The sequence below is a fragment of the Piliocolobus tephrosceles genome, chromosome 6 (genome assembly GCF_002776525.5).
Source record: "Piliocolobus tephrosceles isolate RC106 chromosome 6, ASM277652v3, whole genome shotgun sequence".
In the NCBI taxonomy this organism is placed as follows: domain Eukaryota; kingdom Metazoa; phylum Chordata; class Mammalia; order Primates; family Cercopithecidae; genus Piliocolobus; species Piliocolobus tephrosceles.
The window spans coordinates 76514296-76586384 of record NC_045439.1 but is presented as its reverse complement, the minus strand read 5'-3'; the positions used below and the strand labels follow the sequence as shown (position 1 = coordinate 76586384).

Genomic DNA, 72089 nt, shown 5'->3' with positions numbered 1-72089 from the left:
AGATAATTGCTAATTTCTGAAGGAGATGCTGATGCTGCTTCTAATTCTCATGTGATCATACTATCACAGAGGTAGATGGTAAATATAAACATTCTGTGCAAGTTGTGTATCCATCATCAACTTTTTTGTGAAATGGAAATTTGATTATTTAATTTTCATTAAATTTTTATTTTTTGAGCTCATTACTACTGATTTACTACAAAATATAAAATTGTTGTCAAACAGTGAGATAGTTATAGATTCACATCATATAATACATGAGAAAACCAAAATATCAAGAGCATTTGGGAAACTTTCTTTTCATTTTCATCTTTCGTTTGCCCTTGTATTTCATGTAGACCAACTCCAACAACTTTTTGCTGACTCTTCCAATTAGTGGTCTGAATGCTTTGTGCACTGAAAAGGCTGTGGCAATGGCCATGATATAACAGGAGGTCAAGAGTGACACATACTTTTCCCACAACCACCCAGTAGTTAGCTGGTCCTAGTCACTGGCATAGGAGTGTACTTAGTTTTATCAGTGAATACTCTGCAAACCAGTTTTGAAAGGGATATGTTAATTACGTCGTATCATAAAAAGTTGGAAAAGAGATATGAGTATAGATGGCCATCTTTCAATGTGTTAAAATGAGAAATCTGTTCACTGCACATGAGTCACACACATCATTACCTGAAACTATGGTGGAAGGTGGAAGTGCAATGTGGAAGTCTACCAAACCTATCTCAGCTCTTTTTAATACAATTGTTAATAATACTTCATTATAAGATGAAAATTCCAGGACATATGCTAAACAAGATAGGATGCCAGGAAAACAGATGTATATTGGGACTGTCCTTGGCAAATCAGGATAAATGGTCTCCTTACCTCTAATGGTCTGTGGGGAGCCCACTGGAGTAAGAGAGGATAGGGAGAAGGGTTGATCATATTTATTCCTCTCCTTCATGTTTATTCAAAGACCTGAAAAGGATCAAACATTTCTTTGATGCCTACTGGGATCTAGACTTGTTTCCATGGGATACAGTGACTTTCTTTAATCTTTTAAGTAATCTATAGAGAAATCTTTACCCCTAAACTGAGAGTCCTGAAAAGGGAGGTTACATGTAAATGGAGGTGGTAACATGCCTACAATCTACTTCAATTTTTTATTCAAACTGAACCTCCTGAGCTCCTGAAAATAAGTAAGTTTCTCCTCTCTATCCCTCCTGTTCTAAGGGTTGGTGGCAACTCCCTGCTATTGCTAATCTTTGGGGTGCATCACTGTACCCTGTTAGACTTCTCAACTCTTTCATCAACTCAGTAATCAATTCCCTGTATTAAATTCTATGTTTGAAATTTTGGGAGCAGTATTTTTTAATTTAATTTTACTTTAAGTTCTGGGATACATGTGCAGAACGTTCAGGTTTGTTACATAGATATACATGTGCCACGGTAGTTTGCTGCACCTATCAACCCATCATCTAGGTTTTAAGCCCCACATGCATTAGGTATTTGTCCTAATGCTCTCCCTCCCCTTGCCCCCCATCCCCCTGGAGTGCTGTTTTCTTGATTGAACCTTAATTGATTCAGATATCCTTCCCTATTTCCTTTTTGTCATAATTCTTAGGTGCTTAATGTTGCCTACTTCATCCTATTATAATGATCTGTTTAGTGGGATTGAGCCATCCCCTCCTGGGTTTTCTTTATTTTATACACCTCATCCTCCATCTTCTATCAACGCTTGCTACGTTAGTGTCCCATTGCATTGTTTTCCAAGAGAACAGCTATCTATTTGACATCCAGTTGTGCCGCAGGATTAGGAATGATAATGGATTACTGCATGTCCTCGGAAGTATTCAAACACTGCACAGAAATGTATGGCCACATCATGCTCTACCTAAAAGAAGTCCCAATATTAGAATTTCAGGCTTTTCCTGGGAATTCCTAAAACTTCACCAAGCATATAGTCACTACATAAAGTTGGTCTTTTCTGCCGGCAGACTTCCATTTTCTCAAGATGACCAAAATTTTGGCAGCTGAAAATGAAACAAGATGGGCTCAGAGAAACGATAGATTGAAAACAGCAGAAGTGTTTTTTGCACTTGTTTTTCTGAAGTGGACTTCCAAGCAAGACCTGCTGATTAACAGAATAGCTAAGTCTTATTCTTTAGGGGTATACATGTAGGATGGAGGAGGAATTTGGGTTTCATGGCTGGGGAGAGGGCAGGGATGGGCAAGTGGAGAAATGACAGGGCAAGTAGTTTGTGTTTGAGCTCCAAAGCAATCAGGCTGTAGGGAAAACTAGAAAAAAGAGGCAGAGAAAGGAGACGGGCAGGAAAAAAGCAGGAGAAAATGCAGGGCTTTATGAATCCTCAACTGCCTCCAGGCTACAACCTGAGAACAACGGAAACCACTCTTCACCTAGGAAGTGATAATGACCACAGCACATTATATGTAGCCTTGGCCGCCTTCCTCCAGGATCATCCTCCTCTTAAACAGTCATCCAGAATTTTTCTAGAGGAAGGAATAATGTCAAACAGAGTGACCCACAGTGAGAAATTCTTCCAACGCTCTAAAAGCAGTCATTACCCAAAATAGGCATCCAACATATTCATTTATGACTTGCCATAAATACTAGCATTAGCAAGACAATATTATCCTCGTATGAGTTGACTTTATTGTGCTTCAGAAAGTCACAACATCATAAATATCTATGAGCATGTTATTTCATCTGCTCTCATAATTTGTCTCTTCCAACATGGTTCTGGCCAATTTTAGAAGTTTCCATGTAAATATATAAAAATAATGATAGGAAAAAATGAAGACAGAGCAAAAAGAGGTCAAGTATTACATTTAGTCCACAAATATTATGATAGAATATGAAATTGTTTTATGGGTGGCTAAAGCAAACTTTTTTTGTGTGTGGTGGTGGTAGTGAAGATGATGTTATGTGTATGTGTATTATCACCAGTCTAAAAAGAAAGGATGCCCAAATAGGGAATGGAGCAGGCATCTTTAGAACCTCTTTTAATCTCTAGTTAACGATGTTGTAAACCAAAAATAAAATAAAATTCTAAGCCCCCCCGCCGCCCCTCACAACCAACCATCTGAATGGACTTCCTCCTCAGCCAGGGCTGTACATGTAAACTGAAAGACTGGTTCAGGCCATGAAGGGAAGTGGGGGTCAGACATGCCTCATTATAGTCTTGTCTCCGGCATTAACATCAATACAGATTTTAAGTCTGATAGAAACATTTTACAACCTATTCTCTCGGAAGCCTGCAAGTTAAAGCTTCATCTGCATAGTAAAACTTTGGTCTCTACTACCAAACTTTTCTTTCTATTGATCCCAGGTCCTTAGACAAACTCAACCAATTGTCAACCAGAAAATGTTTAAATTTACCTATAGCTGGCCAGGCAGGGTGACTGACGCCTGTAATCCCAGCACTTTGGAAGGCTGAGGTGGGCACATCACCTGAGGTCAGGAGTTCAAGACCAGCCTGGCCAACATAGTGAAACCCCGTCTCTACTAAAACTACAAAAATTAGCCGGGTGTGGTGGTAGGTGCCTGTAATCCCAGGTACTCAGGACGCTGAGGCAGGAGAATTGCTTGAACCCGGGAGGTGGAGGTTTCAATCAGCCATTGTACTCTAGCCTGGGCAGCAAGAGCAAAACTCCATCTCAAAATAAAATAAAATTAAAAAGGCACCCTCCACCACCCCTGACCCCACCACTTCGAGTTGTCCTGTCTTTCTGTACCAAATCAATGTATTTCTTAAATGTATTTGATTGATGTCTCATGCTTTCCTAAAATGTATAAAAGCATGATACACCCTGACTACCTTGGGCACATGTTCTCGTTCTCAGGACCTCCTGAGGGCAGCGTCACGGGCCATGATCACTCATATTTGGCTCAGGATAAATCTCTTCAAATATTTTACAGAGTTTGACTTTTTCATTGACAATGTCCACTTCTATAAAAAATTTGGTGGTGTCCTAAAATACTAGGCCCAGCAAATTTATGTACGCATAAATTTATCCTGGCACTTTAAGAGTAACAAACAAACAAACAAACAAACCAAAAAACATTATTTTAAAACATGCAATACTCTGTGACACCTCTGGAAGCGTGCCATAAAAGAAAATTAATTGCGAAGCAGAGTTGGTTCCCATCTATTGTCACTAAAAGTTATTCAGGTGAAAATGAACAGTTTGGATTCTAGGAAGGTGTTAATTAAGGGAACAATTAAGGAAATTGGTTAACAATTATTGTTCACTTGAGTTTTCTAAAAAATATGCCTTGAGTATGAGCTGTGATTCTCTCTTCTGTTCTTGAGTCTGGAACCCTCTCCTGCTCCCAGGTTACTTTTCCAGCAACCTGCAACTCTGGAAAGAACTATCCCAATGGCTTTGATTTCCACATGTGTTGCAAGTTGGGGATCAGACAGAATTCAGGTTGAGAAGGTTCAAGTCTATATTTTCAGGAGACACACCAGGAAGAGAGTTCAGCGGCTGTCTGAATGTCCGTCCATGTTGTTTAGGTAAATTGGTGATGGGGTAGATTAAAAGGGGACCTGTTTAGTGATTTGCTGGCAACTGTTCTGATTTCCTCCAGACTTCCTCTTGACAGCCAAAAGGAGATTCAATGAAATTATATCCAAGAAGGTACAGAAGTGGAGGTGGTAAGGGTATTGATTTGGCGAACACATGGGTTGAAGGGGAAGGCCTAGGTCTGAAAAACCTGATTCTCCCTCCTGAGACTTCTATTTAGATAGGAGATAAGACTTTGGAGACAGGTATGTGCCATATAATCTGCTTTGGAGATTAAGCAGCAACGAAGAGGGAATGATAAATGTACCAATCAGTAATGTACCATTTGCTCTAAAAGAAACAACTATGCCTTTTACTGCACCAGTTCCTCAAACATTTTATTTCTTTAAATGATGGCAGCTCCAGGACCACATTGGACAACGAGTATCAGTGACCAATACCTTTTTAAACGCCTCCTGCTGGAGAGTTTTTTCTCTCTTGTCTCCGTTTCAGGGGAAACTCAGCAACCTCTGGGCCTTTTTACAATGCACAATTAGGGGCTTATAAAGAAGGAACTGCTACAAGAGGTGTAGGTACTCATACTGGGTATTCAGGGAGGCTTGAAGGCTGAAGGTGAGATACAGTGAGCTTACGGAACATGGTGGAACTCAAAGAAGGGTTTCTGAGATAAACACCCTTATTCAAATGCCAGAGACACACTGTTTCTCTAAACAGAAGCTCTTAAAGCCCGGCAGTTTTTATGTTGGAGCAAAAGATTTGGGTCAGAACCAAAGTTTTAAAGACTTTTTATTGAAGAAGTTCAAAGATTCCTTGGCCAGCAGCCAAGTGTGGTCTGATTTGTTTGCATTTCCTCTGGGAACTCACAGGCAAGTGAGGAATTGGCCAGCCACCACTGTAAGGGTCACCCACACCCCTGTGGGCCTTTTCTCCCTAAGCAGTTCCAAGGTGGGGGAGGGAAGCCGGGGGGAATCAGATCCCTGCAAAGGCCGAGAGTTCAGCAGCCTGGCCAAGCTGCAGTTCTTTCCTGGGTGAAGGAGTATCTCTCCCAATAGCTGCAGTATCTCTTCCAATACACCAAGATGGCATTGATCAGTTCACAAATGAGACCACTATGACTCAGGAGGTAAGTGAGAGGCATCAAGGGGAGAGGTGGGAAGTGAAATATCACCTCTTCTTCCCTCCTCCCAGTGATGGTAGAAGGACCTGCTCCAGGCTGGGAGGCATCAAGCATGTGTGCTAATGGGCCAATTCTCCACATTCAAGATCCCAGAGATGTTAAGTTTATCCAAAAATCTTTCAAGCAATCCTGTTGTTTGCAATTAACTCAGAGGAAGTTTTGAGAAATTTGTCAACTGGATATAATTTTAAAAAGGGAAAATATATCTTTTACTATGGTTTTGGAAGTTTGAAAAGGAGATGCTTGTGTAACCACACACGTGTACACACACAAACAGCATGAACATTTTTCCTCTCCTTGGGATTTTTATCACAGAGGTAGAAAATTAGGCAAAGTGTAAAAGGATATGTGATTGTCAGAAGGTGAGGAGTTCAAGGGACTGAAAGAAATGGGTCCCTGGCTCTGCTGGAGTGATGGGTCCCAGCAAGTGACTGATGCCCATCACTGAGCAGATTTCATGACCTCTTCTTCGGTGACCTGAAAATCTAAGAGAGAGTGGAGCAGGAAAGCTGGAGGTCACACATATATAACCTCGACAGGGGCAAGGGCTGAGCAAGCAGGAGCTCCAAGAGTGAAGATGTCTGTTATTGTGTTGAGCAGTAGGAGGAAAACAATTTCAATTCCTGCCCCTCCCAACTAAATGATAAGGGAAGGAGCCTCCATCCATATAGAATGAAGAGAAGTACCCTGCTGAGTTCTGGGCATTTGAGTTTGTGGAATGACTAGGGTGTGGCCTGATACCTGAACTAGCAGCTGGTTGATCTCTCCAGAAGTGAGCTGCTTGTTGTCAGATTAGAGGCATGAGATCAGGGCCAGCCCTCACTTTTGCAGGGCCTTACACAATCCCTGCCAGGAATGGCCTTGTATGCCAGCACCTGTCGTCCTGCCCTGTGCTAGGGGACCTGCAGTGAGGGGAACCTAACCCTTTAGGGAGGCCTGGGAGCAACAACTCCCACACAGGGTTGGGCTCCCCATATTCCTTTTTTTGTTGTTCATTGGCTGTAAGGTCCTTTTCTGAGATGAAGCTTTCTTTCCTTTTCTCAAGGAGATCTTGGTTAGGGAAAGCTAAAGGGGTTGGTAGCCCTGTTCAGCTTGCAACCACATGGAACCAAATGTACGTGCTCCTGGAGGCCTCTGCCCTCTGTCCCTGTGTGTCCCTGGTTTCTCTTCTGCCCATCTGGGAGTCTCATGGCTGGCTGATCTGAGCCCGGGTTCAACTTTTATAGATGTTGTTTCTCCACTGGCTAAAAGAAAGGAATGTCGCCTGGGGTGCTCTTTCTGCTCCCCTTTGCCTCCAGGTTCCAGGAGTAATCCTGCTCTACACTGGGGTTTCCAGATCATCCTACATTACTGGAGAGGAGGCCTTGGAAAGAAAAGGGCCAAAGAGAGACCTAGCAGAAGAAGACATTTACCTCAAGGGGTAGGGACTCCCTCTCTTTATTCTTTATATATGGGTCAAATATAGTTCTGGAAATTTTATCTCCAGATCAGCATCCCAGGTCATTGACCTTAGAAGAAAACTTTTAAACAGTTACTAAAGGTAATTAATTGAGAGGTGAGAAATGGAAAAAATGCAGCAATTGCTAGGACATTAGGGGCAAACTGGTGCCACTTTTCTCATTGTTCCCATGGCTCTTTGCATTGGAATAACTGCCTAAAGACAGCCTTCAGGCACTTGCAGCTAGTGAGAATAGGGCTTGCTGACAGCCCCAGGGTGATGAAAACATGTGAAGAGCAGTGGGTTGAGCACATGCCCAGAGGTTGCTTCCTGAACACAAAGGAAGAAGAAGGGATGGACTCAGTTTGAAAACTGAAAAGGGCAGGAAGTAAAAACAATTCAGGCAGGAGTTACATTCTGAAAATCTCAGAATTTGAGATGCAAATGATTTCAAGTGGAGCCCTCTATACTGGGTCAGCAAACTTTACTGCATCTAAAAATCACCAAGGAACTTTTTAACTATGCAGAGTCCCAAGCCCCACCTCCAGAAATTTGGAGCTGGTAGATTCGGGGTAGGACCCAGGATTCTGCATTTTTTTTTTTTTTTTTTTTGAGATGGAATCTCGCTCAGTCGCCCAGGCTGGAGTGCAGTGGCGCAATCTCAGCTCACTGCAAGCTCTGCCTCTTGGGTTCACGCCATTCTCCTGCCTCAGCCTCTTGAGTAGCTGGGACTACAGGCGCTCACCACCACGCCTGGCTGATTTTTTTGTATTTTTAGTAGAGACGGGGTTTCACCATGTTAGCCAGGATGGTCTCAATCTCCTGACCTCGTAATCTGCCCATCTGGGCCTCCCAAAGTGCTGGGATTACAGGCGTGAGCCACTGTGCCTGGCGATTCTGCATTTTCAGTAGGGCCACTCCCCATCCCTGGGACCTCTGATGCAGGTGTTTCACAGTCCCCATTTTGAGATCCTGTGCCCTATGTAATGCCTGAATTCCTTCTATGGCACACCCAGCCATGGCTATTGACTCTACATCCTCAATGGGGCTGCAGGATGATGATGGAGTGGCCAGCCTCTGGCAGCCAGGTTGTCCTTAACATTTTGCAGAACCCACTTTCTCACAGAGGCCACCCCTGTTAAGAGGCTGATGAGGCTTCATCTCAGGAGAATGTTGAGGTGGGGGACACAGATGGGGCTTGAGGCTCAATCTAGGATGCGGTTCGGCAAAATGAGTCAGTCATGCCTATAACTGGGATTTGCTTGATCTGAATCTAAGACCATAGCGCAGTTCCAATATTGAGAAATTCTTATTTGTGATATTTTTGGAAGAAAATCAACTTTTATGTTGCTAATAAGGTCTCATGGGGGTAGAGAGGTGATTGATAAGGTATTAGGCTCCTTTTCGAGATAATGAAAATGTTCAAAAGTTGACTGTGGTAAGGGTTGCACATATTAATGAATACTCATACACTGACGGGGCTTCATTCTGAGAAATGCGTTGTTAGGTGATTTGATTGTTGTGCAAACATCATAGAGTGTACTTATAAAAACCTAGATGATATAACCTACCACACACCTAGGATATACGGTAGAGCCTATTGCTCTGAGGCTACAAACTTGTACTGCATGTTACTGAACTGAATACTATAGGTGACTGTGACACAGTGGTAAGTAATTATGTATCTAAAATACCTAAACATAGAAAAGGTACAGTAAAAAGTGGTACACCTGTATGGGGCACTTACCATGAATGGAGCTTGCAGGACTGGAAGTTTCCCTGGGTGAGTCAGTGAGTGAGTGTTGAGTGAATTTGAAGGCCTAGGACATTATTGTACACCCCTATAAACTATAAACAATGTACATTTAGGCTACACTAAATTTATAAAAAATATTTTTCCTTCTTCGATAAAATTAACCTTAGCTTACTGAAAGTATAAACTTTTAAATTTTTAAAACATATTTTGACTCTTTTGTAACACTTAGCTTAACACACACATTGTACAGCCATACAAAATGTTTTCTTCCTTTATGTCCTTATTCTATAAACATTTTTCTATTTTTAAAATTTTTGCTTTTAAACTTTTTTGTTAATAAACTAAGAAACACACACATTAACCTAGGCCTACAAAGGGTCAGGATCATGAAGACATCACCAGGTGACAGGAATTTTTCAGCTCCATTATAATCCTATGGGACGACTGTTGTCTATGGGGTCAGTTATTGATCAAAACGTCCTTATGTAGCGCATAACACATCACAATGCAAAAAACCATTGAGTTGTACTCCCAGATTGGTGCATTGTATGTTATGTGAGCTATATCTTTATAAAGCTATTTTTAAAAAAAGACTGAGAATTCCATAAAATGTTTCATTTGTTGGGGGAATGGCTTCATTATTTTAAAATAATTCTGACAGCATCCTATGATATTTGACTCAAATCAATAATGACTTATTCATGACTTTGTTTATACCCTGTTCTCTGTCCAGAGACCTGTTACTGGAGTCCGACACAATTTTGATCTGTAAATGCATGTCTCAATAGAGGGTTGGGCCTAACATTGAACCCCAGTGGGCTCCTGCTGAGTTGGCTAATTGGCTGACTCCCTGGGCCCACAGTGTGTAGTTCTCTGGGAGTCTCGATTTTACTTTTCATTTTTCTGGCTTAAAGCTTTTCCCGTTGAAAGCCATCAACTAAGATCTTCATTCAAAAGTTCTGAAGAGGATCACTGAAGAGTCATTTTTCAATTTGGAGGCTATTGCTCCGTTGAATAATGAATAGGTTTCCCTTCTAAGAGACCTACAGTGCAGAAATGCCCAGAGCTTCTCTTCTATGCTGCTTGGAAGAACTATGGAACTGGAAGGATTCTTAGAGACCTTGTGCAACTCTGCTTTTGCAGTTGAGGAAACTGAGGCTTGGACAGGTGAAGCATAAGGAAATCCCCAGCTAATGGGCAAGCTAAGACAAATCCTTCTGACCCATGGCTGGCTCCATGTTCTACATCTTCTATTTTCTGTGAAAGCTGAAAAGACAGCAAACCCCAAAATATCCATCTCCCTCATCTCCCCCAACCCAAAGCCAACAATCTATTTCTAAAACCAAGTTGTCACTATTTGTGAAACACAAAGTAGGGGAAGCCCCATCCCATGGCTGAGAGGAAATGTGACCCTCTTACAGGGAAGCCAGATGCTGGGAGAGGTGGAAAGAGCCCAAGTCCCTCCTCGGGGACCAGCCCACAAGCTCTTCCTTCACCAGTGACAGAGCCTGAGAAAGCGCTTCTTTCCTTAACATAACCTAATTGCCATTTCCCCCACTAGCCTCCAGCACTCACTCTGTGCCAAGTTCTGGCTCCTGCCCAGCTGCTCCTTGAGCTGGGAGCCAAACCCCAGACTCCCTTGTCTCAGGAACTGGTCCAGAATGGCTTTAGTAGTCAGCTAAGAAGAGCTCTCTATCAAGGCCTGGGAGGGCTGGCTGCCCAGACTCTGGCTGCCTGGGTGGGCTGCCAGGACCCCTCCTATGTGCAGACCTGCCCCAGCTCAGCAAAGGAAGGACATGTAAGGAAAAGGCAAGGCTACCAGTGGAACTGCAGTGCTGTTGGGGGTAGGTGTGAGTCTTTTCACCAGCCGACCTCTCATTTTTCTGGGGCTGGAAGGAATTTGATGCCACCAGTATCTTAGAGCCACATGCTTCATTCTTCAGGAACAACTTCTTGGGATCCCGGAAGCATACAAGGTCTCCTGAGGCCTTTGACTTGTGTCTGCATGCCAGCAGATGAGGCTGGAACTAGGACAGAGTGTGAGCACGTGCAGGTGACCTCTTCAAAAGCTTCTCCTCTGTTCCTTTCCTTGGGAGTAACACTGCCTGCTTTGTCCAGTGATGGACTCTCTTGAGCCTTTGAGGTTTAGTATTAGGATTGCCAGCATAGGTTGGTCAATTCTTTAATTTGATTTCTATGTTGATATGGTTTGAATGTGTGTCCCCTCTAAATCTTAAGTTGAAATGTAATCCCTGGTGTTGGAGGCGGGGCCTGGTGGAAGGTGTTTGCGTCAATGGGGATGGATTCTCCATGAATGTCTTGGTGCTGTCCTTGCAGTAGTGAGTGAGTTCTTGCTCTGAATTTATGTGAGATCTGGTTGCTTAAAAGACAGGTTGTTAGAAGAGAGGCATCTCCTCTCTTGCTCCTTTGCTCCCCCTCTTGCCATGTGACATGCCTACTCCCACTTCACTTTCTGCCATGAGTAAAAGCTCCCTGAGTGCTCACCAGCATCAGGTGTTGGCACCATGCTTCCTGTACAGCCTGCATAACCATGAGACAAAATAAACCTTCTGTCTTTATAAATTACACAGCCTCAGGTATTTATTTATGGCAATGCAAGCAGACTAACACATATGTGGTAGCTTCTCTTGGCCAATTTTCAAAGGGCAGGCAGAACAAGTGGAAGTTGACCTACACATAGAATGCACACCTATGTGTGCTTCAGACACTTGGCTCACCTCTCAACCTTCAAGCCCCCACAAATAAGTCACTGTTTAGGGGAGGGTGACATTCATTCTCTGCAAGCCTCCACTTTCGTATGTCGTAGCAATGTTTCTCTAAATTGAGCACTCACAGACCCTGAAAGTTCCCCCCTGCAGACCTCTAGGTGATGTCAGACCTTAAACACTTGAAGTTAAATTCTTTTCTTTCACCTGCCATGCTCAGTCAGCAGGAGTGATGTAAACACAAACTCAGAAACTCACACTGAAGCCAGATGGCACCACATGGCTATAAGGTCATTCTCAAATGATGTGGAACATAATTACGTTTATTTTAATTTTTTAAAAAAGTTGTCAGAATGAAACGAAAACTTAAAAACTTATTTTGGAACTCATGGACTCCATCTCCCCCACCCCCTTGCCCTCAGGACTTCCAGAGATTCATAGATGCTATTTTGAGGAATAGTGTTGTAGAAGATTCTCTCTCCCCTTCCCCTGCCCTTGCCAACAAGCAAGACCTCCCTCTAAAGAAATAGCATGAGCTGGGCCCAGCTTGGGCTGTGGCTCATGTAGCAGTGTCAGATTAAACAAGCAATTAAATTTGACCATGTAACTCCCAGTTGGGAGGGTCTTGGCAACCTTCTTCTACAAGGCTATCTGATTCATAACTCTATTGTCAACATTCTGGTCCATTGTTGGATAGCTCCTGTTAGTGCAATGTTTTCACAGCTAAAGTTGAATTTTCACTGATTGGTTTCGGTCTTGACCTCTGGGATCATGTTGAATTAAAAAAAGAGAAAAGTCCTACAAATATTGGGGCAAGGCTGGGCACGGTTGGCTCACTCACATCTGTAATCTCAGCTCTTTGGGAGGATGAAGTGGGAGGACTGCTTAAGGCTAGGAGTTTGGAGACCACCTTGGGCAACATAGTGAGACCCCTGCCTCTACCAAAAAAAAAAAAAAATTAGCCGGGCATGGTGGTGCACACCTGTAGTCCCAGCTACTCAAGAGGTTTAGGTAGGAGGATTGCTTGAGCCCAGGAGTCTGAGGCTTCAGTGAGCTGTGATCATGCCACTGCACTCCAGCACAGGTGACAGAGGGAGACCTTATCTCTAAAAAGTAAAAAAATTAAAAAAAGATATTGGGGCAGAGGGCACATAGGCCTGATTTTAGCTCTTTCCTTTTTTAAAATATAAATAGATGCAATAAGTTCATTGGAGCAGCCAATGAATATGCTGATTTGATTCTAAAAAATGTACAGATGGGAGAGGTGAGAGTTTGAAGAAGCACAGATGGAGAAGTCTTTTCATTTTGTCACTGAGAAGAGACCTGGAGTTACTGAGGGTGTCAAGACCCACAGATGCAAACACAGAGAAGAAGAGTGGTACAGACACATGGCAGGTGGCAGCTGGCAGGGAATGTGTTTCTGCAGGGCTCAGATACATGAGGAAGGACACATAGAAAAGGGCTTGGTGAGGATTTCAGCACAAGTTCCTGGTGTCCTCCTGTGGGGACAGAGCTGAGCGTTCAGGGATGGTTGAAGACCCAGTGATGTTTCCAGATGACTGATGCAAGCTGCTTCTGCCACTCCTCAGCCTTAAAGAATGTCACTCCCCTACTTGGTTTGCTGAATCAGGCATTGCTGTCTGAAGTCTGTGTAGGGCTAGATAAATTGAGCCATCTTGTACCATTGCTTATTTTGAAATTACTTTCCCATCATTTCGCAAAACGATATGTTTGTTATTGGGGACCTAAAAATGCAGCTATTCTAACTCTGCTTTTGTGGGTTCTCGTACTGAGAATTTTGTACAGAGCTCTGAGCACAAATGCACATCTAGAGTCCTGCTTTGTCACATTTTTTTTTCAGCCAAAACAGCCTTGCAGGGCCACCAGGTGATGTGGTTAGAGTCCTCAGGATAAACCAATAGGACTGTATAATGAGATGCTAGCTCTGGTCACTAGATTGTTATGTAAAATATTTGAAATTTGTAGGCCTTTCAGCTGCTTGATGAAACTCAAGAATCACTTGATTTAGATGACAATCATATGTTTGAAATGTGCACATGGGATTGGTTTTGGCTTTGTATTTTTAGAAGAGTTCTTGTGCCCAGGTAGCCCAGCTCTACACTGGTTGCTGCTACTAAATCTGGGGGTCTTAGATAGAGAGCCCCCTGGCTCCCTCAGCAGGGAGCCTAAGGTAATAGAAAATGTTTTGCTCCATACTCTGCCATTGCACTTGGTGAGATCCACTGGTGGAAGTGCTGATCCTTCCTTGACCAGAGCAGAAAGGACCCAGTTTCCTTAGAGACTTGTGGGCTGTCAGAACCCAACTCAGCCTTCCTCCCACAATGTTGTTGTGCTGTGGCCTGCAGAGCCAGGAGAGAACCCACCACCTTCTTTAGCTAGGGATCCTGCCTTGTTCCCCACTGTATCTCACACGGACAGAAGACAGGTTCACTCATTCCTCTTGGTTCTGAGTTGGTCCACTTAATGAACAATGAACCTACTTCTAGAACCATCTCTTGAACAAGGAAACAGTCTTTGGTCAGATAAATATATCAAGGCAAACCTTGAAGACTCTGCATGAGAAAATCCAGCACTGCTGGACTGGTGCCTTGCAGGCAGGTGGGAAGGAAGGGGAGCCAACTGCTTGTAGTTCCCACCAGAAGTGCCAAATGACCAGCCATCTCCCCAGCCCAGGTGTGCACAGGGCATCATTGTTCAGCCCTTGGGTTTGAGTATAGGGCGAGGCCATGTTTGTCCAATATGGAGAATAGGGGTTGGCCTTACTCCTCCATATTCCACTCTGAATAGCCTTCCTATGAAATAATTCTGGCTGCTGTGGCTGAAGAACGTAACTAGATGGTTTGCTCTGATATTGACATGACAGCCAGCTGAGGCTGAATGGCCAGCGAGGCTCAGTGGACATTGTTTCACATCTCCCCACAAACCATCTCTTGATGCTCCTGCTGGAGATAGACCGTGGGGTGTGATGAACCATATGGCTGCACTAGTATGGTATTTTTGCATTATCATTAGAAGAGAAGCACAGGAGGATGGGAGGAAAGGCAAGAGGAGCAGGTCTCTTAATGTGGCACAGTGTCAAAAGGAAGTACATTGTTCTGATGTTGGTTAAGACTATGATGAAAAGATGTCAGAAGCTGCACTGTGAAAGCAAGGCTGTGACATTTGGAGAAGGTGGTTTGTGTCTGTGGGCTAGCTCTCCATTGACCATCTCACAGATCCACCCACTTATGCTCCCCTGAATCTACTTCCCCTTGGGGTTTGAGTGCAGAACTCTTGCTCTTCATTTTCTTCTTCCTTTCAATCCTGTTATTCTTAACACTGTATTTAACTCCTAGGAATTTTATTTTGAATCACAACTCTAAGATCTGTTGTTTGGAGGGTAGTTTCAATTTATTAATGAACCAGAGAAAACAGCACAAAATGACTGTGAAAGGCCAAGAAAGATGGGTAGGGGTTCATTCTGCCTGATTCTCCTGCACATATGGAATAAAGCCTCCCTGAGCTCCATGCCCCTTAGATAAGGGAAGGCTGGTCCTGCAGAGGCAGCACAGTGTTTTTCTGTTTCTGTGTTGTGGATGGAAAACTCTCTCTCCCCACCCCCCATGGAAAGTTTCCCTCCGCAGGATCATAAACCTGAACATCTAAGACCTCAAAAAACACCTCTTTTTATTATTATTATCATTTTTTTTTAGAGACAAGAGTCTTGCTCTGTTGCCCAGGCTGGAGTGCAGTGGCAGGGTCTCAGCTCACTGCAGCCTCCATCTCCCAGGTTCAAACAATTCTCCTGCCTCAGCCTCCTGAGTAGCTGGGATTACAGGCATGCACCACCACGCCTGGCTACTTTTTGTAATTTTAGTAGAGATAGGGTTTCATCATGTTGGCCAGGCTGGTCTCGAACTCCTGACCTCAGGCAATCTGCCCGCCTCAGCCTCCCAAAGTGCTGGGATTACAGGTGTGGGCCATCACGCCTGGCCAAAAAGACGACTCTTGAAACACATTTTTCCAATTTGCAGCTATACTTTTTCACACCTTTGGATTTCACTTTGTCTGAAGCAGTACATTTAGAGATAGATTGCAAACCCAGTCCATTAGATTCTATTGTTCTTTTCCCCTATGCTGCTTAATAGTCTACATCCAGGTTTATCCCCTCATGCTCAGAAGACAAAATATTAAGACCTTAAATTAGAGATTCCAAAAGCATGAACATATATCATCTCATCTGGTTCTCACAACAACCCTGTGAGGCAGGCAGGCATTATGGTTCCAGAATGCAGAGAACACAGTCCTAACTGGTTAAGCTGGAAACCAAGTCCATGTCCTCTGTCTCCTGGTCTAGTGCTCCTTCCACTCCATGAGATGAACTGCACTCCCTGTAATGAACAAAACAGCCTTTCTGCTTGGAATAGATGTAATGTCCTTTGGGCTTGCACACAGGTGATTTTAAGTAGAAACCTTGCTGGATAGCGCAGAAGAAAAACACACCTGAGTTCAGTTCAGCATCAGAATCAGCATCGAAGGGATGAACAGGACAGAACATGGACATCTTTGACAAGGGTTTCTGTTTATGTTCTTGATCATGGTTGAGTGATGTAACTTTAAAGCAGCAAAGTCCAGGAGGGGGGAAGGCATTTAAAGGACTTTCTCATCTAGCAACTTATTGATTCCTTCACAAATCCTCTTGAGGTTGGGTCTACAGTCTCCATCCAGACTATAAAGGGTAGAGAGGAACTCCACATTGGCGAAGTGGTTAAAGACGTGGTTGATGCGCCCGTGGGTCCTGGGCGTCAGGTGCCGCTGCACCAGTTCATGTACCAGGTCCTTGCACTCATGCAGGAGATTGGAGAGCACGTTCCTATCGAAGGTGTATTCCACCTCATAGAAGCTGACGATGGTCATGGCGGTCTGGTTCAGCTTCTTCCGGAACTTCTCCACAATAACAAGCTCCTCTTGGCTAAACTGGTTGTTTCGGTAGAGGATCCCGATTTTGATCGCCACCTTGATTAAGTCTTTCATGATCTTGTGGGCTTCCTTCTTGTTGTGAGTGTGCTCTTTGGTCACTTTGTAGAGCTCATCAAAGATCTCACTGCTGGTGTCATCAATCAACATGTTGGCCACAGTTTTGCTGGCTATTTTGCTCAGAATCTTCTTCTGGGCTTGAAGAGCAAGACTCTTTGAACTAAAAACATCAGGACCTATGGTAAAAAAAACATATAAAAGTTTTAGAAATATAAGAACTATTACTTTTCCACAAGTAAAACACACTAACTTGAACTTATGCTCTCAGAGCAAAAACTCATGTCTTTATATCCCCTAACTCCCTAACTAAACCCCACCCCAGCCTGGTTCCCCCACTTTCCTCTCCATGTGACATGCTTGTTTATCCTTTCAAATCCTCTAAACTGTGCTTATGCTCTTTCCTCTGCTGGAGGTCATCTCCTCTTATCCAGGCCAAATCTTACATTTTTAGACCTACTTCATTCATAAAGCCTTCCTGATTCTATTAGTTCACAGAGAACACTCTACCACTGCTCTCACACTGCAAACCATTCAGCTTCGCAAACTATACACCAGCAAATTATTGCTTAATTGCAAGAGTGCAGCTCTATTGTCAACCCCATTCCCAGGGCAGACATGGATAGTTGATCATGACAGTCATTTTTGACTGAGTCTCAGAACCCACATATCATTGGGCCTAAGAGGTATTCTTTTGCTTTTGAAATATTGAAAATTGGATGGGTCTTTCAGTTACTGTTGCCAGGTAGCTGTTGTGCTGTGGTTGTTATTACCTGTGTGCACATCAATTTACACAAAAGTTGTCAGAGATTTGGGAGAAAGTCAAGAGAAATTTTTGTAAGAAATGCTGCCTCCTGAATACTCTTGATGGCATAGAGAGTTGTACTGTGAGAACACACACATCAATAACTCCAAATCAAAGATGCTACAGATGAGTAAGCATCCGTAGCTTACTTCACTCCGAAGGTGAAGCAGCTTAGGAAGACCAGATCCAATTTATTTTGCTGTTATTTTCCACTTTATGAATGAATGAGAACAATATATGTTTAAAAAATCCATAATATTATATGCAAATAAGTCTAAAAATCCTCTTTCAATAAGTATAAATAAAAATTCTAAGTAATAAGAAAGCAATGGTTCATAATTTATAGCTTTTTTTTTTCTTAAGAATGCATAAAATGGCATCTTAAATTAATGGTGTTTTGATTTGATGAAATACTCTACAAGGCCTCCAATTAGCTGGAGCTGACATCTGAAATGAAACCCACTAGCCATTCTCACTCTACAGTATGTATACATATTGTTCTTATCTTCCCAAGGAGATTCAAATTGCCCAAGGACAGAGGCAATGTCTCCCACAGCACCTAGCTCAGTTCTGGGAATAGGGAATGGTGCTGTTGAGTAAAATACCAGAGAAATGCAGAAGAATAAGAAAGTAGTAAAATACAGTGTACACCAAACTGATACTAAGAAAAACCAATATTCCTTTTGAGAATTGAGGGTCCTTGAGAATCGCAAGAGCTTTTGTCCAGTGCTTTGTGTTCACACAGGAGTAACAGGATACGCAGAGCAGACAGAGCAATGACCACATGCCTGGCTTCTGTTGTCCTTGTCTGGTCCCTCCTTCTCTGCTCCTGGGTCAGCAGAACTAAAGCAGAGAGCACCAGGGGCCTTCCACAGCCCCAGCAAGCTTCTCTTCCAAAGTCTGAGACCACAGAATCTTTAAGCAACTTCACACCCAAGTGACCCTGACATGGCCAGGCTTTTCCCTTCTGCCTCAGTGCTAAGAGGAATAAACACTCATTGTGCAGAACATAAAAGGAATGAACAATCTCTCCTGACTCTTCTTTACTATGAGAAAGCTCCGACTTCCTGACTGATGCTATTCCAGAGTTTGAGGCAAATGATATTCCTGCCCAGTCTCATCATCTACCATGATCACTAGAGCTTTGTGTGAATAGCTTTTGTTCTTTGCAAAATCAAAGTTGTTCTCCAAAGGCAAATATTTACTAGCACTAAGCATATTCAGAAGATTGCACTGTATGCTTTGAAGTCAATTCCACAGATGAAGCTTAAAGACTTTTGAGTAATCGCCCTGTCACTGAAATAAGTATATGCCTCCTCAGGTGACTATTCTAATAAGAATAGTGGAATGTAGACGGATCCATTCTAGAATATAAAAATATGAGTCATGGCTTTGTAGTCACAGCTTCTAAAAACTTCCCAAGAATAAGGTCTTTAGACTCTCTAGAATTGCAGCCAACATGCATTTACACAGAAGCAGCAGGTCAACTACATATGCATCCAGTGGCAGGTTAGTGCCTGGGGACAGGGACTCGTGTGTAAGCCTGACTTTACCCCCAATGCTTGGCACACTAGCAACACACAGGTGTCGGGTGAGTGAAGGGAGTGCTGGCTCTGTGCCAGGTGCTGTTTAACCCTTTAGGCTGGGTTAAGTGGGCATTTTCCCTAGCCTTTCCTGCTGGCCTGATTCCATACCCTGCTGTTTATACTGCCAGCATTTCCTCTATTCTGCTCTGGACCAGTTGTCAGAGCTCACATATCCCCATAAGATTTATTTTAAAAATAATTAATTGGCTGGGTGCTGTGGCTCATGCCTGTAATCCCAGCATTTTGGGAGGCTGAGGCAGGTGGATCAGTTGAGGTCAGGAGTTTGAGACCACCCTGGCCAACATGGCTAAACCCCATCTCTACTAAAAATACAAAAATTAGCCAGGCATGATGGCATGCACCTGTAGTCCCAGCTACTTGGGAGGCTGAAACACGAGAATTGCTTGAACCCGGGAGCCAGAGGTTGCAGTGTGCTGAGATTGCACCACTGCACTCCAGCCTGATCAACAGAGCAAGACTGTCTCAAAAAAAAAAAAAAAAAAAAAAATTAATTCAATTTATCGATATTTATTTTATTTTGTTCTTTGAGATGGGGGCCTCGCTACGGCAGCCTCAAAGCTGGCCTTGAACTCCAGGGCTCAAGCAATTCTCCTGTCTCAGCTTTCCAAGTAGCTGGGACTACAGGAATGTGCACTGTGCCTGGCCCCTATAAGAATTTTTAAAAACTGTGTACCTCCTTGAATATTTTAAAACTTGTCAGCAAGCATTTTTCATGTTAAGATTAAATAGTTAGGAAAGATATAATTTCTAGATAAGGTAAATAGTGACATTTTCAAATTAACCTGTTAAATCATTATTTTAAATGTGTCCAATGTGACATAAGTACCATTGTTATATAATACCCATTATTGTACACTTTAAAAATGACGTGAACAAGGTCTTCTTTAAAAATTGGAAATGTTACATTTTTTCTCCTTGAAATTATATCTCTATTCTACTTCACCCACAGCACTTTAACTTCATGTATGTGCTTATGCTTGAAAATATTTATCAATCCATCATAATTCTCTACAACCAAAGGATGCATATGAATTTAAATTTAAATTAATAATTCTCTGCAACCAAAGGATGCATATGAATTTAAATTTAAATTAAAAGAAGATAGATTCCAGGGACCATAAATCTCTAAGCAAAAATTAAAAATTTCCTTTGGAGCGAGTTATCATTTTAATTATTTTAGGTATAATATAAAGTATCAAAACTTTGATAACTACTTACTAAACATAAGAAATGAAGTTTTATTGGAAATGCACCTCTAAATAAGATGGGCAGGGGTGAGTTATGGTGCCTTACCAAAAGAGTCATCATTGGCAACGCGAATTTCACATCAACTCTTCGTTTGCCAGGAGGTTTTGTACCCCCAGGGCAAAATGTCCAATTAAGATTTTTTTTCTTGGCCACCACACCCTGTAATCCCAGCACTTTGGGAGGCTGAGCTGGGCAGATCGCTTGAGCCTAGGAGTTTGAGACCATCCTGGGCAACATGGCAAAACCCTGTCTCTAGAAAAAATACAAAAATTAGCTGGATGTGGTGCCATGCACCTGTAGTCTCAGCTACTTGAGAGGCTGAGGTGGCAGGATGGCTTGAGCCCAGGAGGTTGAGACTGCAGTGAGCTGTGATCATGCCACTGCACTCCAGCCTGTGTGACAGTGAGACCCTGTCTCAATAAAAATAAAATAAAATAAAATAAAATAAAATAAAATAAAATACAATGAAAAATTAGCCACGCATACACCTGTAGTCTCAGCTACTCAGGAGGCTAAGACAGGAGAATTGCTTGAGCCCAGGAGGTTGAGGCTACAACAGTGGAAGAAAGGGAGATCCACCATGCCTTGACCTTAGGTTTCTTCTTAGGCAGCTGAGTTTGTATATTAGTATGTACAAAGAATATGTATTGAAGTTGCCAAGAGGAATTTGGATCTATAACTGAGTTCCCTCAAAACTCTGTACATGTTATGGAATGTCTCTGGATTCTTGCAGTCTGCCCATCTACCATTCTGAATCCTACTCTTCTGCAAGAGCAGCAGCCTTCCATGAAATGTTAAGAAGTGTTCCTTGGGAAGAAAAGAAGAATTTCTTGATTACATAAATTTAAAAAACACTGATTAAGCATTCTGTGAGATTTTAAAAATATTTCTTTAATACGTTAAGGTGTTCTATCAACTCCCAGAGAGAAGTGGGTGTGGTAGGCAGAATAATGACCCCCAGAGATATCCACATCCTCATCCCTGGATATGCTGCCTTACATGGCAAAAGGGAATTTGCAGACATGATTAAGTTGAGAGTGAAAGAGGGAAGTGGGAAAGTGAGTTACAGAAAGAGATGCAGTGATGAAAACAGAGGTTGGGGTGACATAGTGGCTGGCTCTGAAGATGGATGGAGAGTCAGAACCAAGGAATGTGTCCTGTAGAAGCTGGAAATGGCCAGGGAGGGGATTGTCCCCTGGAGCCTCCAGAAAAAAAAAAAAACAAAATGGAGCCCCTGCCAGCACCTGGATTTTAACTCTGTAAAATCCATTTCGGACTTCTGATCTCCAGAAATATAAAATTATAAATTGTTGTCTTAAGCCACTAAATTTGTGGTAATTTGTTACAGCAGCAATAGGAAATGTATTCAGGTGGGTAGAATGAGAAGTAGCAGTCTCAATTTTCTTTGATTAGGGAACTATTTTTGCCTCCTGAGTGACCAAATGTCCAGTTTTCCAGCAAGGAGGGCTTTCCCAGGCAGTGGACTTTCATTGCTAAAACTGGAAATGTTCCATATAAATTGGGACAAGTTGGTCATCTATTCCTGAACTACTAGTGATGTATATTTATCATATGAAGAACAGAGAAGTAACAAAGACACAACTTGAGAGTGGAGGAAGATTATACCATTTAAGAAGCTCTTATCTCAGCAGGGGAAGCTGAGTACCTACCCATCTTGCCACATTTACCACCTGCTCTACCTGCTTTTTAATTCTAGAGCAAACTTTTGTCTCTTTTAGACCTAGGTCCCCTTTGTCCCTTGTCTTCTCTGCAATTATTGAGCATTTACTCTTAGTTTGGCTATGTATCAAGTGCTATGAGGAAATCCCGAGGAAAGTATTCAATTGGGTCTTTCTCTGAATATGATCCTGCAGTCAGGCCAGATATAGACAACGAAACAAAATACAGAATCATGTGAAACAGCCCACATTGGCATGAGTGAGAATAGTTGGGGTAAAGTACATGGGCTCTGAAGGTGGATTTGCATGTAGGTAGGGACAGCTATGAAGTTAGGAAGTGGTTTCTAAAGTCATGGATATAGGCCAGTATTTTTCCCCAAGTCACAAAGTCCCTGGGTGGTTTCCCTGATAAGCTTCCTGCCATCTATTTTGTATAAGAATTTATTATTTACCTGCAAGTAATTTTGGGTACAAACTTCTACAGTGAGGGCTCAGGAGGGTCACCGGGATAGCATCTCTGAAGCTTTAAAGATCAAAAGTGTCGTGCAGAGGAACCCAAATATCATGGACCGCTAAAATTACCAGGAAGGCTTTAAGAAAAAGCAACAACCAAGTAGATTTCCATACTCTACCCCAAATTGTCACAAGCTCCCTGAGTGATTCTGACATGATGAATGTAGGACCCACAATTGATAACAGTGTGCTCCAACACGCATCCTACAGAGCACTTGTCCTGTTAGATGCTCCAGGAAAGAAAGTCTTGAGGTCAGTTAAATGAGTTTGTAGATAACAATATATCATGGTTTGCTTTTGATAGTTCACCATACCAGGTAGCTTATTAAGGCTTTGAGAAGTCCTACAGTAAAGATACCTGCATAGTTTTGTTTAGTCCACCACTTCTCAAACTTACTGGAAATATACATATACATATGAATATATATATGTCATATATATGACATATGTATGACATATATATCACATTCTCTGGTATGCATTATAGGAAATAGTGGGATAGGATTGAGAGAAATAAAATCAACACACTGGTCAACAGAACACTTTCACAACTCTCAGAGATTAACGGGGAAGTTGGGGAGATACCATTGTTTCCAGCATGCATACATAATGTTACAAATGATTTAAGGGAGAGAGATGGCACTGAGAGAGGAGTCCCATTTGGAAGATTTTTTGCACATGGAAATCTTGGCCTTGCTTTCAGCCATCCTTCTGCCTCAGCCTTCTGCACAGGGTGCCTATTGGCGACCCACCAAGGAGGAACACTGCAGGCTGAGGGAAATAGCATGAGCTAAGCTTTGGGAGTCAAGGTCACGGGTGTGCTTGGGATATCTGGGAAACAGGCCTAACTAGTGGACCATGTTTATCAATGGGGAAACACTAAAAGATGGATGATAGGTCTTGGAAAAAACTTCTCTTTCTGTATACAAGCCCTAGGAGAGCTCTTTTGGCCAGGGATAATTCTTTTAACCATGTTTGAACAAAAGTTCCCATTTTCCAGGCATGAAAGGTAATGGATTGTTTCTAGTACCTCAGAATCTCTGAGAATAGATATAAAAATGTGATTATGTAGCGATAGCAAATTCATCCTGGTAGAAAGACAGGGGGCTTCCTTAAACCAAGATTGATAGAAGAGCTCCATCAAAGATAATATGAAGGCTCTGAGAATAAGGACCCTTCAATCATTTACAAGAAAGGAAACACACCAGGACTATGTTGGGAGAATGGGATGACAATGGCAGTGAGCTAGTTTGGAGAGAGAAAGCAAAAGATAATTTAAGGGGGGAACTTCACTGCATGGAAAAGTGCTGGGGCCAGTCTGAGCTGCTGCTTTTATAAATGATGTTCAGCTGGAGTACAAGTGATGTTTCCGTGTTTCTAGAAATACTAAGCTCTCCCAGATGGTGAAATGCCAAGCTAATGGTGATAAACAACAGGAAGATCTTTACCAAGCTGGGTGAGTGGGTAGAAGAGCTTCAGCATGGTAAGAACAAGGTAATAAATTTTTGGAAAAATAAAGTAAATGATAGTTATAAAAGATGACAGGCTCTGAGCTCTCAGCTACAGCCCAGAAAAGGGCTCTGAGCATCACTCCAGGATGTGGGAGTGGACAGGGTGAGGGGACAGCTATTCTCCCCGCTTTTTCACAGGACTTGGAAACTTCTCTAAGGAGTGTGTGGAAAACTTGAATGTAAGTGTGGATAGCTGTGTCAAAATTATAAAATGGGAAATTATTTGTAATAGCCAGTACAGATCAGAATTACTTCGTTTCTCTAAATAGCTTAAGATAATGGCAGGGAAGAGAATTAGCTAAAAATGTTAAGCAGAGGTTAAGAGTGAAGATGGTTCCCAGAAGAAAACAATCTGGAGTGCTTAATGGGCATCATTTGTCAAGGCAGGGGACCCAGAGGACAGGGAAGGTGGGAGGAAAGGCCCAAGGGAAGGGATAAGAGCCCTAGGCGGAGGGACATTCCTGGTAGTCCAAGTTTCTGGCACTCACTTACACTTAATTGTTAGGGGAAGAAAACAAAAAACAAAAAATGAAGGAACTTCAAACAAGCCTCCTTGAGGTGGAGCAGGCTCACAAACTATTTTGAACTATCTTTTCTTTTTTTTGAGACAGATTCTCGCTCTGTCGCCTAGGCTGGAGGGCAGTGACGCAATCTCGGCTCACTGCAACCTCCGCCTCCTGGATTCAAGCGATTCTCCTGCCTCAGCGCCCTGAGTAGCTGGGACTACAGTTGCACACCACCATGCCTGGCTAATTTTTGTATTTTTAGTAGAGATGGGGTCTCACCATGTTGGCCAGGCTGGTCTACGAACTCCCGACCTCGTGATCCACCTGCCTTGGCCTCCCAAAGTGGTGGAATTACAGGTGTGAGCCACAGCGTCTGGCCTGAATTTGAACTTTCATGATGAGCAACCATCCTTCTGCTCAGTTTATGCAGCCAGAAAAGCTGACTGAACCTGTCACGTCCCTCATGCTCCATCTTTTACTACTGATAAGTGGCCAGGAGCAAATTGAGAGAGTGATGGCCTTGCCGCCCCTTCCCATCTCCTTTTCTGTTCTGTGGGTGAATGATGAGGAAGGTGTTTGCTGTAGGGGTGAGGCGTGGTGGTCTGCAGGATGGGATATCCTTGATGATGATAAAATGCCTCCTCAAGAAGACACTGCCTCTGCTTTAGGTTTTGGTTGTCCCTAAGAAGCTGTGGGAGCAGGACCATTAAGGAACTTTAAGTAGTGTTTTGAAATGTGAACCTAACACAGTTGTGGTTTCCAGAGAGACTCACTGAGTTGTTGCATCTCCAGTCGATTCAAACTAGAAAACATTTTTCCATCCCTTGTACAAACCTGTTGTTTGTATATTCCTAGAATTTTAAAGAAAGAACATGGAGATGGAGGAGGTAGAATGAAATGAAAGTCTTAAGGGATGGCAGGGCCTTTGAGTCAGAGACAAGCAAAAAAAAAAACAAAAACAAAAACAAAAACAAAAACACCTTGATCCTCCCCTCTCCCATGGAGAAATAATCAAAGCTTAGAAGTTCATGAAAAGTGCCTTTGATTGGTCCAATTCCTTTCATACGTGAGTGGGGATGGCACTTTTGAGGCTTACAAAAGGCATTTGGGAACACTTTAAAAGGCACCCATGATGAAACTTAGATGATTTAGAAGGGTTAGGGAATGGATTTTTCAGACTCAGGGTTAACTTCACAGCATATTCTTGAAGACTTCTTGGGTCTGGTCCCTTCCCAACCCTCCAAAGGAGCCACCTGCCTTGAAGACAGACCCTGAGCTTACCCCTGCTTCTGGGAAGACCTGAGGTCTCCCAAATTTCCACCACCTGCCACAGGAAACAGGCAGTTTGTGGGACTCATGGGGGACACCATGACTGAAAGGGTAGCAGCCTCCACTAGGCACCACTGGTGGGGTGCACAAAATAGAACTCTTAGAACCTCTATTTCGGTTTCCTTTTCTGTAATGAGATAAATTAAGCTTTACCAATATTTAATAAACAGATAGATTTGGGCCCCACTGTTGTATGGCATTCTGAGGGATGAGGGAAAGATCCCCCACGTGGGGTGGGGAGAGGTGTTTAGTTTATACCTCACTTGTTTGTTCTCTTTCAGTAGTTTTAATTTATTTCAGCATGTTTATGTGTGCTTGGTTAAACAGACTCACTGATTATTTCATTCTAACTAAACTAGCCCTTGCAAAATAGCCCAGTGATTTCAAAGGATGCCTGAAAGAAACAAAACTGAGGACTGAAGATGAGTTCCTAATCATACAGACACATGTGAACAGCAGGAAAACGCAGAGTGGACAATTATCCTTCCTCTTGGCAAGAGCTTTCCCATAGCCCCACTTTAAGGGAAAAGTAATGATCTAATTAGATCTGACAATAAGTGGACCATCAACATTTCAAACATTTCTATAGGACAACTTGAAGAATGGATTTCAAACACTTTTACTTGCCTTGAGATATTTCCCGAAGGCAGTAGGAAGTCATGGCAATTAGAAAGATAGTTAAATACCTCTTGTTTAAAGATAGTTAAATGCCTCCTGTTTCTGATCTTTAGCTTGTCCTCTGGGTGACAGGGAGAGAGCACAGTAAGGAACAGCATGAGTGATTGCTGGGGTTCAGGGATGAGTCAAGGATGATGAGTGTTTCTTCTAGCTTGAGAGACAGGTAGGGTGAAGGGATATAGAAGTGCCACCAACTGAAATGGACATCTTGGAGGAGGAGCCACCCTGTAGGGAAGATGAATTCATCCCTGAGTTCCTGGTACCCGTGGGGCATCTGGATGGAGATGGTGACACCAGCCTGTTTAGCAGGACACTTCAAACCTCACCTGTCCTACCCTAGTCTTCTCACTTTCCCCTGCAAACCCTATCCCTTTCCAGTAAGGAAGAGATGATGAAAAGACCCATCTTCCTGAAATAATTAGCCCACTAGAGATCTTGAGGGATAAGTGGGCTCTTCCTTCAAAATGCAAACACGTCCATTTAGCTGGTTAAAGTGGGTTCTCTATTCACTTCAGTCAGAGCCACACTGTATCTCTCTTGGGAGTCTCTCTCCCCTTTGTCATCCACCATCAAACCACCCCACCTCTTTCTCTTTTTTTTTGTTTTTTTTTGTTTGCAAGACGGAGTCTTGCTCTGTCGCCCAGGCAGGAGTGCAGTGGCATGATCTTAGCTCACTGCAACCTCTGCCTCCCAGGTCCAAGGAATTCTCCTGCCTCAGCCTCCCAAGTAAGCTGCGATCACAGGTGCATGCTACCATGCCTGGCTAATTTTTGTATTTTTAGTAGAGATGGGGTTTCACCAGGTTGGCCAGGCTGGTCTGGAACTCCTGACCTCATGATCTGCCCCCCCTCCCCCGCCTCAGCTTCCCAAAGTGCTGGGATTACAAGGATGAGCCACTGCACCTGGCCTACCCCTCCTCTTTCATGAAGCGAATGAATTATTTAATAATTAGGGTAGGGAGGGAGAGGCAGCCTTGGGTGCAGTAGGACAGGGGTAGAGGTTGGAAGGATGAAGGACTGAATTACCAGAGACAACCAAACACAGAACAGGGGTGCTGGTTCACCAGTCTTCATCCTCTCCATCATGTGACCAGCTTTCCTGACTCCAGCTCTGGCTTAGGTGCCCCTGAGATCCTGTCTTTGCCTGGGGCCTGCTAACAGGCACAGAGCTTTGGCTTTGTAGTTGGTAACTGCTCAGTCCCAGAGATTCATTCATCCACAGGCCAGGAATGGGGATTTGTGTGGTTTGGGGGCACCAACAAGACAAAATTTCCCAACTCTTTTGGACATTTTAAGGGTGCTGAATAAGAACATACAAAAGCAATGGTAGTCAAAACAGGATACAATTTCAGATTGCTTCAATGCCTTACATTGAATAATTACACTTGAAAAGCAGCATTTAATTGTCTTCAAGATGAAGATCTTTCCCCTGCCCTTATTCCTGGGCCTTGAAGAGAAGAGAGATTGGCAGGGGGAGTTGTAAAACCTTTTAGCTCATTATCTCAGCTTGTTTTAGAACTTCCAATCCACTTCAGTCAGAACCACACCCATCAGCACTGAGCAATCTGTAACTCAATTCATGATAATGTCAGAGATAAGGACAACTGCTGAGTACAGATTATGCATATGAGTTGGTATATACCATATATTTGATCCTCACAATTCCTCAAGAGAGGGACTGTGAGTTTCATTTTATAGATGAGGAAACTGAGGCACAGTCAATTTAAGTAATTCACTGCCAGCTAAGTGGCTAGTAAGTAGCAAAGCTGCAGTTGGGCCCAAGTTCACCAGACACCAAAGCCTGCAGTTCACTAGACACCAAAGCCTTCCTGCATCTGCCTTCGAAAAACTCCCCTTGGCTCCCTAATGACTGCGATTTCTCACTTATTTAAAATATTGAAGGCCTCAATTTAAATCTCCACCTACCTGGGGGAGTTATATTTCATCACTTTTTTTAAGTATAAAAGGGACAGTCTCATGTGATAGAACGTATTCATCAAGACTTGAAGATAGATGTAGCTTTCATTTTTAGAGGGAATTCTATATATTTCCACAGTTACATATTGATTTTACAGCCAGCTCTGAAAAGTGAATGAGTGTTTGATAATTTTACTTATCAGAGCTAACTGAAGCAGATACTTGTGAAGCCAGTGGGGGGTGAATCATCTCCAAATCAACAGGTTAATTTTGGAGATGTGAGAGGTATTATTGGCTCACTGCAGAAAAGTAACCATCACTAAAAACAACATCTACTTACATGATTTCTTTAAATGCAGCTTATTCATTCCCTCAGTGCCTTGCATCTAACAAATAACTAGTGTCTCTCTGAATGGTAGATCATATTCAGGCATAATAATAATAAAGTGCTCACTTTTCCATGTGCTTTATGCAGTTAAGCTATCATATTCTTGCAACAACTGTATGAAGTAGGCACTAATGTCAGCAATAGCAATGGATGCAGCATTTCACATCAAGGAAACCAAGGCAAATAGAGATTAAGTAGCTTGCCTGAATCTACCATTTAGAAAGTAGTAGATCAGGATTGGGCAGACTCTGCCCCACAGTCTGCCTGAGTTCAGTGCTTCAGCCCGCCACACTGAAATGCAATGCATGGGGTGAAAAACATCAATTAGTTTAAATGTTTTCTGAATTATTGCCCACTTTAAGATGGAGACTGAGCAGTTTTTTTCCGTCACAAGAATTTTCTAAAAACCACCAAGTGTTTCAAACATATATATAATAGATAAAAATGCCTAATACATAAAAACATATACATAAACATAAACAAAATAGAAGATAATTTAACAAACACTGTGTGGCCACCGTCCAGATGGAACAATTCTTAATATTTTAAATATTAAGCATTTCAAACATATGGACAAAATAGAACATAATTTAACAAACACTTTGTGGTCACCACTCAGGTGGAAAAAGTCTTAATATTTTACCCTCAAAGACAGGGAGAGGTAAAGCCCTATTTGCTTTCAACTCCATCTCTTCTGCTTCTAGCTCCCAGATCAAACTGCACTACCAGAAGTCGTATTTTTGTTTCATCCTTTCACGTTTTTATGCTTTTGTCTTGTTTCACAAGTATGCATGCATCAACATCATGTTTAAGCTTCACACAGAAGGTGTCATACTACACAGATCCTTCTACAACTCTTTATTCCACATCCTGTTTTCAAGATTTATCTTGTTTAGTCATTTAGTTGCTTATACAAATACATATCTTCAAGTTTCCTCCTGATGGACATTTAAGTTCTTTCCATTTTCTACAAGCAAAAAAGTGTCTCCTTGTGTGCACACACACCACAGTCTCCTGGGGTCTATGCCTAGAACTTAATTGCCAAGTCCTGCAGCAGCAAAGGCTGCCAATGGCTCTCCAGAGAGACTGCACTCATTTTCACGCCCAGCAGCAGTGTCTGAGTTCCTGTGGTTGCACTTCCTCATCAGCACTTCAAATCACCCAACTTTTAAATTTTTGCCAATCTGATAGGTATAAAATGGTATCTTGTTTTAATATGCATGTTCGTGATTGCTGGTGAGATTCAATATATTTGTGTTTATTGGGCATTAAGGTTTTTCTCTTCTGCAAATTGCTTGTTCATATAATTTACTCATTTTTTCAGTTGAATTATATATCTTTTTCTTTTTTTGTATATTTTGTTTATGATTCTAAGCCTCTGCTGATCACAGGGGTGGCAACTATCTCCTCCCAGTCTGTAGCATTACATTTTAACTTTATTATCGTGTCTTTAGTGATATAGAAAGCTAATTTTTTTTTTTGAGACGGAGTTTCACTTTTGTTGCCCAGGCTGGAGTGCAATGGCACGATCTCAGCTCACCACAACCTCTGCTTCCTGGGTTCCAGCGATTCTTTTGCCGCAGCCTCCTGAGTAGCTGGGATTACAGGCATGTGCCACCACACTCGGCTAAGTTTGTATTTTTAGTAGAGACAGGGTTTCTCCATGTTGGTCAGGCTGATCTTGAACTCCCAATCTCAGGTGATCCGCCTCCTTTCAGCCCCCCAAAGTGTTCGGATTACAGGCATGAGCCACTGCGCCTGGCCAGAAATCTAAATTTTTAATAGTCTAATTTATCAATCTTTTCCTTGATGGTTGGTGGTTTCCGTATCTCATTTTAAAAATTCTTCTCTTGCCATGAGGTGATAAAAGATAATCATATATTTTCCAGAGGTTTAAAGGTTTTGTTTTTCACATTTAGGTCTTTAATCAATCTGAAAATTATCTGTATATATTGCATGAGGTTGGGAATCTTTTTCTCCCCACAATTTATTCTATTTATTGAATAGTTCATCCTTCTGCTACCTATCTGGTATGCCCCTTCTTTTCATATCAAGTTTCTATATTGCACAGATCTGTTTTTGAGTTTTTTACTCTGTTCCATTGGTCTATTTCAGTACAAAAATCAAGTTTTCTTAATATAACTCATAAGTCATGATAGACCAAAGGGAAGTGCCCCCCTTCACCCTCACTTTATTCTGCTTAGAAACTGTCTTGATTATTCTTGCCTTTATTCGTCCATAGGAATTTTAGGATCATATGATCAATGCCATGAGCACTCTATGTTAATCTGAAGTAAACTGGTATCTTTTTTTTTTTTTTTTGAGACAGAGTTCTGCTCTTGTTGCCCAGGCTGGAGTGCAATGGCGCGATCTCGGCTTACCGCAAACTCCACCTCCTGGGTTCAAGTGATTCTCCTGCCTCAGCCTCCTGAGTTGCTGGGATTACAGGCATGCGCCACCATGCGTGGCTAATTTTGTACTTTTAGTAGAGACAGGATTTCTCCATATTGGTCAGGCTGATCTCGAACTCCCAATCTCAGGTGATCTGCCTCCTCTCAGCCTCCCAAAGTGCTTGGATTACAGGCATGAGCCACCGTGCCTGGCCAGAAATCTAAATTTTCAATAGTCTAATTTATTAATATTTTCCTTGATGATTGGTGGTTTCTGTATCTCATTTTAAAAATTCTTCTCTTGCCATGAGGTGATAACAGGTAATCATATATTTTCCAGAGGTTTAAAGGTTTTGTTTTTCACATTTAGGTCTTTAATCAATCTGAAAATTATCTGTATATATTGCATGAGGTTGGGAATCTTTTTCTCCCCACAATTTATTCTATTTATTGAATAATTCATCCTTCTGCTACCTATCTGGTATGCCCCTTCTTTTCATATCAAGTTTCTATATTGCATAGATCTGTTTTTGAGTTTTTTACTCTGTTCCATTGGTCTATTTCAGTACAAAAACCAAGTTTTCTTAATATAACTCATAAGTCATGATAGACCAAAGGGAAGTGCCCCGCCCCCACTTTATTCTGCTTAGAAACTGTCTTGATTATTCTTGCCTTTATTCTTCCACAGGAATTTTAGGATCATATGATCAAATGCCATGAGCACTCTATGTTAATCTGAAGTAAACTGGTATCTTTTTTTTTGAGACGGAGTTTTGCTCTTGTTGCCCAGGCTGGAGTGCAATGGCGTGATCTTGGCTCACCGCAAACTCCACCTCCTGGGTTCAAGTGATTCTTCTGCCTCAGCCTCCCGAGTCACTGGGATTACAGGCATGCACCACCATAGCTGGCTAATTTTGTATTTTTAGTAGAGATGCGGTTTCCCCATGTTGGTCAGGCTGGTCTCAAACTCCTGACCTCACGTGATCTGCCTTGGCCTCCCAAAGTGCTGGGATTACAGGCGTGAGCCACCGCGCCCAGCCTAAACTGGTATCTTTATGATACTGAATCTTCCTCTCCATTAACATGACATGTCTCTCCATTTAGTCATATCTCGTTCTGTGTCCCTCAATTATGTTTACAGTCCTCTCCATAAAGCTCTTGCATATCTTTCATTAGATTTACTTCTAGCTACCTTATAGTTTTGGTTGCTGCTGTTACTTTTTTTCTATTACAGTTTCTAAATGGTTATTAATGATGCATAGGAACCCAACTGATCCCTGTATACTTATCTCCAATTGAGACATTTTGCTGAGTTCTGTTATGAGTTCTAATATATTTTATATAGCATCTCTTGGACTTTTTAATGTAGACAACATTGCCTCCACAAAATGATTGTTTTCTTTGACCCCCTATTTCTTTTCCCTGCTTTATAACACCGGTAGAAACATCCAGCACAGTGTTGAATAGCATTACATGGCATCCCGGTCTTGTTCCTAACTTTAACAGGACTGTCTCTAAAATTTCCCTGAGTATGCAATGTTTGCTGTGGGTTTTGACGGATACCCCTTATCAAGTTATCTTCCTTTTATTCCTATTTTGCTAAGGCATTGTTTGCTTTTAAGTAGAAATGTATCCAATTTTAGCAAACACTTTGTATCCACTGAGATGATCATATAATTTATCTCTTCTAATATGTAAATTTAACCAATTATTCAAAGACTTTTTGATTTAAATCATCATTATTCCCAGGATAAGCCCTACTTGGTCATGATGCATATGCATTTACCATATTGATGAATTCTATTAGTAAATATTGAATTTTGCAACTATGCTCAAAAGTAAGATTGGTCTATAATCTTTTCATAGTACTATCTTTGTCAAATTTTGATGTCAGAAAAGACTAGTCCCATAAAACGGATTGAGTAGCTTTCCTTCTTTTTCTATGTCTGAGAGTGTTTATGTAAGGTGGCGATTAACTGTTTTTTGACAGTTTTAGTAAAACTCGCCTGCATTTCACTCAACATTCTGAGGGTATCTTTCCATGACAACAAATGTACTGTATCGTTGTTTTTTGACAATAGCACATGCCATCATTTTCTCTACTGGTCCCCTCTTGGTAGGTTTCAAACTGCTTCCAGTTTTTGCTATGAAATATCTGCAGGAAGTAACAACCTAGCAGCAGGCTGCCTGTTGGGGAAAAGGGTGCCTATTGGCACATGGTAAGATTCCTTTCTAATGCTCCTTCCTAAGTAACAAAGTGGCAGGAAACACTGAAGAGGAGTTCCATGAACAGAACTCCTCTGGCTCTGCCCAACGGATTCCATCCCTCCTACCAGACGCCTGCTTGCCCAATTCAAAGCCAAAAGGAGGCTCAACTCTTCACAAAAATGGGTTTGCCCTAACCCAACTGTCTGAAATAGTCAAAATGACAGCCAAAGAGTACCAGAAATCAAGCCGGTTCTCCCTGAGGGTGCTGCCCTGGCTGCCAACCATGCCCTGACTCTCTTGTGCCATAGCTGAAACCAGTGGACCCTCGCCCAGGTTGCAGAAGCACAGCTGACAGGTTGGTTGTTGCAGCTGAAGGTCCTCTCCCACCATAAGCCCCTGGCCAACCCTTATGTCCCGCTTGCTGGGGAGGCTGGCCCTCACACCCAGCTCGGTGGTAGCCCTGCTCCTGTGCTGCACTGTGACTGGCCCTCCACTTTCCACATCTGGTGCTGAGTTCTTAGGGACTGATGCTCAGAAGACCTGTGAATCCCCATAAGCAGGTCAGTGCCTACTATGTAGAAGTTGCTCAGTATATGTCTTGTAGATATGTCTCAGTAAATGAATGACTGAATGAATGATTTTAGCATGTTTGTTCTTATTCTTTGACGCTCAGATTCTATCAGTTCAGGACCCACACCTGGAAGGAGGTGAATATTCACAGCGTGCAGGTGGAACTGAATTTACTCAAATGCCTTCTGAACTGAGCACAAGGTCCACCCTTTGCCTTTCATATGGAGCTACCTGCTTGGCCCACTTGGGTTCTGCCTGTCTTTGCCCCAACAACAGCAGCATTGCCTGGGGGCCAGATGGATCGCCCACAACGCTCTCAGTGTTCAGTTCCAGCAGTAAACCCTCTCTCCAGGACAGCAGCACCCCTCCTTCCTGCCACCCCCGGAGCCTCCCCATTTACACCCCTTCACACTCATGAGCTATTTTAATATACTCAGGAGCTGTCGGGCATTGGAATAGCACAGTCCACGTTCTGTCTCTCTGGGTAATCCTCTCTGCTGGCAACTCCCAAACTTTCTCCACCACGGCAGGCACCCAAGAACCCAGGCTCAGAACACCAGACTGCTAACAAGGACACCAGTAGGATGCCACATTCAGAGCCATGGGAGCATGCCAACACGGTAATATGTGAAATTAGTAAACAGCCTAATGCAATAAAAATGTCAGTCTTTGGAATGCTGTAATTTTTGGAGTATGGATGCAGAATCTAAAATGTGCAAAACAATAAAATGGAAGAAACTCCAGTCTATCTTGGAAAAAAGAAACAAAACATGGCCTGCGGCAGTGGGTATTTAAACCTAAAGGACTGAGGCTACTGGAAGGTGCTCTAATTAATTAATGTAGTAACATGTAAACCCTCAGCTTAGTGAGCTTAACAACATCGAAACTGTTAGCTGTACTTGAGAGGTCGGAACACACGAGGGAGAAGAAACCAGAAGGTACTTCTGGATGGGAGATGATTTGGCAAACAGCATTACGGCTTCCTCAATGTTCTACTTGATTTTTTTTTAGTGACATATGAATCCTGAACAATGACATTTTTGGATTTCAGTCAATCTGAATGCGGAACAGCAGGAAAGGGACATGTAATATATTGCTTATAATCTCCCTTACATATATTCTGTAGTAAAACTGGTTCTGTTTACAGATTTAAGACAAGTCAAGCCACATTTTTAATGTCATGGTCAATATCTGGCCTGTGGAATGTCTGGCTGGTGTCATGGTCAATATCTGGCCTGTGGAATGACAGTGTTGAGGGATGTTGTTAGCAGATGGGAGGTGGGATGATACTTGCAAGATCTCCTGAGGTTGGGCTCCTAAGCTCTGCTGGGACCGCTACTGTGATGAAACCACTCGAGTTCAGGGGGAATCCCATTCACATGACATAAGGGGAGGGGCCAACTAGCTGTGGAGGTTTAACTTCCTGGAAGCTTCTCAGAAATGTGACTTTCTCTCAGTCTTCCTTTCTAAATTAAACTCTAAGGCCACAAATCGCTCAGAATACAATTTTTTATACTTCTTTATACTTCATGGTAATATAAAATAGTACCACCAAAAGGTTTCACTGTTTTCCAATCAAATCACCAGGTGTGGTCACTCAAAGATGCTGAGAATGGCTGTCTCGCACAATCAAGATGCCAGGGTATATCCATGGAGTAGCTGGCTCCCCGGATACAGGGAAAACTAAGAGAGCCCAGCCCTGGTCCTGACTATTGCCACTGAGCCAGCAGCAGGAAGTGGAAGAGAGAGCCCAGTCTCCAGCCCTGCCCTGCCCCCGCCAGCGCACTCACTGTGTGCCATGTCATCTCTTTACCTGTTTCTGGGTCTGTTAAATGAGAAAGCAGACTAGAAGATTCTGCTAGTTTGCTTTCTTTTCTCAACTTAATAGTAACCCCTTAAGTATGATAAATTGAATTTTTGTCATCATCTGGGCGCGCATCAGATGTGCGCTGATGCCTGTGGAGGGTCCTCCGCGTTCCTCCTCTCCCGCGCCGGATTCCTGCTGCCCTTCCCCCGCGCCCTCCCCCCGGTTCTGCTCCCGCCATTCTTCATAAATGGAATTCTCCTGCTTCTTTCTCACTCTGTAACACCTGGGGCATCGACATTAGAGCCTCCAGCTTTCCTTATCTGTGGCTTCCCTCCAAAATGCTGCTCCCTCCCCTGTTTTCCTGGGGCCCTTGACTCCTCCATTAGCCCGCAGCCTCCTGTCAGCTCTTGGCCTGTGCTCGCCACAGAGCGTGCAGTCAGCAGGCGTCATGCTAGTTCTCCCTAAGGCCTCTTCCTGTGTTGGCCTCAGCGCCCACAGACCAAACCACAGACTGCCAGGCCCCCCAGGCCCCTGGCCCAGACAGGCCGCCCCGTTTTGACGTAGCTGTGGGTGGGACTCGTGTCCAAAACCTCAAGGCCAGCTCTTCCCGCTGGTCCCACATCCCAACTGCCCCGGCCTGTCTCCCCAGCCTCTCATCCCGTTTTGCTCTGCGCAACTCCTCCCTAAGCCACGCACGCCCTGCTGCCCACCCAGCTCCCATCTTCTGCAAGGGGGCCTAGTCAAGGAACCCACACCCGGCTTCAATTGTTTGTTCCCTGGCAATTCCGAGAGAGGAGACCTTTGATAGAGGCAGGAGATAGTCAAGGGGTCCCTGGCAAAACACCCCCTTCAAGCCTAAAAAGGCCTGAAAGCTGAAAGACCCAACGGCCGGTCCCGGATGAAACCAGCAACCCTGAGGTAGAACAGCCCCTGTCTGCCCGCTCTTCCCCGACAGCTTATAGCTGACTAATGCGCACATGCGCACTGGTGGGACGGGGGCGGAGCATCGGGATTTCGCGCCTTGGGCAGGGGGAGGAGCCTGGGCTCTTCAGCTCGAGTGTGCTGGCCTGGAACTCAGTCTGAGGTGGAAGCCTGTTAGCAGGACCTCTTATTTCTTAAGCTGAGAGCTTTCTTTTAATACATTCTGCTCCCCTCACCTTTCAAAGTGTCTACGGGCCTCATCTTTCCTGGTCATGTGACGAGAACCCGGTTTCAGCTGAACTAAGGAGCAAAAACTTCTGCATCACCTTAACTGTTGCGTTCACCGTGGCGTCCCTGACGTGTGCTAGGAACTCAGTAATATACATTTAAACCTCAAAAAATAAATAGCGATTGGGCAGCCCCGGAAGAGGCCTGAGGAAGGAATGGTCACGGCAGGACAGAGGAGCTGTGGTTTTGTTCCTCCCTGGCTTTCACCACAGACTCAATGGTAACCGCTCTCACCAAGGTCACCAGATAGTCTTGTAATTGGCCCTGAGGAGTGTTTGGAAACATGGGAGGGCATTTTCGGTTGTCACACATATAAGTGGGGGTTCTACAGGCTGTTTCCGGGGGCAGATATGCTAACTACTTGTAATCCTGGAACGCCGAGGGCAGCCCTGATACACACGGCTTACCTGGCCGCCAGCAGCAGGGACCCTCTCTCGGTCTTGCTTTCCTAACCCCACCTCTCCTGGCCCTCCTCAGCCTCCTCCACGCCTCCTCCTCCTCTGTCTATGCCTCATGTCTGGGGGTCCTCCCGAGCTCACTCAGGGTCCTCTTCTCTTGCTAGACACTCCCAAAGTGTGAGATGCCACCCCTGTCCCATGGACTGACTCCTGCCCCATATGTTCCCCAGTCCAGGGGACTCTCCCATACATAACTGCTTGCCCGATCTCTCCACCTGGATTCCCACAGATCCCTCCTCCTCCACATTCAATATTTCTCTCAGCTCCTTTCTCCAACCCTCCTGAAGTCTCCTTGTATTATATGTGACTCTGCCACCGGCCTGTGTCCAGACAAGAACCTGGGGACCATCCTTGCCTTATTTTTCTCCCTCACCTCTCATATCTAACGAGGCCTCCAACTGTCTATTCAGCTTCTGTGATGTCTTTAAATGCACCTGCCTTCCTCTGCCTCTCTCTCGCTACCTCAGTACAGAGCCTTATGGTTTCTTCCCCGAATGTTTGTCTGTCTCCTTGCTCATCTCTCTACCCCAGCTACCGTTCTATTTTCCACACTAGGCTGACAGCAGGCTTCCACGATGCTGCTCCTCTAGAAAGGGCCTCGAGGGGATTCCCATAAACTTCAAGACAGAGCCCAGACAACTCTTTAGCATGGCACACCAGGCCACTGAACTGACATCTGTCTTCTCTTCACCCTCTACAAACCCTAAGCTTCTGGCTCCAGGCCACAGGCAGGTCTCACCTTTGCATTTGCACCTTTGCATTTTCTGTCCCTGTGCTGGGACACTGACCTCTTACTCTCTTCCCAGTCCAATTTCTGCTTAGCTTCCAGGGCTCCATTTGAATGACTTCTGACTTCTAGGCAATTTCTTTTTGCAATCACCTCCCCTGTCACTTATCACCTTGTGGAGCCATCAATCATCCACTAGCTGGATGAGGAATTTTATCACCCACTGGTCTGTGAACTCCTTGAAGGCAGGGACCAAAGCTTATTTATCTGGGCAACTGTAGCCAGGGACTGAAACAGAGAATATTCATTGCTTGAATGCATGGCTCTCACTCGACATTTTATTGAAATGCATTCATGCTCATGTCAGGAGCAATAATGATAACGAGAGCTGGCATGTCCTCCAACCAGGGGCCTGAGACACTCCCACCTGGGCATGGTTGCCACATCACTCACCAGGTTGCTCTGTCACTCCTTTTCTTTTTATTTAAAAAAGCTATTTTCAAAGTAATACAGGGTACAATTATTTAAAAAGTCAAATCAGACTGGGCATGGTGGCTCATGCATATAATCTCAGCATTTTGGAGGTCAACGTGGGAGGTTCACTTGAGGCTAGGAGTTCGAGGCTGCAGTGAGCTATGATGGTGCCACTGTACTCCAGCCTGGGTGACAGAGCAAGACCCTGTCTCAAAAATAAATAAATAAATAAATAAAAATAAAAAATAAAGAAAGAACAAAAAGAAAAGTCATTCTACGAGGGAGGCTTATAACAAAATGTAGCATCCCTGACACACCTCTGATGCTAGCTCCTTACAGACAAAACACTTTAAACTATTTTAGCTGTTTCTCTATATTTAAATTACATGTGTACACTGTTAATTCTTGATTTTATTTGCTTTTAACTTTCTACTATAGAAGGTGAAAACTTAGCTTTCTTTCCCATTCATTTCTCCTTCCACCTTCCAATTTGCTTCTCTTTCAACATTTGGTTAAATCAAACTTCAGTGATGACATTACTATGATTTAGCTATCATTCATAGCTGAGTCATGTAGTGTCCTATGACTTCCATGCCAGCATTTCCTTTCTTATTCATCTTGTTTTCCCAGGAGTTAAACACTACTTTTTAATATCCTGGTTAGTTTTTTATCTGTCTAGTGCCAATTCACTCCTAAAGTTCCTAGCAGAATAGAAAGTTCTTCTCAACAGGTTCAAGCACATCAACTAATCAACTGTTTCCATTTTTTATTTTCTTGAAAACATCTCTGGCAGCCCTCTGTCCCCCAACTCAACTCTGGGCATGTTTTTCTCTATGCCTGACACAGGCAGTCAACCTGGGTCCTCCCTTCATTCTTTACCCTTTCTCTCCTGTGTCTATCTCCTGTTTCTTGGATCTCACGACTCCTTTTTCTTAACTTAGTCCTCGGTTCAGTGGAGCACTTGGTCCAGCACAGGTATCAGCATACTGCCTTAAAGAGCCAGAGAATAAAGGAGAAAAAGGCAAAATAGAGAATATTGTGTAGGTACTTAAATAACAATGTAAGGTATAAATAACCATGTAAGGCGTACTTAAAAATGTAAACACAAAAACAGGTGGCAGGCCAGATTTGGCCTGGGGGCCTCAGTTGGCTGCCTCCTGAGTAAGCAGCTATCTTAGGAAGAGGGCATGATAAAGTCATTTTTGGGGATCTAACATATCATACGATGACTTTATCATCGTATGATGATAAACTTTATCCAACCACACGTTTGATGGATGGTTTGCCTTAGTCCAGAGCTCTATGTTGGAAATCATTTGCCTTGAGAATTCAAAGGCAGGGCATCACTGTTGTCTAAAGTTCAGTGTTGCTATTTAGAAAACTAGTATACATTGGTAAGGGCCTGTTTTTTCCTCTCTGGAAGCTTTTAAGATTTTTGCTTTGTGACTCGACTCCAGGAATGGCCATAAGACTTGGATTTTTCACTGCCTTAGTCCCTCTAGCATTCAGAAGGGTTTGTGGGGGTGGGTGGGGTCCCAAGGCAGAGAAAATGGAGACGAGCATCTGGGCCTGAGATGGGCCAGGGAAGGGAAGACATCCCAGGTAAGGCAGAGAGCTGGGACCAGGGAGATGGGGAGGACAGGGCAAAGTCAGGAGGAGAAATTGAGGTTCTGGAGTATGGACAAGATGGGTAGGGCCCATGGGGGAGCCCAGCTTTGCTTTTCTGGAAGTTTTAGATTCTTTGAGCTTAAGAGATGCTACCCTCCAGGTGGAGGGGCCCAAGAAAGCTGGGGCAGCCATGACGGGACTCAGTGACTCATGAGAGAATGGACTTGTCTTACAGCACTCCTGTCATGTGCCCCATGATTCCCTAAAACACTGACCAGCTGCTCTTGGCCCTCATGTGGCCTTGATTCCACCTGTGTGCTGTCTCAGCACCAACCTCCACCCTCTTCAAACACTGCTCAGACCTCAGTCACTCCCATTGGGTTACGACAATTTGGCAGAGCTATTTTTTACATAGTTTGTTTTTTAACAACAACACAACAGAAAACAAAGCAAAACACTAAGAATGGGTGGAAACAGGCCTCCTCATCCATTCCCTGAGTGTTGGCACATCACTGACCTCCCTCCCAGGATGAGGAGAAATCCTGGTAGGGGTGGTTGGTAGCAGCCCCTGTGCTTACCACGCTTGCTGGTCTTAGGATGAGCTATCCATCATTCTGGGCACAATGCTCCCTTTGTCCAACAATTTACTCCTATCTCAATCATTCTCCCTTTCATATTCCCTGATCTCTCCTTTTAAAATCGCAGTGGTCATTGTCACTTACTTGCAAATAATAAGAAAAGATGGCTCCTTCATAAAGGCACTAAATAAGGGAACTTTCCTGCTTTCAACTTGAAAACTAAGAAAGAGTGACTTTTTTTTTTTTTTTTTTTTTCTTAATAAGGGGAGTTTTCTGGAAGGGTGAAAAGCATAATCAGCATAGAGTCATGAGTGACTTGATGGGGCTACGTTCTCAGAAATGTATTGTTAGGGGATTTTGCCATTGTGTGAACATCATATAGTATACTTATACAAACCTAGATGGTCAAGCCCACTACCACCTAGGCTACATGGTACAGCCTTTTGCTCCTAGGCTACAAACCTGTATCGCATGTTACTGTACTAAATACTGTAGGCACCTATAACACAATGGTATTTGTATATCTAAACATGTATTAGGTACAGTAAAAATGCAGTATAACAGAGAAAAAATGGTCCACTTCTCTAAGGCACTTAGCATGAATAGAGCTTGCAGGACTGGAAGTTGTTCCAGGTGAGTCAGTGAGTGAGTAGAGAGTGAATGTGGAGGCCCAGGACATGACTGTACGCTGCTATAGACTTTATCAATACTGTACACCCAGGCTACACTAATCTTATAAAAAACATTTTTCTTTCTTCAGTGATAAATTACCCTTAGCTTACTGAAACATTTTTACTTTATAAACTTTAAATTTTAAAAAACTTTTTGACTTTTTAAATAACACTTACCTTAAAACACAAGCACATTGTAGAGCTGTACAAAAATTATTTTTTCATTTATAGCTTTATTCTATAAGCTTTTTTCTATTAATTTTTTTTTTTTTTTTTACTTTTTAAACTTTTTTGTTAAAAACTAAGAAAAACATATACATTAGTCTCTGCCTACAAAGGGTCAAGATCGTCAAAACACCATCAGGTGGAAGGAATTTTCAGCTCCATTGTAAGCTTAGGTACTACTATCACGTCCAAAATATCATTACATGGCACCTGACTGTATAATTTTATACCTGAAAAGGAGTAAGGATAAATCATTTTTCATAATATAAACCAAGAAAGTAAATAAAGATAGACAAAATCCTGGCTGATGGGGAATACCAACTATTAAGGGTGATTAGGGCTAATTTAAAACTGGGTTAAAAACTCTGTTAAATGTGAATCTAAATGGTGCGCACTTCCTTTTCTAGAAGCTTCCCGACTGGGCTTCCTCTGCTTGGGAGGCTAGAGGGGAGTAAGAAATTCTGGGACCACCGTATGAGCTCTTATTTTTAGCTTCAAGATGCATAAAGAATCCTCAATTAAATTTCAGTCGAATTCCTTCAGAAATAAATTCACATTATATTTAGTATCACATCACTTCTCAATAATTTTTTTTGGAACGATGGACTAACGGTGGTGGTGGCACACCAATACCTCCTAAAAGCTAACAATCCTGTTATAACAGACTTTTAAATGTCCTTGTTTCCCTCTCTAATTTAAAAATAAAAACACAAAATTAGTATAGAGAAATGAAAATGTGGGAAGTGAACGTCACTCATATCTGGGATAGAGGTCAAGGACAGAGGAAGGGTGGCAGAGGGCACACGGGTCAGAGCTGCCAGCTGGACCTCCTGTCAGCCAGCGAGCAGCAGTGATGCTGAGTTTCAAGACAGCCAAGATGGCTGAATCCATAGGTTCACCCACAGGTGCGTTTAGACTGGGAGGCTGCAGTGCCCTCAGTCAGTCTGTAGGTCTCATATTTACAAGCTCATTAACTATTCTGACCCTCTGTTCATGGCATGGAGGCCCACAAAGGCTAGGCCAGGTGGGCTCAGAATAGGAGGTGGTGATGGTGGTGGAGGCACCAGAGAAAGCATGGGCTGAGGCTAGGGCAGGGGGTGTGCAGGGCAGAAGGCTGGATCACCCCAGGCAGGGGGCTGGGCAGAGCCAGTGAGGGGGCCACAGAGGACTGCTCTAGGGGAAAAGGAACACAGGGAATTGATAGAAGAGCAAGTTTCAAGGGAGAGGATGGAGAGGCCTGGGACAAGCCTGCAGGAGGATGAGCTGGGGAACAGGCACTGCAGCTCACTTGGCTGTTGTTTATAAAAACAAATTACCAGCTGAAAGCTGCATGTACTCACTGAAGACAAATCTGGAAGAGTACAAAGAAGACAATTAAAATTACCTATACACTCATCACAGAGTGGCTTATTTTGCTCTAGCATTAACAAAAAATCTCAAGTGCTTACGTGTGTGAATGTGAGGGGAGATTTCTCCCCTTCTCCATATACAAAGGGGCATATGTATAGGGGTGGGTGTGTATATGCACACTTATGTATATACGTACATACAGCAAAACAGGGATCATAGATTATTGAACCTTCTTTGACAATGTTATAATGTGAACATTTCCCTATATCATCAAATGTTCTTCAAATTAACTTTCCTTAACATCTGAATAATATCCCACTGTGTGGAAATGTCATTATGTATTTAATCATTCCATAAATATCTGACTGAATATTCAAGTTGTTTATTTAGGTTTGTTTCTGCCCTCGCCCCGGACAGTTTTAAATAGCAAAAGTCTGCCATTTACTTTGTGATTGGGATAATTTAATCTCTCTGCATCTGTTTCTTCATCTGTAAACTGGGAACGGTAATACCTGCTTTATCCATGTCATTGTTTTGCTATGAGAACATGTGTGGAGGAGATTTCAGTGTTCTATGATTTCACAGTCTTTTAACTTCGAGTGACTTGGTGGCTGTCAAGGCCACCAGCAGAGTTGGGAAAAAGTGAGGGAAAGGTGATGGCCTGGATGTGGGTGTGTTGGGGTGTCTCCTAAACAGTAAGGAGGAGGGGTCTGGGGCCTTTAGAAGACAGGATTCTTGCTCAGGAGAGAAGACTGGGCTAGAGTACAACTTTGGGAGTCTTTAGCTTCCCAAAAGCTTACAGTTTTTGTTATAAGAACAGATGGTCTTTTCTAAAAGAAAGTATTTTGTCAGAAAAAAGCAAGGCAAGAGCTCCATCTTAGGGGACACAGGTAGGAAAAAGTAGTATTAATGAGGGATGCAGGCGGAGCAACTGAAGAAGGGTATAGGGAAACCAGGATTATACACAGATAAGTTAGAAACAAAACAGAGCCACAAAAATTCAGGTTTAATACCTACCAGATACTGCTGTGGGCTCTCTAAAAGTTGACCCTGTATAAATTTAGCTCTGCCTGCCTTGTTTGACTCAGCGAATTATGAAGTTAAATCCTAAAGGTAGAGAGACCTAACATGGATGAACAAACATGCCAGTTTCTTTACAATAAAAAAATCAATCTAAAGAAAGATAAAATGTAATTGGAGAACTAGTGGTCAATAAACCTTTTCTTGAAGCTAGTAGCTATTTAAGCTCAAAGTAAATTAACCTTTGCAATTGTCCCTGGACATCTGTAAAACCTACCAAATGCCTCTCAAGTATTTAAAAAAAAAAAAATGCACTTATCTTCTGAGGGCTTTGTGGAGGGCTCTTCTGACTCAGAAAGAGAAGGGGGCCTACCCAAAGGAAGGAAGCCCCTGGGCAACGTGCTAGCGTGGGCCTGTGCTGGTCTGACCTGTGGCAAATGGGCCCAGGATGGAGAAACCTAAGAAAGGAAATGCAGGTGATGGGAGGGAGTGGTAAGAACACAGTAGAAGGTGTCAGAAGGAAAAAGAGCAAAAGTCCTTTTGATATCTCAATACCTGGAATAGCTCTCTGATCCTTTTTTTTTTCTTTAAATTACCTATGTTTTGGGGTAAACAGAAAGAAACCACGGGATCTGGCCTCCAGTTCTTGTTCTAACACTGCCTGGCAGTGGAACAAAATGTTTTTAGCATCCCAGGTCAACATTTCAGAAACAGGACTCTCATTCTTTTTAAACCCTCCCCTCTCCCTAAATAAAGCTCTCACATCTTTTTCGAATTGCTTTTGGACCGCCTTCTTGGAAGAGTGCAGTCTTCTCTTAGGGCTCAATCTAGTTTTCTTCTTTATACTGTTTTCACATATTCTACCATGAGCTTGTACTTTTTTTTGTCAGAAAATAATGTTACTGACAAGCAATAACTAAGCGACAATGCTTGAAACACAAACTGAGTCATCCAGCTCTGAATGTCAAGTTCTTTCACTATGTGTACCTTTTGAATTTTCTCTCCTCAAGTCCTGCTGGTCACCATGTCCTGGGGATTATATATCTGAAATGATTCTAAATGCTGGGGTGAAAAAAAGGTCTTAGGACCCAGCTCAAGCACACTCTGAAAAAGGGTGTACTTGACTTTGGTATCTCTCTCAACTCTGCTTTTCAAACCTTCTTCTCTCCTCTCCCACCAGGCCCGTGTGATCCAGAAGCCCACAGCTGCAGCATCCTTCTAGGACCTTCTCCTTAGCAGTGGCTGTATGGTGACTCTCCCATCTTCCCTCACAGATCGCCCTTTACCATCCCCTGATCTGGAGCCGGAGTCAGCCAGTCCTTGACCATGTTGTTACTGGGCTAATGCAGGGAATGTCTGCGGCTTAAAGCAGGCATTTGTGGAGGCAGAATGCCCTTCCCTAACAGAGGCAGCCTAAGGGTCAGGGTTCTGGGCACCGTGGAGGCTGTGTGGGGGATGCAAGGCAGCCTGGTGGCATCCATGAATCTAATTATATAGTCTACCTGTGCAAGAGAAGAGTCTCTGGAGTTAGACTGGCTTCATATCTACTGAGAAGCTGTGCAATCTTAAGCAGGTTACTTAACCTCTCTGTGTTTGGTTTTCTGTTCTATAAATTGGGGCTATTTATAGTACGTAGCCCAGAAGGCTGGTATAAGGATCAACTACCATATAAACAATTAACCCAGTCCTGAATACATTGTAAGTGCTTAATTAATATAGGATAAATAAAAAAGTAAAACATCATTATACTTTTATGTTTACTAACAGCCCCCGGGGGCTGACCTTGGGCTGGCAAGGATCATGCCATCTTATTTCTCATCTTGTTTTGCCACAACTTCTTTTTTTTTGGAGTCAGAGTCTCTCTTTTGCCCAGGATAGAGTGCAGTGGCACGATCTTGGCTCACTGCAACCTCTGCCTCCCGAGTTCAAGCGATTCTTCTGCCTCAGCCTCCCAAGTAGCTAGGATTGCAGGCATGCACCACCATGCCCAACTAATTTCTGTGTTTTTAGTAGAGATGGGATTTCGCCATATTAGCCAGGCTGGTCTCGAACTTCTGACCTCAGGTGATCTGCCCGCTTCAGCCTCCCAAAGTGCTGGGATTACAGGCATGAGCCACCGTACCCGGCCCATAACTTCTTAAACCCTGGCTTCTCTTATCCTGTAACCCCCAATCCCAGTCTTCCCACCCTCACTTTCTCAGTCTTATCCAAAGGAAACCAAGGAGACAGGACTCAATTGTGGCAGGAAAGAGCTGCCACAGAGGCCTGCTGGGCAGATGGCCCCCCTCACCTACCTCCCGTATTTGACTTTGTATTTGTCCACCTTCCCAGCATAACCCACAGGCTCCAAATCAGGAGCGTGGGATGTGTGTGCTCACTAGCAACAGCTCCTTCCAGAATCTCCTCCCTCATGTGAAACTGGATGCTTCTACTACAAAAATATAAACCAGGAGTCTCCATGAAGCTACGTATGGCTAACATGCTTCCTTTCATGGCCAGAATATTTTCCCAGAAAGCACATTTTACTTCTGAAACACAACCTAGAAGCCAGTGGCTGCCCCTGTGGTTTTTCAACAGTTTAAAACAATATTGGACACCACCAAGTGTCTCCTTTTTTTCCCGGAGAACTGAGTTACAAAATATTGGTTTCTATTAGGGTGTGTCTAGCACTTTCTGTGCTGCCAAGCCTTCCATTTTTATAGTCTGCACACTGGTAGATTTTCCATGAACAGGCTCAAATTTATTCCCAGGCAATGATGCTTAGGAAACCCAATATGAACATGAAGATTGTTCTAAAGTAGACTCAGAATTTGTCCCATGCCATTGCCTAAAAAGAGCATTTCTGATATGTAATAAAATTTTTCTAGCATACCTTAAGATATATATATGGCAAGGGGGAGGATATTTGCTCTCCTTATATGATTTTTTGGATTGAATTTTTAGAGGAAACTTGTCTTTTAAATTCTTCTTCTCTATCCTTTTATTTCTATATTTGTATAGAATACAGCCCAAACATCCACCTACACAGGCATTTTACATAAAGAGTTGGAAGCCAAGTGACTGAAAAACAAAACAAAGTTATTTATGTAGTGTCTTTATAGAGATTTACATGTGAATTTGAATGGGAGCCAAGGGTAATGCTGGAGGGAAATGAACCAGTTAGGTAACTGTGCTAATGGAAGGTGTGACTATAATTTAGCTTTGTTGACAAATAAAAAGGCAAGTGCTGTATTTTTTAAGAGAAAAATAACATAGGAAATAGAGCTTTCCATGTATATATTCATATACACTCAGTTTTCACCTCAAGAAGCCTTCCCACTAGAACTCCAAATCACATTGCCCCATGCTCCAAATCCTGCACTATTTACTGCTGGTGATGCCCAGTTTTACAGATCCAGTTTGGGGTGGGTTTTCTCTCCCCAGTATGGCTACAAACCTCTGGAAGGCAGGAGCACATCTAAGCGCATTTCTGTATACCATCACAGCACCTGGCACCACTCTGAACACAAAAGAGCTGATCAGCCGGCATCTACTGGACTGTGTGGATTGAACAGTTGGATTCAGAGCTATGAGGTCTAGAATGGCCACTTTAATCTGGCAACTGAAACTGCCCCAAAGAGGTCTAGACAAAGTTTGCAGTTCAATAAGTATCCCCTGAACTCCGCTGGTAGACAGGCCTGCCATCCCTAGTAAACAGTCCTAAAGATCTGTGGAGGCCACCTGTGGTGACCACTGCCATGTGCTTCACGGACTCCCCCTTCAGGAACGAAGGACTTCCTCCACAAGTGGCTGGTAGTGCTACCTGCAGAAGCCCTCGGCTGGAGGGAACAGTCTCACCCAAGGTCATACCTCGTTCCTTGAAATGGCTTGCCTTTAATGACTGCTTATTTTGGGGGTGTAAAGGTATAAAGGCCTGGCCTCTCACCCCAACTCAGAATAGTTATGATGAGCCATTCTAGCTCCAGAGCTCCCATGGACTCAGCTGAGGCTGTTGGGTCTACATGTTAGCTCAGCTTCTCTGCCCAATCCTGCTCCCTTTCTTTCCCCCTTTTTTCCCTTGCCTTCTACAGGTATTAATTCCAAGAGAAGTTCCAAATAAACCTTGTGCATGCTGCTGACCTCCATCCTAGAGTCTGCTTCCTAGCAAACCAACCCACAACACCATCCATCCAACCACCCACCCACCCACCCACCTATCCAGCCAGCAACCTGCCACTATGTTTAGGGGACATGGGTGGCATGGGCTGATACAGATGAAAAAGACCCAGTCTTTGTCCTTAGGAAGCTAACTAACAGTCCAGCACAGGAATAACCATAAAGTATGCAATAGGAAGGGCTGGTGTCAAGGGAGATGTAACTGGGGATGTGATGCAGGTAAGGGAGGTGAGGAGTCTTCATTCACTGGCCCAGGCTGTGGTTATCAGTAGACATACCCTGTCTCCTCATCCAATGTCAAGCCCTGGACGACAGGGTGAACTGTGTCCTTATTTCTCTTTGCATTTCCCATAATTCCTAACACAGAGTCCCAGATAGTACAAGAAATCTTAAAACACTAAAACAAAACAAAACACTGAGGGAAAGCCTTGGCATCCTGTCTACTTTATAGGACAGGTTTCTGGCTGCTGGTCTGGCCTTTTAGGACAAAGTTCTCAGGAGGTTCCTCAAGATGCTCATTCACTTATTATGTCCATAAAATCTCAGAAACATGAAGAAGCACAAGACAAGGTCCTGACTCCCAAAGCAGCTACAGCTTACTCTGTGGATGAGGCAGAGATCCATGCAAATTTCAACAAACAGGAACAAGAAATGGGAAAATGACTAATAGCCAAATGGCATATCATTCCCAGGCTGTCCTTGCCCTTAGCAGGCCAGCCCATTTATCTTCAATCTGTCAGTAGAGAAAGATTACCAAACAGTCTCTGCAAGGAACCTAGCAATGAGAATAAACAAACTCTCAAACCTCACAGTGCCTCAAAACCAATGCACCTGTGAAACTTACCGTCTAAAGGGGAAAAGAACCTTTACCCTAAACATCACTGCTAAGTGCCTGAAGGAAGAGGGAGCGTCTGTGGGGTGGCAGAGCCCATCTCCTGCATTTCCCTGCCTCCAGAGAACGTTACCCAACACAACATGCCACTGTCTCCTTCAGCTCTCCCTCTCCTTTCACTGCTTTTGTACAATCTGTCACCAAATTCTGTTGATTTCTCTGAAATGCCATTTGCACCCTCCCTCTTCTGTCTCGCCTTAGTGCCACTACCTTTTCTGATGTTGTGGCCATACCCTGGGAGTTGAGGTGCCAAGTCCAGGCAAACCTTGCATCTCTCCATCTCTGCCAGATGTACATCCTGAAAACTCAGCTTTCATTTGGTCACATCTCTGCTCAAGAATCATGGGGGCTCCAGAGGCCCTGCCAAGACTAACTTACTCCCTATACTCACCTAGCTTTATCTCCCAGAACTCCCCAGTATGTGCCCTCTATTCTAGCTGCCCTCCTGTTTGTTTGTGCCTTCTGAGACAAGTTGTATGACTTCTGGAATGTCTTTCCCTCTCACCTGCCACCTCCTCAACAGGATCCTATTGAATCCCATCTATTCCTTCAGTTGGTTCACATGGACCAAGCTGAGCATGTAGGGGGGAGGAGAGAGACAGGAAGGGCAGAGTTAGGGGCCTGGTGTTTTCCCAGTCCTGTTTTTCTCTTGTGGTTCCCCTATCATATTCTGACTCCATCACATGGAAATGCTTTTCTGCAACACCGACCCAGGCACAAAGGCACCATCAGCTGGATTGCCCTGGACCATCTAGTTGTGGAGGAAGGAGCTTATCTGCCCTCAGCTGGGTGGGCTGTCTTGATCTTCCAAGCCAGAAAGGGGAAAAAACTGAGGTCGCTAATGTTTACTCCCCTGTTGCTTCTTAGGAAAGACTTAGCCACTCCCAAGTGACTGCATCAAGCTCTGGGATTTCTGAGAGATGGATGGTGGGTTTGCCAAAGGAAAAAGTGCCAAGTTGGGTCTCTGGAAAGAATCCAGTGTTCCATAAACCTTGCCTCTTCCCTAATCATAGAAAGATCCATAAAATGACAGAAACGCAGTGGAGAATGCAGGCAGCAGAATGACACAGAAGCATCATTCTGTGCTTCCTGAAAAACAGAAAATGCAGATGGAGACAAATTTCATCCTCCGCCCCACCCTCCACTGCAGTGTGTTGCTCTATGAGAGATCTGCTCTGCACGCACACAGTGGGGGGAACTTTGGAAGAGTCTCTTGAAAGTGGCACAGTAAAAAGTGAGTTGTCTTTGGAGATTTTCTTACTCCTCTGCCAATAGGTGACTAGAAAGGTGACCATGATGGGCAAAAGTGGCAGGGAGGAAGGTGAGCACCTCCTATGCTTCCTGCCACCTTGAAGGGAAAAGGTTTACCAATGGAATGGGGGAGGTGGAGGGCAGGGGATTGCCTCCTCTTCTTCCACTTGAAGCACCATGAAAGAAGAAACGCTTTCATCTCCACGTTAGCAGGTGGATTGAGTAAGGGGTTCTCTGTTTTTATAACTTTCCCTAGAGGCGCAGGAGAAGCTGGTGAAAGCAGCAGGTTGGAATATCCCCATCTCATGCCTTGTGCTGGAAGATGGATGAAGATGAGAAGAAGTAAACTAAAAATACCTCCTCAAGCACACACACACGTGCACACACGACAGAGAATGAACAAGAGACTGAAAAGGAGAAAATACAAAACAAATCTCTTTAGGCAGTTATATTAATGTGATAATAACAACAGCAACATTAATTGTTTTACACATGCATTTATATTTTAAAACACTGGAGTTCATTATTTAGCAATATTCTTACAACAAATAATCCAATCAGGTAATAACCAAAATAACAGCTACCATTTACTAAATGATTACCAGGATCACCTCTCATGTGTTATTATACTGAATCTTCATAAACTCCTATGGTACTATTGTTATCTCCGTTTTACAGAGTGGGAAACTGAGGTTGGAGATGTTAAATAACTCGCCCATGAGGTGGAGACTGAAACTCAGGTCTGTCCAGTTCCAGAATCCAGCCTTTTACACTTACAATGTCCATCTTATGGCAGGGCTTTTCCACAAATTCAGGAAATAGAAAGGCATGGACGAGGAAATAGCCTTTATATCTCAACTCCCTGTGAGGCAGATACACACACACATATAAGTACTCCAAGAGGTCCCACTCTGCTGTACTTCTCAGTTACACCCATTCAGCTTTCATAGATACAGGTCCATGGATGAATGTCAAGTTTCTTGTAGGGACAAAGGTCAATCTCTAAGGAGAACACACCTCTCATCTAACCTGCATGTGAATCCGCAACAACGGTTTCCATTTGACAGGATGCAGCCCTAGCAAGGTGGTGAATTAACATCCAGCTTTGAAGTACTGTCATACAGGAGAATACTTTAAGACGGAATACAATGAGTGAGACTGAATGCCATTCAGCAGAATGGCTTGTGACATTAAAATACATGTTCGACTTGTGAGATTTAAGCACACGCAGAAAGAAGTGACTGCAGAAAACAGGCGCAAACAAATGGTGACAGCTCACGAGAGCGGGCTGCCCTGTTCTTCATGGGGTCCATCTGACCTTAGTGATGTTTGCTGTCAGCTACACAGAGGCCTTCTGACACAAACTGACCGTGAATATAACCGGGATAGTAAACACTGGGGCAGGCTGTAGAGAGAAAACAACAGGGTGCGGAAGAATTCTTTTCCTTCCCTTTCACCGAAGTACCAGGGATTCTGAAGATACTCCTCCCTCCCCCGGCTTCTCCTCCTTCCTCTTTCTCTAAGCCTCCTTATCCTCCTCCCCCTTCTCCCTCAACCCCTTAACTTCAACCAGAAGAAGAGATGGAGGGTTGGGCAGGGTAGCACAGAGAACGCTGTTCTTGAGATTTTGAGAGAGTTAAGTGTCAGTGTCAATGTCTCCCTCCCGCTTGCGCTCTCGAAATAGATACACACAAAACACCTACTGGAACTTTTAAATGATGACAGGAGATCCACAAGCCACCTGTGAAGCAAAATCTCAGCACTTTTTAGTCACAGAAACATATAGGCATGCAAAGGGCTCATGTTTATGAATTATATCCACATATACCTACGCAAAGCAGGTGGCTCTCGCACACACACAGGAACCCTCAAATACAAACATCTTGGCATTTCCTTTCCGCCAGCCTTGGCCCTTCCCACCCACCCAAAGGTGCAGGCCACAGCCACCCTCTGTGGGATCGGATGCAGGGTGAAGGGCGTCACTAGGTCGTGGCTACTCCCTGGCTGTGAGACGTGGGCAGGCCCTTTACTCTATGGGAATCTTTGTAAAATGAAAATAACTGCCTGGCCAGCGGCTGTGAGGATGAAAGGGTATTAATATACACAGGGCGCTGTCCTGCTTGGTTCCCGAACCTCCCTTTCCTACACCCACGGCTGGAATGATGGTGACTTCTGTCACTTGGTCCCCACCGTCAGTATTCTAGTGTGACACTGGGAAGAGTGGGGGCTTAGCCAGGGCCGCGGTCTGTACAAGAGGGTCCCAGCCCGCAGGTCACGGGACTGCAGGCCCAGGGCTAACCTTCAGAGCTGCACGAGCGCCGGGAGCCGTGGGCACGTGCGGAGGGCGAGCCGGTCCCAGGTGCGTAGACCCGTGGGTGGGGGGCGGAGCGGGCCAGTGGAGGTGGGCAGAGCCCGGCGGCAAGTCGACCCACGGCTGTGGGTGGCTTCCTCCTGTTGCTCAGTATCAGGGAGTGGCGGGGGAGGACATTCATTTCTTTTTTCTTCCCTAAGTAAGCATCCACCTATTTCCACCTATTGCTTTAATAACTATCGATTGTGAAAAGTCGGTGGGGCCTCTTAAAGGAGAAGACCGGCTCCGCGCCCCCGCGTCTGTGTTCGGGACTCGTCCGCGGGGACCTTCTGGACCTTCTCTGCCGGCTGCGCGGCAGCGATGGACGAGCGCCTGTGCACGGGCTCGCCTAGCAGCCTCGGGAACCGCAGCTGCAAGCTGTGGTTTGACCCCTGCCCCATCCACTCGCGAGGCCTTTTCTGCTCAGAGCCCCCAGTCACGTTCTTGGACCCAGTCACCTGCTCCGCAGCGCAGTCCCAGCGACCCAGGTTCGAGGACCGGGCCTGCGCTCGGAAAGTTATTTCAAAAGGCAGATGTGTTGCAACCCTCTCTGCAGCAAACTACAGTACGCGGATTCCCGAACCCTTCCCCGCCCCCACCCAGCCCGGGCCACCAGAGCCCGCCGCAGGAGACTGGCAGCAAGGAGAGCCACTCCTGAATGCACCTTCCCTTCCTCCCGCGCGCCCAAGTGCAGTGGGGTTGGGGGAAGACCCAAAGCAAACTCACGGCGCGGAGCAATCGCCAGTCGTCCTGGCCTGGAAGGGGTCCGACTGCTGAGGATCGGCTTCCCGATGTCATGCCCCAGCCTCCCCTCCTCCCCAGCCCCAGCCCACCCGGCTGGGCCGTCGCGGCCCCTCGGTACCTGCGGCGGTCACGGGCTCGCCCTCGCTCTGCTCCCCGGAATCTGAGTCCATGCTGCGGGCTACTGGCTGGGCGTCCACGGCCACCCGCCCGTCTGCGGGGCGCTCGGGCCGCCGCGACGCACTCAGTGCGGACAGCGGAGCGGCTGGAGCCCTGGCGGCGCGGGCTGGGCGGTGCGCGGCGGCAGCGGCCAGGGGGCGGCTCCGCAGAGGAGAGCGCCGCCCGCGCCCCGCTCCCCGCGTCCGCCGGCCGGTGCCTGCGCGCGAGGCGAGCGCGGGGCGGAGGGTGGGGCGCGCCGGGAGAGAGCTGGGAGGAGGGAGGGGAGGCGGGCGCGCGGAGGAGCCAGAGCGTCCGGCGCCCAGTGGGCTCCAGACTGGGGTTAAATACCCCGGGGGCGGCGCCGCGCCTCCCTACCCGCGCCCTGCGTCGGAGCCCTTGGACTTCCCCCGCGCGGCGAGGTTGTGCTGGTCTTGCAAGGCCGAGCCCCTTCCCTAGGGTGAGGCCAAGTTTGTAAGATTCCTAGGTGAAAAAGCGCTTCAACTCGCGCAGGAAAGGAGAGATTCCGAGTGTACCGAGTTATGGTACTGCCAGGGTTCAAGTCCAACTCCACCGCTCAGAGACCTTGGATGAGACCTGTGTTTTCTCACTAGGAAGATGAGGGAAGGGGGCGAAGGTGGGGGGTGATAAGGGAAAGGGGCAGGGTGGGGGGAAATGACAGTTTCCTCGTAGGACTGTTGTGGGAAGTAGTAAGACAAGGCATGTGCGGGACAGAGCGCAGGGCCTGGCACCTAGCGACGAAGTAAAGACACAGGCAGGTAATGCTAACTCTGGCTGTTTGAATCTTCTTCCGGCGCGGGCAGGGCAGGTGGGGCAAGCGGTGGTGAAGCTGGTTCCGGGGGCTCGGTGAGTCCGAACCCTGACTCGCCTGGAAGGCTGGAGCTACCCTGCCAATCAAGCAGCTGTGCCACTTCGCGCCCGCGACTAGAGAGGGGCCAGAATAAATTTTAAAAGCTTTTCTTTGTAGATGGGATTAAACACAGAGTGCTAAACTTCCGTAACACCCTCCTTTCTGAAAGGGGGTGGGGAAGCATTTGTAAACCTATTTACTAATTAAGAGCCCAAACGAGGGGGGAAATGCACGGAGCACTGAGGCCTTTTTTTGTTGTTGTTAATTCTTGGTTATCTGTATGCTCTTATTGTCTCCCTATTATAGGCTCCTAGACTCACAAAGCCTCAAGATGGGTTCTCTGCATGTCAAGTCTGCCCAGAGAGTGCAAACTATTGGCTGGAGCAAAAGAAAATCAAGAAGAAAAAGTCTACTACAAAGTGCCAATTACTGAACGTTTCCCTTTGTGTCCTCATGTAATCTGTACAATGACCCAGTGAAGAATTTAGGTTGCACCATTTGAAAATACTTTTTGGAAGTAGAAAATGGTTGACAGTTGGCAAGTTCATAGAATTCAGCTTATTTTCACTCCCATTTTACAGATGGGAAAAGTCTCAGAGAGAACAGATGATGTCCAAGTGGTCTCAGGTCATCCAGTAGGTGGGTGAGCTGGGACTTGAAATCAGGACCTTCTGATGTCCAGATCTGCTCCTGACTGCTATGGTATAGTGTCATAAGTGAGTTTTGGCTTCTGGTCTACCTGACGGCTGCCTTCTTTACTGAAGTGTGGGCTTAACAGAGTGCAAATACCACTCTACTTTGTGTTTGCAGAAAACAAAGGATGGCCAAGCTCAGGGACTCTAGTGATAAAAGTTGGATGGATATTGATGAAATGGTCAAAATGGATGTGTTATCTTGGGCAAATGGCTAAATGTCCCTCGATTTCCTCAAGTGTTGGTGAGATACCTTCATAGGAGGTGTCTTCATAGTGTGTTTGTAAATAAATTAATGAATGTGAAAGCTATTACCCAATGCTTGGCACACAGTGAATGTTTGATAACTGGAAAGAACACTAATTCTTATATCGAATGGATCCCATTTAGAAAAACAAAATATTTTAGAATTGCATTTTTTAATGGAAAGAAAAAAGTGGGGGCTGGGCGCGGTGGCTCATGCCTGTAATCCCAGCACTTTGGGAAACTGAGGCGGGCGGATCATCTGAGGTTGGGAGTTCGAGACCAGCCTGACCAACATGGAGAAATCCCATCTCTACTAAAAATACAAAATTAGCCGAGTGTGGTGGTGCATGCCTGTAATCGCAGCTACTCAGGAGGCTGAGGCAGGAGAATCTCTTGAACCCGGGAGGTGGAGGTTGCAGTGAGCTGAGATCATACCATTGCATTCCAGCCTAGTCAACAAGAGCGACACGCTGTCTCAAAAAAAAAAAAAAGAAAGAAAGAAAGAAAAAAGTAATGGCAAAATTTAGATACAAGATGATTCTCAAAAAACAAATAGTTGGGATCATTTAAAAACTTTGCTATAATAGCTTTGCAGTCATAAGGTAAAATAACAATGATAGCTTCACAGAACACAGCATATGGGATTGAAAAGGCATTCAGCTTCCTCTAAAGGTTGTGCCTAGATTCAATAACAGGAAATGTGAAACTTTCCCTATTTCCTTAGATCTCCTTTCCTTGCACTTCATGGAAGCTTTTTTGGTTTTGTTTGTGTTTTAATGTACAGGTACCCTGGGTTGCAGTGTGAGGGAGACAGACCACAGAGACACGTATGGATAACAGCAAAAAGGAAATGGAGAAACTACTGGAATTTGATCAACAGTAAACAATGTACTGAGAACACACGTTTACAACACATGTATGCTTATCAGTCATCAGGTCTTCACTAAGTATCTAGTACATTTTGACCCAGAGAGAAATGTTTGGGGCATGCGGGGGGTGAGAAAGAACTGGTCAAGGTATCCTGAAAAGTCTTTGAGTGAAGTTCTTAGATAATGCCTATTCATTTACCTGCTCCTATATTCATTCATAGTATATTTCTGCGAAAGGAGGCAGACATAGAATGAAAAATTGAATTGAATATGGAATTAGACAATGGGGAAGAGAGATCCAAACTAAATAAGGTCTTCATTCCAATTTCCTATGATGTGCAATCTGTTGTCATGGGACAGCAAGACAAAGGGAAATGACTACTGGCACGCGTGTGAATTTAATGAGGAACATTAGTGGAACACACCTTATCTCTCCTCCCAGTATGGAAAAATCTGTGTAAGAGAAGGAAGTCCTTAAAATAGTGTCCTATGACCATCACCCCAACTAAAACAGTGAAATCTGAGGTAGTGAATCTCCTTTTACAAACCAGTTCTGATGTATTTCTCGGGGGGAAAAAACTCTCAAGAAAGAGAAAAGGGGAAAGGGTTTCTGTAGTTCCTCTGTATATTTTTAGAAAAATGGCATCACTTTGCAGACTTGAATCTAGAGTCTGAGGGTTATAAACCAACTTCCTCAGTGTTTCCACTACATCTTTTCAGCCTGGCAGCTCTTCAGATATACGAGTTTCTACCACTCATTGGTCATTTCTTAACTCGAGTGAACAAAATTGTTGGCTTTTTAAGGAAATTGCCTGTCTGGTGGGTAAAGCATATCTATTTGTAAGGTGTCAAGAAACAGATAATAAAATAGATCCATTTCTGCTAACACAATAATACTCCTTTAATCTGAGCCAGTGCTATGACTCATCTGCCTGTCTCCTCTTGTGGGATGGAAAGGGAGCTGTCTGCAAACCTTCAGCAGTGGGAGGAGGGAGGGAGATACTTTTCACATGTTAGGGCTGCTGCTCTGCTTTGAAAACCCACCAACTCTAGAACTGCTGTTTTCTCTAGGCTGAAGAGGCCTTTGGTCCTTAGAGGTGAGACGTTGGCCCTGTTTTTGATAATTTATCTCAAGGTAGACTTTGGTCCCAAGGAAGCTTCTACCCAGAGCTAAGGAGGCCTCCATGGGACTGTAGGTAAGCTGGAGAGCAGGGTCCAAGCTAGCTTAATATCCATCTAACAGAACAAGGTGCTAGAAGACAGCCTTGAAAAAGGGAGCTTTTCCTATTTCTTTCTTGCCAGTAAAAATAAGCTTTAATTAGTCCCCCCTCTTGTTTAAAAAGTAATGCACATTACAGAAAAATTGGAAAATACATATACACAAAAAAGAAGAAAATAAATTAATTCGTAATTTTACCAATTGCAATCATGGTTAACATATGTTTTGAAAAGTTTCCTTCTATATGTGTACAGTATTCAGCTTTTATAAATCGCTTTTTCCTTTTAACAATATGTTGTGAACATCGTTTCATCTACTCTTTGATAACATGATTTTTAATAGCTGTACAATTTTCTACTGGATGAGTACACCATATGTATTTAAACAATCCTCTATTGAGCATTTATGTTGTTTCCTATTTTCTGCTCTAATAGTATCAATCAATATCATCATGTCTAAATCTTTGCACACATCACTAATCAATGCCTGTGAACTTTCAGCAGCCTCCTTGGTTTACCTTGGGAGAGAGAAACAAGAAAGAAAATTGCAGCTAACAAAATAATTGCTGTATATATCCCAAGACTTTAAGGTCATCAAGACTTTTCATGGGTATAATCTCCACTAGGCAGTGGGTGGCTTATTTGAGTTCATTCTTGCATTTGTCCAGCATCACTTGAGCCCAGAGGGGATTTCTATAGGTTTAGGAGAAGAATGCAGTTGCCTTCCACACTTTCTTTGTGGGCAGTGTGTCCTCTGCACAGCCCCATCCAAGTCCAGACCCCCTGTAGGAGGCAGAGGGTGGATGAGGCTGGCAACTTTGTCATTCAGCTATTCTCCTGGGTTCTTAGCTTCTGCTTCCTGAGCTGCCACCGGCAGGATAGCTTTCTGGGTGGTTAATGCAGTTATAGTGACTCAAAAGCACTGATCCAAAGGGAGAGGGAAATTGGGAAGGAGAAAGGGAGAAGAGAAAGAGGGAGAGAGAAGAAAACTCTATGGGCCCAACCTCTGTTGTGCCCTAGCCCAACCCTATGGGGTTATTTATAAGCCCTTGAAACAGCAGCACCAGAATCTTTGGTTCAGCCCCACTGGGAGCCTCCCTGATCACATATGGTGTGTGATCTCACTCATGGCATTCATTTTGGCTGTGGGATGTGACTCCACTGCTGTATGAGAGCTGTTCTTACAAGCATCTACACAGCTTGTATGTGGGTACCCTAAGTGACTGTTGAGCTCTGCCCAGTGCCTTCCCATCTTCCTGGATCCTTACACAGCTCTGTGGCATAGAAAAGGCCAGTATTATTCCCACAGGGGAGAAGACAAAATCAAGACCCATGAGGCTTCAGTGGCAACTAGAGTCTTTATGGTTTTCAGGATGATAGGAAAGTACCCAAAGACTGGGTGGGGCAATGTTACCCCAGTTTTCAAAGAGAAGAAAGGAGTTGATTCCAGATTTAACAAATTGGTGACTTTTTTGTTGCTGTGTAGCAAAAGTCTGGAACAAACAGGTTTATAAGCATTTAAAGAAGAGAATTCTGATCACCAGCAGCCAACATGGGTTCCTTACTATATCCTGCTAAAATAACCGTATTAACTTTCTTTAAACAGAGTCATGAAGTGTATAAATCAAGATAATTTTATTTTACTTGGGATGTATCAAGTATTTGTTGAGTACCCTCTGTGTTTCAGGTGCAAAATGAAGGGAAGTGACTGACTGTCACAGATACCATATATTATGATTTAAGTTTTGAGGAGGTCTTACACAGTTTCCTTGCTGCTGGTTGAACAATCCTACCCAGTGAGCTTTGATTCATGGGCTTTGAGTTAACTAGGAGGGAGGTCTCCAGTGGAGTGACATAGAACTCTGCCTTTGGCTCTAGTTTATTGTACTTTTTTTTTTTTTTTAAGACAACAACAAGAGTAGTGATTTAGAGAAAGAATTTGATGCTTGTGCTTGTCAATGGTATAGATTACCATACTAACACAGGTCAGAGAAGACAAAATCATGTGGGAAAGACATGTGGGTCTTAGTTGTCTATAAGAGCAACATGAGTCAACAGTGGGATAATAACTGTATTGCTACAATAAGGGCAGGAATAGTTCTTCTGTATTGGAGCTAGTCTTATAGACACCTGGGGTCTTATGAACATCTGGTGCCACATTTTAAGGGACATATCAGGAATCTCTCCAAGGTGGGGGAATCAAGATGTTGAAAGCAGCTTGGAAACCATTCTGTATGAGAAAGTTTGAATGTCAGGCTGGAGAAGGCCAAAAAACAAAAACAAAAACAAAAAAATCCAGAGAAAGCATGACTGGATTCATGTCCTTAAATGTGTAAAGACTTTAGCTTCTAGGCTGATGTGGGACTAATGGAAAAAAGTTATAAGAAGGGAGAATTTGGATCTTGTGCCAGTCCTGGCCTGCCTGTCCTTGCCCTTTCCATCCTCTGTATGGAAAAGGGGCTGACCCCTACAGGCTGCATTTGCCAGGCCTCTGTACTAGCCGGTTTCTAGCTGGATAGAGCCAGTGGGAGGTACTGGCAGAAGATGGGCAGGTTGGGGAAGGAATATTCTCCCCTATCCTCTGTCCCTCAATCTTGGCACCTTTGACAATTGTTGTATCTCCTCTGTGGCTCCAGCTCGCACCGAATGGACCTACTGTGGTTCCAGCTTTCATGAGGTGATACCAACCCCTTGGCTCCAGTAACAGCACCTCCTCCCTTTTCTCCTCCAGCCCAGGGCGGCAGTGACTTCATGCTGTTGCTAATGTCTAGGTTACCTCACTATCCTCTGTTTGGCTTCTCAAACCTGTGTAGCCAGTTCCCTGCATTGCATGATCTCCTTTGAAAATATGTAAAATAGGGCAGGGCGCGGTGGCTCACGCCTGTAATTCCAGCAGTTTGGGAGGCTGAGGCAGGCGGATCACCTGAGGTCAGGAGTTTGAGGCCAGCCTGATCAACATGGAGAAACCCCGTCTCTACTAAAAATACAAAATTAACCGAACATGGTGGTGCATGCCTGTAATCCCAGCTACTCGGGAGGCTGAGGCAAGAGAATTGCTTGAACCCAGGAGGCTGAGGTTGTGGTTAGCCAAGATCACACCATTGCCCTCCAGCCTGGGCAACAAGAGCGAAACTCCATCTCAAAAAAAAAAAAAAAAAAAAAAGAAAAGAAAAGAAAATATGTAAAATATTTTCTTAGTTAGACCTCATTGATACACATGTACCAGTGGTATAGGAATAAGAAAGTGTTTTTTAATGATTACAACTGGATGACCATGGGTAGGGGTATTGTGGGAGGCTGGAGGCCACGACTTTTAGGATTCCTTTGGAAATTGAGACATGGAAAGGAAATGATGTGTCCAAGTCCTGGGAGTGGCAGAGCTGAGACTAGAACTCAAGGCTCCTGATCTCCAGACAAGCATGCTTTCATCTGATGCTGACTCTTCTCCTGTGCATGTCTTTAAAAATATCCTCCCGTGGTTTATGTTAATCATCCTTCTGATCTGTGGAAGGGAAAATTGAATCTCCTAAATTTGTTTTTTCTTTTAATTCTCTCATGTTTATGTGACAACCCAGTTCAATAATGCTTACTCACTAATTATTTTACAGAACAAATATCGCTCGCCAAGTGTTGAGTGGAACCTTTTGTTCCTCCCTTCAAAGCGTTTTCTACTTAGAAAAGCTAAATACATGTTCCAATCTGGACGGTTCCATTTTTGTAAGTCTCTGATTTCATAACATCTACGCCCAGTCGAGGGCTGTAGAAGGGGGAAGAAATGTTCAAGGTCACCTAGTGTAACCCCATCACTTTAGATACGAAGAAATAAATCTAGAAAGATGGAGTGGTTTGCCCAGAGTTAGGAACAACTGGGACCAGAACCCATGTCTCTGGCCCTGTTTCAGGATTTCCCATCATATTACCATGCTCCTTTATGGCCTGTGTACTCCAGCCCAGGACAGCAGTGACTTCCTGCTGCTTCCTTTACTACATCCAGTTTTCATTTGGTTTACACCCTCACTTCCCAAATCTCTCTCCCCAGTACTGATCTTTCCTCTCCTTTTACCTCCTGTACACCAGTGTTCTAGGAGATCATATACATCTGGAATGGAATTAACAAAAGCAAGACTTGACCAATACCTCTTTTCAATTTCTTCATCTCATCAAAGACTCTCTCTCCTCTCCTCCCCTCCTCTTCCCTCCCCTTCCCTCCATCTCCCTCCCTTTCCCTTCCCTTTTCTTCTTTTCTGGGTTTTCAGACTTTCCATTCCTCTCTTCTATCTATCCAACATTTTCTTTCCCGCCAAGTCTTCCCTTGGCGTTGTCCTTAAACTGATCCCTCCCTTTTGTGTTCAAAGTAGTCTGCCTGGTTGAAGCTATCAACACTTCTAAAAGAGGAATCTTCCATGCCTGGTTGCCATAAGCCTTTGCTCATTCTCTGAGGAGGCATAAGTTAATGTTATCCCTTAGTAAGACACCTGGGCCTCTCTCTATTGCTTCTCTGGCCTCTTCACTGTGGCTGTGGGCATCTTAACACCTCAAACACGATTGCAGAGAAGGGAATTCCTTCCATGGCCAAGGATATCAAATTTATTTTATTTCAAACCATTTACAGACATCATCCCATGAGAGTTTCCAATGTTTCAACAACTTTCTCCTTTGACTGTCACTATCAATCTTAGCTGGTTTTTAGATCTTGCCAAATTTGTGTTATCTAGGCATTCATGAGCGGTTAGATTTACTGAAGCTCTTTCAGGATAACATTACAGCATAATGTTTGAGTCACAGTGACCTCATTCAAGTGGACTGGTCCTCCTCTAAAACAGACACGTTGACACCATATTTCCAGTTAGCTGAACTGTGGTCTTCTATCCTTCCAAACTCTGTATTACTTTCTTCTAATGTGTATTATGTCTCAGTCACATATTTTGTCAAAAACCCGGGAACTCGGTTCATCCTCCACATTCCTGTAACTCATACTTTAACTTCTCTTGATGAAATTTGTAAGTCCAAGGATCAAATATTTGGGTTCTGTCCCAGGAAACAAGCATGTGGGACATGTGCCTTCTTCCTTAGTATAGGTGATATTACTGTGAGAGTTAAGAGGAATGAGGAGTTACTGGCAGGAAAAAAGAGAGCCTCTGAAACCAGGAATCACTTCCCAACATGCTCTCCTCTGCTAGTACAGAGTGGAGGGTGAGGTCAGTGCAACCATTCTCACCTCAATCACATCTTTCCAACAATTACATCCCCATTGTACTGAAGATGCTAACAGCCTCCCAGTTCCCCAGGCTTATAGTCTCCAAATTAGTGCCCTTATTTCTCTCTTCCTTGCTTCCTTGCTGCCATCCAAAATCCTATCAACATCTGATGCTATTTCTACCATGAGTCTCTTGATTTTACCCTTTCCTTTCCATCTTCACAGGCTCCCTCCTCCCAGCTCTTTCCTGTGTCTTGATTGCTGCAACAGCACTCTCTTGGCTGTCTCCCCTTATCCATTGCTGCCCAAATCCAGCTACACCCAAGCCAGAGTTCAAGCTTTCTCAGCCATCCTAGAGCCGGCCTCTTTACTAACCTGCTATACTCCCCACTCACAGGAAAGTCCTGAATATACACCAAAACAAAGAACCACCCAGAGTCCACACAGCAAGGAGTTTGTCACAGCCCAGCCACATTCTGCATCTGCGCCATGTCAGTCTGTTTCTGCTTTCTGCCCTGCTGCTGCATGTCTTTCCTCTGGCTCTCTGTCTGCTGCAGCTTCATCCCTGGTGTGTGCACTCCTGGCCCCTCTTTCCCCCAGCTTAAGGCTGTCTCCTCCCTGCCAGTGGATGCTTTGCTGTGATGGCTGGAGGTTTTGGCTCTCTGACCTGGCCTTGGGCCCTTCTCTCTGAATTATCCTCATGGGACCTTCTGGCCAGTGTGCCCTTGTGTTCCTGGAACCCACATCCTCTTAGCTTTGCCTCTGAGTGAATGAATGTTAAGCAATTTCTGCTTGTGTTGGAGTGAAGACACCTGGATTTTTGTTCTGGCTGTTCATGAATTTGATGTGGAGCACTAAATAAGAGATGGGCTGCCTGTGCTGGCCCTCTTCAGATGCCAGCTCTGTGCATCCTCAGCTCACCACCTTGCATGCTTTGCACATGCCTCCCCGCCCCTATACTCCCTTCTCTGCCAGTTCCTGAGCCAGTGTCGACCAAGTCCCTTTCCCCTCTGAAGATGAAAAGATAAGGGGATGAGTCTTGTTTGTAATGTGGCATCCTTTGTGCCGTGGACCCCTGTATATCTATTGACCTGAGGTTTCCCCTTTGGCTCTGCCTCACAGAGTGTGGAAACAAGTGTGCTTGGGCTTTGCCGCAGTTTCCCCATTTGGACTCAGGTGTCCTTCTTGGGACAGTAGCCCCAACTTGCACACTGACTCTTTAGGAGGTCTGGTCATTTCCCGTTACTTAAGGTAACACTAGCAAGTCAGTTTTCATCTCTAGGGAGTGTACGTAACACTACCTGCCATTTAGTGGACTCTTACTTTGCTTCAAAAAATTAATTATATTGGACTTTTTGAATGACCAAAAAAAAATTTTTTAACTACCAGTTGCATTATAGCACCTTTAAAAAATATGATCAAGAACCAAGCAGAAATCAGAAAGTAAACACCCCTAAGCTATCAGAAAAGGTATCCTTTACTCAGGAGAGAGTCCTGTAGGCTCTCACTCATAGTCTAGTTTTCTTTCTTTACCCCAAAATTCTATCAGGAAGGCAGGGTAGAGCAGGTGCTCCTGTCTGCACTCATTTGACCTCTTACTCACCTGATGGCTTCCTACTGCAAACACCTGCAGGCTTTTGATAGTGCCTGGGAGTTAAGGGTAGTGGTTCTAAGAGAACAATGGGCAAGATTTGGAGATGAATCTGGGTTCCTGCCCCTTGTGTGGAACAATTCTGCATAGTCTTATAGAAGTTCTGGAAGGACTGAAGCCCAGCTGTCCACAGGGGTTGAATAAATAACCTCTCAGGAATGCACCTGGATGGGCTTCCTGGTACTTCCTGGGATCGCCTCCCAAACAACTACCTCTCAAGTCCTTAACTCAGGGTCAGCTTCTGGAGAAACTTATCCTAAGACATGCTGCAAGAACGAAAAGCCAAGAAATGATGGAAAGAGAAAATAGCAGAACTCTGAAAAAATACAGACAACAACTAAAGTATTTTGGGGTCCTGTAGCCCTTTAACAAGGACCACTGGGACACAAAGATATGTGGTATAGTTGCTCTACACACTGAGGGCTGGTGTGTGGTGATCTGGGTAGAGTGTATTCTTTTTAAGAGGCCCCAGGAATAAGTAAGATATTTGAGAAAAGGTTCTACCTGAAAAGTGAACATAGGTTGTGATACTTAAAGGAATGATTTGTTGGCTATCTAGAATCTTGAGTTTACTGAATGCCCCTTTCCCTGACGACCAGGATTTATTGGATTTTTAATTGAATAAAATTCATTGCCATTAAGACTCAAAGCTCCCAGTTCTTGTGGTTTGGTGCTTTAAGATTCATTTCCTTTATGTTTTTCAGTCTTTGATGCTGTCCCTTCTTATCTCCTGTTGCATAATGGAATTAGTTTTTTTTTAAAATATGGCTTCCCACAGAAACCCCCTTTCCTTCTTGGTCATTTCAGTGTCCTTTCTTGAGCACCATTATCTCATTCCTGGGGTAAGGGGATCAGTTCTGCATTCAGTATTCCAAAGGCCAGTACAGTGCACTGAGATTTGTACTTCTGCTTTGTTTCCAATCCAAATTGATTATTTTTTTTCAGTTTTCATCCAGATGTTTGATATCATGTAAACACAGCTTGAAAGTGTTCCTGAACTGCTTACAGATGTATGCCAGTGACACCCTTTCCAAATTATATATAATGATTCTCTGGGTCTATTTATATCCATGTCATAGTCTCTGGCTTGAATTTTAGCTATAAGACTAAGTTGAAAGAAAGTGAAAAATTCATGTGTATGAATAAATTGTTCACTTGATTAAAGACTCCAGATATTTGGAAATGTTCAGGGATTGATGCCATTTTCCACTGAATGCTGACATGTCTGTAACCATGGTGTTATGCCTGGATGTTTGTGTCCATTCCAAACTCACATGTAGAGGCCTAGCCTCTATGTGATAGTATTGGAAGAGCAGGCCTTTGGGAGGTAATTAGGGATAGATGAAGTCACGAGGGTGCGACCCTTATAATGGGATTAATGCCCTTAGAAGAAGAGACACAAGAACTCTCTCACTCTCTCTGCTCACAAGAAAGGTCAGCTGAGTACACAGCCAGAAGGTGCCCATCTGCTACCCAAGGGTAAAGCCTCACCAGAAACCAATCATACTGCACCCTAATCTTAGACTTTCAGGCTCCAGAATGGTGAGAAAATTTGTTTCTGTTGTTTAAGCCACCTAGCCTATGGTATTTTGTGATGGCAGCCTGAGCATACTAATATATTTGAGGACCCAGATTCTGTTGAGCCATTTAGTTTACAGTCACAGTGACTCTTAAATGTGCTGTATACCTATTTAGACTATACCTAATAGACCAACCTATTTAGACTTATTCATCTAGCGTTTGACACCAAAAAGATACCCCTTAAGGACCAAGGGTCTGCTCAATTCTTATCAAAGGCTTTACTGCAAGATATAGTATGTATAGGTGATTGCATAGAGGATGTTGTAGAAAATTCTGTTTTCCAAAGATGGTGGCAACCATACCTCCCATCTACATGCTTTTTTATAATGTGATGACATGCCTTCTACCAAGAAGTGGGGTCTATGTCCCTTTTCTTTGAATCTGGGTGGGCTTGTGACTTGCTTTGTAACCAACCAAATTTAGTGAAAGGGACTTTGGCTAACTTCTGAGGCTAGGCCAGAAAAGACTATCCAGCTTTTGTCTGGCCCTCTGGGACATTCACCTTTGGAGCGCTTAGCTGCCACAGAAGAATTCTGATTACTGTCAAACTCCATGCAGTGAGGCAGCTTGGGCCATGTGGACGAGCCATGTGTGAGTTCCCCTGTCCCAGCCAACAGCCAGCACCAGCCATCAGCTGCGTAAGTAAAGACGCTTCCAGATTCCGGCTTTCACATTGCCCCTGTGTGAACACCAAACATCATAGAACAGAGCAAGCTATTCTTGTTGTTCCCTGTCCACATTACTCTTGCTCAAAATTGTAAGCAAACTAAAATAATAATTTTAAGCCACTAGGTTTTAGGGTAATTTGTTATGCACCTATAGTAACTGGAACAAATGTACATCTCATTGATTCCTCTTGCCAGGAAGATCCCACACCTGAATCACACTAGTCCAGCAGAAACTTACCTTGCTTAGATCTTGTCTTCAGCTACTCTTGGGTGTGGTGCCCTGGTTTGTACCAAAAGGCAGGATCAGAGGCAGCTATTCTGTAGAGATACTGTTGAGGATGGAACAGAGTTCACTTAGGCCTTACTGCAAGAAAAACTGTGCTTTCTTGAAGGAACTGGTATCTTGCAAACACTGTGATTCTTGTCATTGCTCAGTTTTCCCTCTTTGCTTTGGCTTCTCTGATGCTTGGGACCAATTTTGGAACCAACTTGTAATAATTAATCTTATCTCTTTGTATCCTGCTGTATTTATTTTTGTGGCCCCTCAAAATACTTCTGGAACAACATGAGGTAAGTGGATTAATGAAGGGAAAAAATGTCCCTCAAATCACTGTAATGTTTGAGATTATTTTTAGACTGAGCTAGTTCTAACATATAACTTTATTACAACTAAAAACCAAACATACTTTATACTCTCTAAAATACAAATGCAAGAACCTAAAAGGGGTAGTCTAAGCCAGATGTTAAAAGAAATAATCATCATTACAAGGCAACACAATATCATGTAGTAAGCAAAATAATGAGATCTTTAGACAGGAAAAATAATATTTCTTGAGCACACACTGACTCCCAGGCACATATTTTCTAGGTCCTTTAGGTACACAATTTTATTTGACTTTGATAAAATAGCTCCAGGGGCATGCAGCTATCTTATTTTGCTGAAGGCATAGATCAGATCCTATTCATGTGAACACCATACAGATATAATTCTTTCGTGGAGATGGGGTTTCGTTGTAATTAGTCATGGCCCAGAAGAAGTTCAGTGCCCTGGCAGGGAAGGTGAAGTCACAAGAAGGAATAGTGACATTCCTGCAAGGGATAGCCTCTTACACAACCATTACTTTCTGAGCTCACACTTTCAGAACAGGATGTTTCATTTTCTTTCTTCTCTTCCACATTATCACCACTGTGCCCTGATCTCCTCTGGAAAATAGCAATGCTTCTTCAACGAGGCTCCCTGGAAACCTCTCAGATGTCGGCCAGACTGTGGGTGAGGCTTCTGTCATTCCCAACTCTGACAGCCTGCTTGTTTCTGGGCACTGACACGCAGAGGCATGCCATTTCTCCCCACATATGGACGGGAACTGGGAAATGTGTTCTTGGTACCAAAATAATTCCTCTCAATGGATTCAGTCATGAGCAGATCAGGCAACCATCGTGACCATGGGCTTCTGGGTGGGGCTTAGACATTCTTGCATTTTGTGTCATGAATTGTTCACTGTAATGATACCCTGCTTGCTGCCCTCTTGGTGAGGCAGTGATTTTAAGCACCAGAAAGGAGAAACCTTGACCTGTGGGTAAGAACTCCATCCAAGACCTAACCACAAGCTGCTGTTTATCTGGGTAATACTGCTGAAACTATGACTTAAATTCTCAAATTTCTCTAATGACTTCTCTGTGTAAATGATCTTTTGGTTACTACTGGAGTTATAAGTAGGTATGAAGTGACTCAAGGGGTGATTTGGGTGAGCCAAACAGCCGGACACCGTCTCCCTGCTGACCGTGGTGCCTGAAGTTCTGTCATCAGTGGTTCACACCACTGAATCAAAAGGAATTTTTCAGTGTCCAAGAGTTTCCTAATAAAAATTTTCCTGGATTGTACTTGAAGCAGGTAGATGGGAGTCAAGGTAAGCTACTGCCCTCTGTAAACTCAGCCCACTCCTTCCCACTTCCCATCCCACTAGCAACTGGTACCTGTGACCTTCATAAGGTCCTGGTTCGGTCCTGGCCAGTTCTGTACCAATTCAGGATGTTAGTGTCCTTCACATGCCAGCAGATGGGGTTTGGCAGTTCACTCACTCATTATTATTATTTTTTTTTTTGAGACGGAGTTTCGCTGTGTCGCCCAAGCTGGAGTGCAGTGGCCAGATCTCAGCTCACTGCAAGCTCCGCCTTTCGGGTTCATGCCATTCTCCTGCCTCAGCCTCCCGAGTAGCTGGGGCTACAGGCACCGGCCACCTCGCCCGGCTAGTCTTTTGTATTTTTTAGTAGAGACGACTCACTCATTATTAAGTCAGCAAATAGTTATTGGGCAGGTCCATCTCAGGGATCAGGTATTTTGGCCAGACTCTGGGCATACTGGAGTGAACAAAGTCCCTGCCTTCATGGAGCACACATTATAGTGTGGAAGGTAGAGAATAACAAGTTTACCAGTAATATACATGGGTCATATGGTGGCAAGTACTGTGGAGACAATGAGGTGGGGCTGGAGAGTGAAAGGGATGGGGGAACATATGAATGATATTGTATATGGCAGACAGAGAGGTTCTCTTGCCTGAGGTGACATTTGGGCAGAGAGCTATAAGCAGTGAATGAGCTATTGGGACCAGCACGCCAGGACAGGGAGTAGCTGGGGCAGAGCACCTGAGTGGGAGCCTGCTTGGTGGGGCTGAGGAACAGCAGGAGGCCTGGGTGGTTGAGTGAAGGCATGGAAAGGGTGGTAGTGAGGAAGTCAGAGAGGTGGGGTGACAGGAGCAGTTACTCCTGATTCCCCAGTTCAAGTGCCTGGAAGGCCTGGAGTAAGCCCTGGTAGAGCACTCACTCCATCCTGAGCCCTGGTGCCCTGGATGAGGCCCTGGAAACTGCCTGTCAACTCCCTTGGGGCTGTAACCCCATCCTTCTCTTCTGCAACAGCAAATATCATCCCGGCTACAGGGTGCTTTCCAGGGCTCTCCCTGGGATGAGCTCTTTAGCCTTTGGTTGGCCACTTCCCACTTCCCCTGCACAAGCAGTGGGGGCAGGCACCTCTTGGGTGGCTCCCCTTAGCCCCAGCCCTATTCTGTCCCAGATTCTGTGCTACCCCCAACCCCTCCCGACCATCCTTCCATCCCTTTACTTGGGCCTGTTTGCGTGAAATTATCAAAATTGCTTTGAGAGCAGTTGTGGGCAAACACGTCCCACCTAGCAGGTTTGGCCAGGGCCGCCCTGGGTAAGCCTCTCCCGCCCTGGGAAAATGTACTGAGTGCTTGCTATGTGCCAGGAGCTGTGCCTTTCATATGTCAAGATTTCATTTAATCTACCCCACTTCTCAATGAGGTAATACTACTAAGTTTTAGCCCAATTTTGCAGATGAGGAAATGGAAGCCCAGAATGGCTAAGTAATTTGGCCAAGGTCACACCGCTGGTAAGTGGTGAAGTTTTGGTTGAAAACCAAACCTGTCTTCCCCAGAGTTCTTCTCACTGAATGTGTGCAGGAAGAGGTTCTGAATGGAGAATGATAACAGGGACCACTCTATTGCTCTAGGCATCAAGGACCTACTACTCTATGCATCCTGCTCACATTATTCGCCCACCAGGAATGAAGATCCTGGAAACTGTCCCATCATCCTCCACCAGTGACAGCTCTACTATTCTAGCAACCAAAACAGCTGTTTCTCTGGCCTGGAGTTCCCTGATTCCAAAAAGAAAAAATCCTGCATTTGTAGTATTTCCCCTGATGTATAATATTCTTTTTCCTGGCCCTAATGCCTAGCCTCTTACATCCAACTTTCATTGAATGCCTGGTGGGTGGCAAGGGCTGGGAACACAAAGCCAGTTACAGCCTGGTCCCTGCCATCATGGGGCACCCAGAGCAGAGGACCAAGTGACCTCTCAAGGCAGCTGCCCCATGACACTGTTTTCCTGATGGAAAAACCACACTGCCGTCTTCCCCCACAGTTCCCCTCAGATCTGCAGGTTCTCATTGAGCAACTATTACCTGTCAGGTATGGTCTTGGGCCTGCTGAGGACACAGTGAAAAATGAGACCCTTCCAGTCTTAAGGAGTTAATAGCTAGATTTTGGGGGACAGGAGGCCATGCGGAGCAGGTGCAAGACAAGTACCCCAAACCCTCTGCTAGCAAGCAGAATATAAGGCCTTTTCTTGCTGAGCTATGTGTTTAAAAACAAAACAAAAAGTAAATAAAGACAATGCCATTTCAACAAGATGAACCTGAAATGAAAATGGAAAAATATTTTAAAATTTTCATGACATTCAAACTGAAAATTATTTTGAATTAAACTGGTGTTTTGCAAAAGTTCCACATTTATCTCATGCGGCTTTTTGAGAGCTTTCTAGTAGATTAGGAAGCTCCTGTGCAACTGGTTAGGTCAGTTTTCACTCAGCCTCCAGATGTAGAACTCATAGGGAAATCAATCCTGTTTCCAGGAGGAATTACAAAAACATAGATTTGAAGGCAACTTCCTTTGGCTCAGAAAGTATCACTTGTTTTCTATTGCGGTTTCATTTGGGTCTCCTCATTCCTCAGGGAGAGCCAGGAGAAGGCCCAATGTTCCCAGAGCTGTGAGCTACTGGGTGCTGTTGGGAGATCATTTGGCACTCTGAAGTGCCAAATGTCCTCTCTGCCACCAGGCGTGTCCCCCATAATCTGCTACAGTGCCTAAAATTCTACCATGAAAGGTTTATTGGTTTCTTCGACAATGTTTTCATCACACTACCTCTGGAGGCATCATCTCCCAGCAGCAGAAATTTTTGAAGGGGGATGATGGTAATGCAATGGAGCTCTTTCTGCAAATGAACTCTTGTACCAAAGACCCTGGCATACGTAATTCAGATGCAAATTAGGGATCCCCCTCTCCTTGCATTCTAGGTGAGATTCTCTAGACATCAGTCTCTCCCCAACTCTACCTACTTCCACAGGCTGATGAAGCCCCGGGGTGTGACAATCTTGTTGTCCCCTCAGCTTCTGGCTCCTGCGTCCCATTTTCTTTCTTTTCTTTTCTCCTTTCCTTCCCTTTCCTTTCCTTTCCTTTCTTTCTTCTTTCTTTTATTTTGCTGGAGTGCAATGGCGTGATCTCAGCTCACAGCAACCTCTGCCTCCTGGGTTCAAAAGATTCTCCCACGTTCAAGACATTCTCCCACCTCAGTCCCCTGGGATTACAAGCATGCGCCACCACACCTGGATAATTTTTTGTATCTTTAGTAGAGATGAGGTTTCACCATGTTGGCCAGGCTGGTCTCGAACTCCTGACCTCACGATCTGCCTGCCTCAGCCTCCCAAAATGCTGGGATTACAGGCGTGAGCCACCATGCCCGGCCCCCATTTTCTTAGACATCCCCCTCATGCAGAGCTCAGGCACACTACAGTTTCCATGGGCACACATCGTGGCGAGAGTTTTGTGAGTTTCGTGGAGATCCCT

The 72089-nt window shown here is 44.1% G+C and overlaps 1 protein-coding gene across 1 annotated transcript; it reads right to left on the bottom strand.

The window, feature by feature from the left end:
• Positions 1–15017: 15017 nt before the first annotated feature.
• TNFAIP8L3 (TNF alpha induced protein 8 like 3) lies at positions 15018–54007 on the bottom strand. The gene is made up of 2 exons (XM_023227229.2): positions 53645–54007; positions 15018–16838 (listed from the first exon to the last, which is right to left on the bottom strand). Exons 1-2 carry the CDS (start codon positions 53694–53696, stop codon positions 16276–16278), a joined length of 615 nt encoding a protein of 204 aa, XP_023082997.1. The 5' UTR covers positions 53697–54007; the 3' UTR covers positions 15018–16275.
• Positions 54008–72089: the final 18082 nt, after the last annotated feature.

What these genes read in the sequence shown, in the direction of transcription:
- TNFAIP8L3 (XM_023227229.2), bottom strand. Translation starts at nt 53,696, where the DNA reads ATGGACTCAGATTCCGGGGAGCAGAGCGAGGGCGAGCCCGTGACCGCC. An exon ending in CGAGCCCGTGACCGCCGCAG is followed by an intron (nt 16,839 to 53,644) that starts GTACCGAGGGGC and finishes TTTTTACCATAG; the next exon opens with GTCCTGATGTTTTTAGTTCA.